The 64,967-nt window shown below is 36.9% G+C and overlaps 1 protein-coding gene and 1 long non-coding RNA gene across 13 annotated transcripts; both read right to left on the bottom strand.

Moving 5' to 3' along the window:
• Positions 1-9,770: 9,770 nt before the first annotated feature.
• LOC148782770 (uncharacterized) lies at positions 9,771-12,889 on the bottom strand. The gene is made up of 2 exons (XR_016052184.1): positions 12,073-12,889; positions 9,771-9,990 (listed from the first exon to the last, which is right to left on the bottom strand). It is a non-coding gene; the product is annotated as an uncharacterized LOC148782770 (long non-coding RNA).
• A 10,148-nt stretch (positions 12,890-23,037) lies between these two features.
• LOC105420370 (2-phytyl-1,4-beta-naphthoquinone methyltransferase, chloroplastic-like) lies at positions 23,038-52,720 on the bottom strand. 12 transcript variants are annotated; one of them, XM_020665152.2, is made up of 5 exons: positions 52,533-52,717; positions 51,776-51,882; positions 43,556-43,617; positions 24,010-24,109; positions 23,038-23,285 (listed from the first exon to the last, which is right to left on the bottom strand). In XM_020665152.2, exons 1-5 carry the CDS (start codon positions 52,538-52,540, stop codon positions 23,185-23,187), a joined length of 378 nt encoding a protein of 125 aa, XP_020520811.1. In that variant the 5' UTR covers positions 52,541-52,717; the 3' UTR covers positions 23,038-23,184. The 12 variants fall into 12 exon arrangements, with proteins under 12 accessions (XP_020520811.1, XP_020520810.1, XP_088716342.1 ...); XM_020665151.2 differs by having other exon boundaries at positions 52,337-52,683; XM_088860216.1 differs by lacking the exon at positions 52,533-52,717 and adding an exon at positions 51,968-52,175 and having other exon boundaries at positions 23,038-23,356; positions 24,010-24,096.
• Positions 52,721-64,967: the final 12,247 nt, after the last annotated feature.

The following is a 64,967-nucleotide window of genomic DNA, read 5'->3' as shown; positions in this document are numbered from 1 at the left end:
ATTTCGCCTGCCCTCATCACCGTCCAAAGTTCATCGCGTGGTCATGATTATCCGATAATGTTTTATTTTTAATTTTTTTCTCCAAATCAGAATGATCTGGAATTTAGAGCGTATGTACAACGTAGTGAGGCACACCTAATAAAAAATAAAAACAACAATGACCAAAATACCCCCAAACTTTTTGAGGGTATTTTGGTCAATTGTTTTCATAAAAAAAATATTTTTCTTAATATTTTTAGTAGTTTTACCTATTTTTTATGAACACACATTCCAAATTTCAAATCATTCTGATTTTAGAAAAAAAATGAAAAATGAAACACTACCGGATAATCGTGGTCGTGCGACGAACTTTAGACGGTGATGAGGGTAGGTGAAATCACTGTTCATTTTCGCCTATAGGCATGTCTTTATATATATATATATATATATATATGTAGGAAAACTCTTCCCAACGCCTATAGGTGAATGGGAACAGTGGTTTCGCCTATCTATTATCACTGTTTGCTTCAATTTAATAAAACGAAGGGGTGTGATGAAATGAAACCCCAACTACGCGCGAAACTTGATTGGCCCAAAAGGGTCAAACCCAAATTTATTTCAGTCCATACCCCTCTCTTCCTCGCTCGCTCTCTTTTCAGCCGTAGGGCAGACACCCCTCTTCTCTCTTGCTGCCAAAGACGCGCCCAAAACCCTCTCGATCATTTAGGCTATCAAAAACAGCACCAAAGACCTCTTGACCTTCCTGGCTGCCGCACAAGTTGGAGCTCCACCACGCAAAGTTCTTCAACATCAATTCAAGTGAGCGCACCTCAAATCTTATCCTCATGTATTTCTTGTTTTGCTTGAATCCAACCCACAATTTCTGAATAAACTCCAACCCTAAATCGAGAATAAAACCCTATTTTTTTTCCAAGAAAGAACCCAAAGTTTGACGCAAATACAGTCCTAGAGCTCAACTGGTTTTCCTCAAGCGTATGGTATTCTACTTCAATTCTCTTCTCCTCAACACCTTGCATTTCCATTGATTAGAATCTTTGTGAAAGTTTGTATTAAGCGGTGGTATGGAACAAGATATATCAATCGAAAAAAGAAAAAACAAACTCTTGTTGAATTGCTGTATATGATCTACTTGAACATCAGATTCCTCAAGTTCCTCAAAATTTAGCTTTGCAAACATATTATATTTTGCCAAACATAGCACTAAAAAGGAAAATCAGTCAGAAATATCAAATAGACGGATGGCATATATACAATAAAAAGACATAATGGCTTCGAATTATGTTACCTCAAATATCAATTCAGGTGAGTGCACCTCAAATTTGTGAATAAAGCTCCTTTTTTTTTTATAAAAATCGATATTTTGTTTTATGGTATTAGTTTGTTAATTTTGGTTTGATTTGTGCATTTTTGACTCATCGTTCATTGGGTTAACTGGTTTTCCTCAAGCGTATGGAATAAGATATAGAAATTAAAAAAAAAAAACTCTGGTTGAATCTCAACTGAAGAAATCAAATGAAAATAAGGTTGATAGACAGGATTTTTAAGCTTGTTCAGGTGGAGTTCTAATTTAAGTTTCTCTCTCTCTCTCTCTCCTTCTTTATTTTTGGGTATTTCTAATTTAAACATGTTGATCTCAATGATCTAAATTAGGATGGTTTGCCTGATTTAGACGTGTACCAACTAAAACTGCAGCAGGTTGGTCTTCTACAATAGGAAGAAACATGGGTCTATTTCTTTCCCTTTCTAACGTAAAGGAATTAGAGTCAATGTATTTGTTTTAATATGAAAGGCTCCAACTCCCTTTGCTGTCCTTGTGGAAAGATAATGCATGGAGCAATCATCACCTTCTACCCAAATAGCACCTGATCTTCCAAAGATGGATTGCATTGCAGTCATTTCTCCAAATAAGGGATTGGTGCTTGTTTATATACATCATTGAAAAAGTAAAAGAGAAACTAATAAAGAGTGAGTTGACGAACAAGAAAAACTTCAATATTTAAATAGCCACTTCAAAAAACTTCAATATTTGAATAGCCACTTCCTCTTGTAATTTCTTATTGGCTTCTCTTTCTAATTTCTTTGTTAAATATGAATTGATCCAGCAAGGGAATCACCCAAGTCAGATGGGATTGAATCAAAATCGACCCCTGTAGAGTCAGGACCGTTTCCAATATTGGAAACACTGCTTAGAAGTATATCTTATGACTATTTTTTTTTATAGATTGGCAGATAATGTATTCAAGCCAGAGGCATTCCTCTTTTTCCTCTATATCGAATGTTGTTCATTTCTTATTAAAGCATTACATTGCTTAGAGGCATTCCTCTTTTTCCTCTATATCTAGTTTTGTGACTGTTTTGCAGCCATCAATGCTCAGATTCAATTCATGCATTAAAATACGAATAAACCTAAAGGGAAAATACTCAGGCTGAACTCACGCGAGCAGGAATTATAATAATTAGGAATGCATCACTACACTAGTTTTGGGATCATGACGATTACCTAAAATAGGGTTCCTAGGACTAAGGAATGAAAACCAAACAATGCTTAAGATTTGTATGTGATTATGGTGAAAACTAAACCGTTAAAAATATTGTTTTATGATTCTTCTAAATAAAAGGGGAAGGATATTTCTTTAAAATTTAAAAGTGAAACTGAGATTTTTATTATGATTTTCCATCCATGCTATCCTACTTCGATTCAAACATTCATGAATGCTTTCTTCTCTAAGAGCCTAGTTCTCCTCAATGTGAGCCTTTGTGGTTGTGCTTCACCCTTGTTGGAGCATCTTACTCCAAGGTTACTTTCAATGCTTGTTGGCAGCAAGTTATAAATGAAACAAGGGATCATTTTAACTTTAAAGGAAACCTAGGTTCTAGTAGATATAAAAAACCAGGAGCTTGTGAATCAGTCACTGGTACAAATCTTCTGTTTCTGGTGAAGCAATACACAAGTATGGCCTTTTTTTGTGAAGTAGTTGACAATTGGTTTATCTATGCTAGTTCTTCAATCACATCTTGAAAGAGAAAATAATGATCCCAAATTTATGTTGCGCCAATTCTTAAGCTTACAATGTATCTACATCCCATGTTGTCAATTTACAGATACACAGAAATGAATCTACAATGGAAGTCCTCCTCCACTAGTTGTAAACATTCCTGTGGAAGTTGCTTTGTTTTATATGAAGTTACATTTTCGCCCATATTTTGGAGGTGTCGTTTACTTTTTTGATTTGGGATCTGGTACAGATATGGACAACATTTAATTTATCTGAGATGAATAATTGCTGATTCTTTGTATTACTCATTGTAGGGCCAACTTCCTCTTTTAATTTCTTATTGGCTTATCCGTTTACTTTCTTTGTTAAATATGGACTGATCCAGCGAGGGAATCACCCAAGTCGGATGGGATTGAATCAGAATCGATCCCTGGAGAGTCAGGAACTGTTTCCAATATTGGAAACACTACTCAGAAGTATATCTTATGACTTTTTTTTTTTTTAATAGATTGGCAGATAATGTATTCAAAAGGATTAACATTCAATGGCCAGAGCTTCTAGCTCAACTACCATGTTATCCAATCGCACACGAATTCTTTTAACCCGACAACCATTAAACTAAACATGCCACCAATTTAGTTATAAGGGAGAATCCACCATACCTGAATCAGCATGGGTTGTTTGATGAAATGAAAGACATTGTCCACAAAAGCATCCAAGAAAACTTCAGCAATACTTTGTAGAGTCTCACTAATTTTTTCCTTCAACTATTACTTTCTCTTCTATTTTCTTTGGCTAGCTGTGTGGGCTTTTGATTTCGACAGAAGACCTTGACTTTCAACTGGTAAGTTCCCTGGAGTTTTTCTTCCTTTTATTGGTTCTCTTTAGCTTTTTTTTATTGAGTTTTTTGTAGATTTCTAAAATATTCATGGGCCTCATTTGATAATTTCTCTCTTATGGGTTATTAATTTCTCATAGTTACTACTGGTTGAATGGACTTCTTGTTACATTCATTTTTATTCAATAGTTTGATTATGCTAATGGTGAATGGTAACTGCTGGTTGAATGGATAAGTTTTGTGTTAGTGGTGATTTCTCTTTAATAAGATCCCTAAAATATAAATGAGAATAGATTACAAAATGCATTTCCTTTTTCTTTTTGACAACATTAAATTCTCAGTCAACTGCTTTGTGCAAGATGTTCATAATTATAAGTCACATTCTGATCTTCCCTCTGTTGTGTTCAAATACATGAAAAAGGTACACATCACATGGAGACGTTCATCACACATTTAGTCCCATTCTCAGAGATCAATAAGGCCTTTGAATAAATGCTCAAAGGTGACGGCTTGCTGCATCATTCAAATGGAAGAGTGATGTCAAATAGGGGAGTGTAGTAGCTTCAGTTCAGTTTCAGCTCTTCTTGCTACCAGTTCATGAAACTTGAAGAAGCAAAAAGAAATAAAATTGTTGGTCATTGATCCAACTCAATTGGGTTGCCTTTTTTGAACCTTCATTTGTATCTGGTTTTTTTCTATTTCATGAGGTGTTTAACCTCCTTGTATCTTTTTAGTGATTTGTAAATGATTGTAACTGATCATTGTTTAATTAATGGTAATCTTTTGTGAATGAAGTTATCTGGTTTATGATATTATTCAGTTTTTGACATTTTTTTTTGGGTTGAGATGATATATATATATATATATATATATATATATATATATATATATATATATATATAGAGAGAGAGAGAGAGAGAGAGAGAGAGAGAGAGAGATGTTTTATTCAAATCCAATGGAACAATACAAGAGTTATTGAATTAGTGGTCTCTAATACAAGTTTTACGAATGTATCAAACGCTCAACATAAAAAATAAAATAAAGTGAGAACTATGGGGATATAAATGCATTTCACTATCCAAGTAAACGAACATGGCACACATAAATGACATACATGCAAAAAGAGAAATGTCACTCATACATTACCATTTTTTTCACAATGGGTTCTTCAGATGCCCCATTAAAAGGTCCTTTATATGCCCCCATAAAGAGGTCCTTTATATGCCTGCAAAATTACATGAATATTGAATATCCACATAACCCCCAATGTCAACTACAAAAAAGGGTATTTACATGTTTCCAAAATTTAAAAAATTAGTCAAGTCCTTTACATGCCCCATAAATAGGCATTTTACATGCCTGCAATATTCATTGAATATTCACATAACCCCCAAAGTCAACTAAAAGAATGGGTTTTCATATGTCTCCAAAATTCAAAATATTAGTCAATACAAAAAAAATCTTTAAATACATGTGCAAATGAACCCTACAAGTTGCCATATCTTCAATGCAAATGCAGTCTCACAATTAGTCATATCCTCTGTGCAATTGCTGCCCCTTCGTTTGTCATGGCCTCAACTCGGTTTGAGGTCCTCAGTAGCTCTATAAGAGAAAGATGTATTGTAAGTCCAATATGTAAAGCAGAAGATAAATGAAAACTCGAACTAAATAGAAACAATTATGTGTATTATGTTCATTGCATAAACCAAACAAGCACGTACATCCCACGCGCCTTCACCGGACAGTTACGCTTGTCATGTCCACTCTTATTGTAAACTTTATACTTCCCTTCAGTGGGTGGCCTTTCATCTGACTGTTTTGTTTTGTGTAGAAGCTTTTGGCCCTTCTTCCCATGAAGGTTTTATCTTTTTAATCCTTGGTCGTCCAACTGCTCGTGCGCGTGGTGGATCGAGTACAAGGGGGGAGGCATCAACTAATCTAATACTGCCACATACTTCATATTCAACGACATTACAATTAGTGGAGGCAGATGGTGCATGAGTATTCAACAAAGCCTCTCTTGTTGCATTGACCTCCTCAGTTAACTTGGAGAAATCCAACTTCACTTTTTCAAATAGATCATCATTTTCTAATACTGGTTCTACAATTGTTCTCACAAGGTCATAAAGCTCATGACGTCGAATGAAACTCGAAAATTTAGAGATAGTTAAACTACTAGCGCAACATTTGTCTTTTAGACCCTTCTTCGCATCCATTGTCCACTGACTCAAAATGTAGTTTGATAAGATCTTCAATATATTCCTCATGTTGAACACTTTGAGCATATGTGAACAAGGGATTTCAATATGCTCAAAGAAATGACATATGCATGTACACTTCTTCTCTGATTCAATGAATGTAACCGTCCGAGGGATTGGAACACCGTGAATGTCTTCCACTTTATATTGGCAAATTCATCATTGCCTTCTATTAATTTGTTAAGGCAATTTGAGGGCCTTACCACCTCTTTTTGGAACTTTCTAAATACTTTCTGAGTGTATATCTTTGCTACGTACTCCTAGATAAGGAAGGTTGTCTTTAGAACAGGTGTGGATGTAAGATCTTTACTGTCTTTTTCTTTTTCTTTGATGAACTTCTTTTTTTGCAACTTTTCAATAGAATTCATGAATTTTTGCAAACCTATACCAAAAGTGACAGACATCTTTAAATGACAATTGAAGCCTTCACTTCGTTGTGTGTTTTTCATGTTAAACCTATCAGCTATGTATGCATCAACCCATTGAGTGCGACAACTATATAACCACTTGAGCCAACTTTCTTCTTGAAGATCATATTTTTGAATCATGGCCAACCAATCAACGGTCGCAATACACTTCTCGAATGCCTCTAAGAATAATGGGTGCGCACGCTCAACATGGCTTAGACGTGTTTTAAACTTTCCCATGATGTGCCACTTGCAATAGTGATGATTAGTATTCGGGAAAATTGTCTTAATTGCAGTTGTTATAGCTAAAGCCTGATCAGTGATAATTTTACCTGGTTGGCGGCCTCCCAATGCCTCTAGCCAGTTCTCAAATAACCAAATGAAGGTTTCTGCAGTCTCATTGAAGATGAGAGCACATCCGAGAAAAATTGTGTTAGCGTGATGATTAACTTCAAGGATTGGGCCAAAGGGCATACTGTATTCATTTGTTTGGTATGTAGTGTCAAAGGTTACGACGTCATTAAAAAATTGGTATGAAAACACCAAACAACCTCCCCATCTCATCAAGTCGAACTCTATAAAAGAAGTTAAGGTCCAATTCATTCTTCGTATGCAACCAATTCATTACAATATTGCCCTCCTTCCTTTTCAGTTGTTTTCTTTTTCTAATAATGTGATTCCTAAGGTCTTTCTCAATGAAAGAGACATTTTCTGCCCCACCGACCTTTACAATAAGGTAATCCATCATAACCCTAGACTTAGCCATAGAAGACTCTAATGTGTCAATCACCTTTCAATGTGTTAGGTATCTTTCGATGAGAGCAAATGAATCTAGTCATGTTGAGTATTGTTAGAGTATGATTATATTCTTTTACAACCTTCACAATAATCCATCTATTCTTCTCATCCTTCTTAATGTGGATCTTTGCCTGACATCCACATTTTGTGTGGCGTTGAGCATTTTCACTTCCGTCATACATCTCACTATGAAAACCTTGCCTACAACATTCTAAAATCCGACTAATTCTTCCACCATATTTACATATGGTCATTCCCTTTCTTATACCAAACCCTATCAATTTTGCGTACTTATTATAATAATCATAAGCTTCATCTTTGTCAGTAAATGCCATTCCTATTGTCGGTTCGATACTTGCACCTCTTGCTAGGGCTGCCTCTGCATCTATAAGTATAGGATCTCATTCTCCATCTATTGCAATTATGTCCTCATCAGATGGAGAATCATGATAAGCTTCATCCACGATAGCTTGAGCACCACACTCATGCCCATTTTTTGAATTAGTAATGTTGAAGGGAGAGGACGGAGATTTTGATGTTGAGGCATCCATGACACACACATAGTATACTGTCCAACCTCCTCCATTAGCGTTAGCGTAGGAATAAGTTGTGTCGGGATCTAATCCTTCAATCGGGAGCTACTCTCTCTAATGTCCCCATCACCATTCACATTGTCATCCTGGGGCTCCTTTAATGGGATTGGATAATACTTTGATTGGTAGTCGAATGCCTCAGTGGTCAAATCCCAGTCCTTGGACCTGATACCATCTCTCAAGAGCACTGTGCTACAGAGGATGTCCTCCCACTACATTATAAGACCGAATGTTAATTGGCAAAAATAACACAATAATGAATACTAAAGCAATTCAACATTAATGATGGGATGTGGTGTGGGTGGCCTACCACATTGTCTTCACCCTGGTAACCTCGAGGATTGTATTTGGAGTCCTTGGTCGGTCCTACCCAACCTTGCTAAACGCATGAGGAGGAGTCCTGCCCAACCCTGCTAATCTCAACAAAATATAATATAGCTCCTCTATATTAGGAGGATGCACTTCAAAAAAGTGCAACATTTAAAAACAAAGTTCATTTTACTTTTATATATAAAATGAGGCCAGAAAATCATGTTATTCTAAATCCAAGTTAATTTGCCTAAGAAATTTTTTTTGAGATAGTAATTTGCCTAACAATTGTAATATATATTAGAAATAAATCCAAGATCATCCGTTCAAAAAGTAGCTAAAATATTACAAATAAAACTTATCAAGGCAATGAAAACATAGAAACTATTAATTGAAGTCAAATTTTCTAAATTTAGGGAGAGAAAAAAGTATCATATGCACATTAACAAAGAGTGTTTATTTTTTGAGGAAGCAACAAAGAGAGTACTATTTGTAAGAGAGAGAGATGAACAAAATAGTACTAATGATAGTAATAACAACATCAACTTAGGATCACAAACGTTCCACATTCATACTCCACGGCAAATTAAAAAAATGAATTTTTTTAATATTCATTTCTCAATAAATATTTTTTGCTCATTAATTCCAAGTATTAGCAAACGTTACTAAACAAAAAACAAAAAAACAAGCAATTGATCTGTAAAAGGAAAACAAAAAACCACTTCAAAATTTTTCTCTACAATCACTTCAGGATCATATCAAAAATGGAAAAAAAAAAGCAACAACAAAGAGAAATGAACTAAAACCACCCAATTGACCTAATGAACAATGAGTAAAAAATGCACAAATCAAACCAAAATTAACAAAGTAATACCATAAAACAAAATATCAATTTTTATAAAAAGAAAAGACCTTTATTCACAAATTTGAGGTGCATTCACCTGCATTGATATTTGAGGTAACATAATTCTAAGCCATTAAGTCTTTTTTACTGTATATGTCATCCGTCAATTTGATATTTGTGACTGATTTTCCTTTTCAGTGCTAGGTTTGGCAAAATATAATATGTTTGCAAAGCTAAATTTTGAGGAACTTGAGGAATCCGATGTTCAGGTAGATCATATTCAGCAATTCGATAAGAGTTTGTTTTTTTTTCAATTGCTATATCTTGTTTCGTACCATTGCTTAACGCAAACTTTCAAAATGATTCTAATGAATGGAAATGCAGGGTGCTGAGGAGAAGAGAATTAAGGTAGAATACCATATGCTTGAGGAAAACCAGTTGAGCTCTGGGACTATATTTGTGTCAAATTTTGGGTTCTTTTTTGAAAAAAAAATTGGGTTTTATTCTTGATTTAGGGTTGGAGTTTATTCAGAAATTGTGGGTTGGATTCAAGAAAAATAAAAAACACATGTGTCACGACCTTGCTCCCTGACCCCTGCCGGAGGGCGACAGAACGCGGGATCACGACCGGAGGTCGCAAACGCCACTCAGGTGGGAGTGGCGCAACACATAAAAACACGGAATCGAGAGCAAACCACAAAAGAAAACTAAAATAAATCCATTCATCAAACAAGAATCAAACCAAATCATTCAATATAAAAAAGTCTTTACAATTCTTAGAGGCACTACTGGCCCAAAATACACAAAATGAAGTATACGTCATGCTGCTGAAATCACCAAAACATACTGTGAAAGTCTTCAGAAGACGGCTTTTCAAACTTTTTAATTTCGGGCTTCAAGCCCTCAATTGCCACCCACCTTTGGTACAGTTGCTACCGCCCTTTACTCTACAGTTATGAGATTAAAATGGAATGAGCTAAAGGCCCAGTAAGAAGACCACTACCCTTGCATTCTAGACTAACATTATATATATATACATGATAACATGCCCATAGTTCATCAAAAATCACATTTGTTTTATAGAGTGTAGTCACATATCAGAGTACACATGGATGCTATATAATGAGGGTAAGAATCAGTTAACGTCAGATAATCTTACAAAATACAGAATTCAGATACGCAGAACAGATTAATTACTCCCGAAGTAGAAGCCATATCGATCAGGCTAAGCCAATCCTGTAACTTGAGACTTCTACCCTCATACAGGAGGGAGGATAATGACAAGTGGGTGCCCCACTTCGTAATATCCTCACTCACATACACATCCCCAACGCGTTTGGGGTTTACGATAGGCTGAAGCCTTACAAGACACGACCTTCACTTGTGCCTTAGGCGAGCAGGTGTTACACTACCATTGGAGGACCCAATGTGTAGTGCCCATGACAATTCGGGGGGTGCGACCCTCCCAGTTATTTATAGTTACATATCAACTTCACACCTATCATAGGAGTCGAGGTACATAATACCCGACTACTAATGGAGGACCCATTGCGTAGCGGTCACATAAACAACATATCCACTACTAATGGAGGACCCATTGCGTAGTGGCCGGAAATCACATATAATAGAATCAGAATACCCACTACCAATGGAGGACCCATTGCATAGTGGTAAAAAATCACAGAATATTAGTTTTCATATAACAAGATTAGAATATTTACTACCAATGGAGGACCCATTACGTAGCGGTCAAGGCATATAACGATATTAATATGATAGAATCACAGTTTCCACTGCCAATGGGGGACTCATTACGTAGTGGCCAAATCCATATTTATATAGCAGAATCAGACAGTATCAGTATCACATTTTTAACAATATCATATATATATTATATCAGTATCAACATTACATGAACACATTATCAGAGTCACAGAATCTTAGTGTCGATGTCACATTTCCTGCAATTTCAAGCAGAGACATCTGGTCAAAACATGATCATAACTCCCAATTCCTTTGGAAGTTAAAGACGTTTCCATAACTAATTTTTCATTAGACACTCATGCCTTTTAAATGGGAGTGGTTTGAAGACAAATCGGCCCCTTTTGACCTTTTAAAGGCTCTCAGAGCTGAGGGCTAACTAGCTGCACCCTGCTATGTACAGTGGACAGCGGGGTACCCTGTGCTTTATATCACTATAACTTTCAAACCGTGAGGTAACTTGTGACGGTTCAAAATCAAAGTTTAATCCAAGACATATATCTTTCTAACAAGGTAAATTTGAAAGCATTTCGATTCCATTTGGTGGTTCAAAAGTTCGTGCCAAACAAGGTGATCTTTCTGAATTTTATCAATACTGCCCACAGTGACATACCTTCATAGGTTGGAGAATAACTCTCAATCTAAAACGAATTTCAAAAACTTTTCTCCATGACAATTGTAGCTCATTCAAAGATCTTTCAAATGGCTATGGTTTGGCCAAAAACGCACTTCGTTTGGTTAGTTAAAATCAGTGCCTACAGCAGCATCAAAGGAAAATCCAGGAAAACAGTCAACAGTGATATACTCTCTCATTTTGAAACATAACTTCATTTTCATAAAGAATTTTAACAGTAGGAAAAAAAGAACATTTTACTAGACTCGTACATGTTTCCAATGGCGGAAATTTGAGGTCAATCGAACCCCATTTGATAGTTCAAAAGCCTCATTCAAGAACACACATAATTATGGAATTTCGCAGTGACATATAACATGTCTCAAGAACATATTCCATAACCCTCATTTCATGGTGAGAAACATGATAACAACCATTCTCTCACAATGCACACACATAACATACATTTCTTACATAATCTAAGAATCATTCATTCATTTTCAACATCCATCATTATCATGGAACAAAAGGCTCAAATTCTAGTAAAAAAGGCATAAGGATTTTCTACATCACATACACTTCCATTGCTCATTTCACATGCTTAAATTCCTATGCATCCTTATGATTATAATGCAATGGTGGTAGATCTACTTACTTGAATAATAATCTCCAATCCTCCGTTCGCTCTCACCCACCCAACAATGGCTGCTCTCCAATAGTCACTTCTTCAAACCTTGGGTCTTAGAGAGGGGAGAAATGAGGGAAGAGTGAGTGGAGTGAGTGAGAGGAGAGGCTTAATTACTCTTATGTTTGGGGTGGTGGTCCAAATATCATCAAAAGACTTAAAATCTAGACAAGTGGCACTCATATCAGCATGCATCTAACAAGTGGTACTCATAATCTATGCATATCAGTAACGCAGCCGGCGTTGGTCTCCTGCACCAACGCAGCCGGCGTTGGTCTCTTGCACCAACGCAGCCGGCACTGGTCTCTGTACACAACATAGCCGGCGCTGTTACTTCTTCTCCTATATAGCTGGCATTGGCCTCTGCTCACAATACAGACGGCGCTGACACTTCTTCTCTTCACAGCCGACGTTGCTCATAACTCAGCCGACGCTGACACTTCTTCACTTCACAGTCGGTGCTGCTCACAACTCAATCGGCACAGGCACTTCTTCTCTTCACAGCCGGCGCTGATCACAACTCAACCGACGCTGGCACTTCTTCCCTTCACAACCGGCGCAGAATCCTTCCTTCCACCCTATCCCGCCATGCATTCTAAGTGGCCAGGAAAAGTTTGGGTCGTCACAACATGATGATAAGATTTGAGGTGAGCTCACCTGAATTGATGCCGAAGAACTTTGCGTGGCGGAGCTCCAACTTCTGTGGCAGTCGGGAAGGTCGAGAGGTCTTTGGTAGCTTGAAAGATCAAGAGGGTTTTGGGCGCGTCTTTGGCAACAAGAGAGAAGAGGGGTGTCTGCCCTGTGGCTGAGAAGAGAGCGAGCGAGGAAGAGAGGGGTATGGTCTAAAATAAATTTGGGTTCGAGGCCTTTGGGCCAATCAGGTTTCGCGCGCAGGTGGGGTTTCGTTTGATATATATATATATATATATATATATATATATATATATATATATATATATATATATATATACATATGGGAAATGTTTATATACTTCCCCTACAGCATTGAAGATCTATGCTTCCCCTACTATCTAGCCATCTAATTTTGATCAAGTGAGCCACTCACCGTTTGATCTTAGATCTGATGCCTTAGAGTATTTTATTTTTAATTTTTTTAATACAAATTGTATGAATATAGAATTTGGTACATGCCATCTTCTCATTGGGGCGCACCTATAAAAATATTAAAAATAATATTTTGATAAAATATAATGATCAAAATACCCCTTAAATCTTTTAGTGGTTTTTTTATCATTTTATTTTATTGAAAATACTTTTTTAATATTTTTTACAAGTGAGTGTTAAATAGAGGATTGGACATCAAATATTTGGTGTAAAAATAATTTACATAAAAAATATTAAAAATAACACAGTGTAGAGACGTTACATTATGATTGGGGCAATCTTAGCCCTCCGTTCAGAATGGACGGTTGGATAAAGAGAAATATATAAGTTTTATGTTGTAAGAGATACATAGAAAGCTTGCCCATATATATATATATATATATATATATATATATATATATATATATATATATATATATATATATATATATATGAAAAACAAATTGTAAGCCCATGGGCGTACTGCTACAGTAAACGCCCACGGCTCAGATTCAATCTAAGCCGATCTAACGATCACGGATGTCCAGTAGTGTTCGGATTTTAATTTTTTTCTTTTACAAATCCAAATCACTTGAAATTTTAGAAATGGGTTCTTAAAAAATAGGCGAATCTACGAAAAATATCAAAAAAATATTTTACATGAAATATATTGGTCAAAATACCCCCAAAATGTTTCAGGGCTAGTTTGGTCAATTAGTTTCTTGCAAATTATTTTTTTATATTTTTATTCGGTGCGCCTCGATGAGAAAAATGCACGCCTAAAATTTAAAGTTACTTGGATTTGTAAAAAAAAACTTAAAATTCAAGCATGAAATGAGGTCGTGACTATCAGATCGGCCCAGATTCAATCTGGGCCATTGGTGTTTACTGTAGGGTCAGTAAGTGGGCATACAGAATCTACTCCCTATATATATATATATATATATAGGAAAATGACCTTGTGAGACCATCCCACACCCATGTGTATAAGACCCCAAAGGATCACCATTAAATTTGGCACAAATATCTAGAAAAATCAAGTCTCACACCCATGTGATAACGTTTTTAAAGATCTGTACCAAATTTAATGGTGATCATTTGGGGTCCTACACACATAGGTGTGGGAGGGTCTCATAGAATCATTACTCATATATATATATATATATATATATATATATATATATATATATATATATATATATATATATATATATATATATATATATATATATATATATATATATATATATATATATATATATATATATATATATATAATCTTTGTAATTTGAAAGGTTGTGAAGTTTAGATTATCCTATATATATATATATATATATATGGAAAAGTCTTCCCAACGCCTATAGGCAAAAATGAAAAGTGATTTTGTATACCCTCATCATTGTCCAAAGTTCAACGCATAATCACGATTGTTCGGTTGTGTTTTATTTTTCATTTTGTTTCTACAAATTAGAATGACCTAAAATTTGAAATGTGTGTACATATTAGTGAGACGCACCTAATAAAAATATAAAAAAGTAATTCACGAAAAAAACATTGACCAAACTTTTCAGGGGTATTTTGGTCAATAATTTTCACTTAAAATGGACGGTCCAAATAATGTGCTGCAATATGCACTATCTCTGTTACTGAAAATCTTTTTTTTTTTTTCCATATTCACACATCTAGATGTCGAGATGGTCAGTTAGGAGGTTTTTCAACATTAAAACAACCTTTTTTTATAGATTTTTTAGGCGCATCTTTACTTCCTTATATAAACTTTTTCATTATATATATATATATATATATATATATATATATAGGAAAACACTACGTAATGCTTATAGGCAAAAATGAACAGTGATTTCGCCTACCCCCATCACCGTCCAAAGTTCATCGCACAGTCACGACTGTCCGGTAGTATTCATTTTTCATTTGTTTTTTACAAATCGAAATGACTTGAAATTTGGAGCGTGTATTCATAAAAAATGGGGCAATCTTTGAAAAATATAAAAAAAATATTTTACATGAAAAACATTGACCAAAATAACCTTGAAATGTTTTGCGTTTTTTGGTCAATTTATTTTTCACAGATAAATTTTTTTTATATTTTTATTAGATGTGCCTTAGTAATATGTACATACCCTCTAAATTTCAGGTTATTCCTATTTGTAGAAACAAAATAAAAAATAAAACACCACTAGACAATTGTGACCGCGCGATAAAATTTGGATGGTGATGAGGGTTGGCGAAATCAGTATTCATTTTTACCTATAGGCGTTGGAAAGAATTATATATATATATATATATATATATATATATATATATATATATATATATATATATATATATATATATATATATATATATATATATATATATATATAGGGAGTATAGTGTCAGCCAATTGCCTAGATTGAATTTAGACAGATCTGACGGTTACAATCTCATTTCGTATTTGAATTTTCATTTTTTTGGTCTACAAATCCTAATCACTTTAGGCGTTCATTCTTCTCATCAAGGCGCACATAATAAAATATAAAACAAATAATTCACAAAATATAAATTGACTGAAATACCCTGGAAACATTTTGGGGGTATTTTAGTCAATTTATTTTTTGTGAATTATTTTTTTATATTTTTATTAGATTGTTCTATTTTTGAAGAATAGACGCTCCAAATTTCAATGCAGGAAAAGTTTTTATAGAGCTAAGGCTCTAAATAATCAATTTAGAGCCTACCTCAAAACTATCACTAAAAAAGGTTGTTTTGATGCTCAAATATCCTAAAATTGATCATCTTGACATCAAGATGCATGGACATGAGAAAAAAATGGATTTTATGTTTTGGAAATAGTGTATTTTGTAATACAATTTTGGACCGTCAATTTTCAAGATGTTCAAGTTTTTATAGATTTGCTCGATATACACTATTTTTGAAAGCTTTAAACTTTATAAATAAAGATAAAATATATTTTAAGACTATCACAAAGATTTCGAGTGTTGAATCAAGATTTCTGGACACTATTTGAAGGTAGGCTATATATATATATATATATATATATATATATATATATATATATATATACTCTCTAACTTAATAATTTAAATAATTATTTCTTATAGATATATGTGCTAAATATATTAAAGAGAGATAAATTAACATCCTAATATAATTATAATTTACAATACAATAGTTGTCATGGTGAATTATACATTCTATTGTTTTAAAGAAATTTTATTATATAATAAATAAAATTATAAAATTAATTAAATTCAATTAACCGTATATAAACCTCATAAATGAAAATGACGGTCGAACTACAACTTAACCTAATGATTTTCCCTGGGAGACCATCTTCTTTTTCATTGTAGTTTGACTCATCTACAAAACCTCATTTATTATTGAACATGGGACTGCCAACTTCTTTTGGATATCCACCAAGATTGTAAGTTTTTCAATAATATTAAGTAAACTACTGCTTAGAATAGTATAATGCATCATTTTTCTGATAGCACTATGTTGTGCTACCAACCGAACTCGCATAAAATTTATTTAAAATATAATAATATGAATGTAAGATTTATTTAAATTGGATATATTGTTTCATTATGGAATTGAAATGGTCGTGTGTTGCATGGCCTAGGACTTGAAAAAACGTAGTTTTTTATTGTGGTTTTGCTGAATTAATTGCAGTTTTGACTTTAATTAATTTTATAGCAGTGTAATGTGTCATTTATATAGTGGTACTATGTTGTGCTATCCGCTCAATTTTAATGATTTTGTTTTCTAAAAATAAATAAAATGTTAATTCTATTCAAAATAGGTTTAGAAAATCATGACTTCAGTTTTGTAATTCTAGAAATATTTTTTTAAGTTAATTAAAATCAATTAAACCCCATAAATAAAACCAATGGCAACTTCACCTATGGATGCTCCTTAGAGTACATCTTTTTCTAATTGAAGTTTGATTCATCCACAAAATATCGTTTATTATTGAATATGGGATCACCAACTCCTTTTAGAAACATGAATGTAGAATTTATTTGAACTAGACATATTGTTTTATTACGAAGTTTAAATGGTCATGAGTGTTACATGGTCTAGAACTTGAAAAAGGAAAGTTCTTTATAATGGTTTTACCGGACTAAATTGTAAATTTGAGTTTAATTAATTTTATAGCAGTGTGATATGGTATTTATATGGTGTTACTAACTTGTGCCACTCCCTCAATTTGTATCAAATTTGCTTAAAAAAAAATATGACAGGCATATATAATATATTTTTTCAAATTGGAATTAGAATTTTATTACAACAATAAAATTTAAACTTTCCCGATCTTTGAGTAAACTTTTGAATTTGAAAAGCGTGTTAAATTGAATTTTGATGTGATTTTGACTTTTTTTTAGTTGATATGGAAAAATAATGACAAATCAATTTGAATTATAATATTAAAATAGCCATTTTAAACAAACCCAATCCTGGGTGGGAAATCTTGAATCCATCATATGGTGGTAGTAGATTCAAACGGTGTTTAAAAAATCGGCCAAGTCAGCTCGAACTCGGCCAGTAGGCAGAGCTCGAGCACAAGTTGTTCTAAATAGGAATCCAACTCGAGGATATGAAAAAAATTCAAAAAAAATTATAAAAAAACTCAAAAAAAATTAAGAAATCTATTTTTAACACTTATTTATGTGTACATTTTGACAAATATTCAAAAGTATTTTAGCCACAAACACTTACTTTTTATATTTTCTCATCTTTTTTTTAAAGGTGAGGTTTGTATAGAGCCGAAGCTCTAAATGATCAAATTAGAGCCCACCTTTAAATAGTGTTGAGAAATATGGTTTTAATACTGGAAAGTCTTTTGATAGCCTTAAATTATATTTTCATCTTTAGTTGTAAAATTTAGAGCTTCAAAAATAGTGTAGATCAAGTAGATCTATAAAAACTTGAAAATATAGAAAATTGACTGTCCAAAGTTGCCATACAAGATGCACTATTTATTAAACTTGAAATCCATTTTTTTCTTATGTCCATGCATCTTGATGTGGAGATGATCAATTTGATGACATTTGGACATAAAAAAACCTCTTCTAGTGAAAGTTTTGAGGTAGGCTCTAATTTGATTATTTAGAGCCTAAGCTCTATATAAACTTTTCCCTTTTCTGAATTATTTTGAATACACCTCGAGTTACAAACTGATTCTTCAAAATCTAATTTCATACTTCAAATATATATTCTTATTTTTTGAAAATACCATTAAAAAGATTATTTTTTAAAAAAATTATGTACTTATTTATTATTAAAATTACTTATAAATTGAATTTTGACTTTGTTTCTTAATTAAAGGAAAACGTTTTTATAGAGCAGAGGCTCTAAACAATCAAATTAGTTCCCACCTCAAAAATTTCACTGAAAGAGGTTGTTTTGATGCTCAAATATTCTCAAATTGATCATCTCGACATCAAGATGCATAGATTGGAAATAGTGCATCTTTTAACGTATTTTTGGACTGTCAATTTTAAAGATTTTCAAGATTTTATAGATCTACTCGTTATACATTATTTTTGAAGCTTTAAATTTTATAATTAAAGATGAAAAAATATTTTAAGGCTATCACTAAGATTTCCCGTATTGAAACCATATTTCTCGACACTATTTGAAGGTGAGCTCTAATTGGATTGTTTAGAGCATCGGCTCTATGCAAACCCCACCCATAATTAAATGTAGGGACGGCCAAGCCCCCATATGTAGAAATGCAGGCTTATTAATAAATATATTTTTGAGACAGATTTTTGCACTTAATTTTTAAGGACTTGTAATCGCTAACATGGAGATCATGAATATGAAAAAATAAGTAAATTTTAAAATATAAATAAGAATACTAGTAAGAAAACATTTGAACCGTTAGTTTCCATAGTTTTTAAATGAAACACCTACTTGGAACATGGATGCTTTACACTTTTTGGACCGCATATGTAGTCATGCAGTCCAGTACGAATGAAACAATTTTCGTTAAATGTACTATTTGAATATTAATTTATTACATAATTATAATTTTGAAATAATATTAATTTGCAATAACATTAAAATGCATATTTTAATCAGAATATTATGTATTTTTTATTATTAAAAATGCTTATAAATTGAATTTTTACTTCTTCTATCAATTAAATATATAATTTAAATATAAGATTATTATATAATTATAATTTTATTGAGTTTTAAATTATTATTTTTTGAAAATTTGAATTTTTTAATTTATTCTCATTTTTTTTATTATTTATATGAATTAAAATTTTTAAAATAGATATTTCATATAAAAATTAAATTTTGTTATGCTCATTTAATAATTTATAAAATGTATTCTATTAAAATGATAAAGGATTATATTGTCTTTCAGTAAAAATATATTAGTTGTTTTGGAAGAAGTAAAATGTAACTTTATGGAGATTTGGTTTTAGCATATTAGGTTGAAAGTTGAAATATTTTGAGTAAAAAATAATGTTTTGTTGTGCTCTTTTAGGAGCAAGTTCTATTTATGATCCCCTTATGAGGTAGATGCAATCACATTTATAGATTTAAAAGAAATTTTACATATATTGACTGTATGAATATTTGAAAATAAAAGTGTTAAAAATTAATTTAAAAAAATAAGATAGTAATTTTTAGTTGAGAGATCATAAAACATGCGACGCAACATACATTAGAGAGACTTTTTTTATTTTTGGTTACACATGATATACAAAGAATCTTTGAGTGACGTGTGCACTATCTCCACCTATTTTAATACTCCTTATGGATCTTCTAAACCAAACTCCAAACCTAAACCTAGGATAAATTTCTTGCTCGCTTTGTGGTCACGAACCTCCTCGTGCTTTATATATGGACTTATACATTTTCAATATTTAAATGATTTTTTATAAGTTGTAATAAAATATAACTTATAATCAGAATAAACTCCTACAAAGTTGATTAATAAATCTACAATATATCAATATTTAAATTATTTTTTATTTGTTTAAATAAATTATATAATTAAAACAAACTCCTAAAAAAGTTGATTCATCAATCGAAATGGTTTAAACAATACAACATTAATTACAAACATATCTACAATACAGTAGAAGACCACAATAAAAAACTTTTAATCTTACGGTTAAAGCACAAAGCTCTTACGTAGGGGAGTAATTTACATATCCCTTTAAAATCTAAAATGAAACAGTATGTCCATTTTAAATAGGAGAAGCTTTCTATGCATTTCCTATTGTATAAAGCTTCTCCCTATCCAACTATCCATTCTGAATGAATGGCTGAGATGGCTTCAATCACAATATCATGTCTCTACACTATTTTATTTTAATTTGTTTTAATGAATTATTTATACCAAAATTTAGGTGTCTACTCCTCTCTTAAACTCGCACTTGTAAAAAATATAAAAAATTATTTTCAATAAAATAAGACGATCCAAATACCCTTAAAAGATTCAAGGAGTATTTTGGTCATTATATTTGATTGAAAAATTAATTTTAATTTTTTTAAGTGTCCCCCCATTGAGAAAATGGAAAGTACCAAATTTCATTTTCATACAATTTGTAGAAAAAGATAAAAGTAAAATACTCAGAAGCATCAGATCTAGATCAATAGTCAGTGGTTCACTTAATCTAAATTAGATGGCTGGATGGGGTTGAAGTATATATCTTTCATGTTATAGGGGATGTATAGTAACTTTTCCTTTTTAAATAAATTCTACATTCATATTGACTTCTTTAAAATAAATTTTACAAAAGTCAAACAGGTAACACAAAATAGTGCCAACACAAAAATGACACATTACACTGCAATAAAATTTAAAAAAATTAAATATGGATCATATAAAAACCAGATCAACTTCTGCATTTAAACTCTATAATAAAACAATGTGTCCGGTTTAAATAAATTCTACATTTATGTTAGTTTCTTTACAAAGTTGTGGGCAGCGCAAAATGATGCCATCATAAAAACGATGTATTTAACAGCTCTAGACAATAGTTTATTTAAGATTAATACTTCTTTAAAATAATTTAATACGAGTTGAGTGGGTAGCACAATATAGTGCCACCAAGAAAACGACATGTTATATTGTCCTATATAGTAGTTTACTTCATATTAATATTAGTTAAATATTAACTTTAAATCTTAATCAATTATTTATACTTTTATAAGTATAGTATCAATTTATCAGTGAAATTATAAAAATTTTATTTTTTAAGTTTCATTTGTTCGAATTCTATATAAGCTACATGGGCTATTCTTACATGTTCTTGATAGTGGAAAACTTTCGCCATTGCTCTTCACTAGGTATCTCTAGACCAGTGACATCTAAACTCATCACATAAGTTAAGTTGGCAAAGTTAAGTTGGCAACACATCACCATGACAAATATATCTTAAGATATACTATGAGTTTTTACACTAAAATTGTAAAATTTGATGGTGCACCATATTTTGATTATTTAAAGTTGCAGCCTTATGTAAACCACAACCTTATTAAAAATCTTCTAATTTAATTAAAAAGAATTCAAATGATGTGCGGAGCATGTAGATTCCAATAGTAGGGTCCCAAGGTATGGATCCAAAATCATATGATCACACCATTTGCATCCTCAATAGAAAAGATAAATATTTTTATTCTAAACTACTTTTATTATTCGATTTTTTTTAAAAAATGAACTATTTGTATTCCTTACATAATGATGTTTCTAAATAATAAAAAAAGCCAAATTCCAAAATTGAAATGTGTTTAAAAAAAAAGACATTACTTATTTTTATTTTTTTGGATAATTCAAGGCCTTACTTATTTTTAAATTGATTAGTGATTTTTAAAGCTCTTAATGGGGATAAAAACCACAACATGATGTGCTACCACCACAACCTATGCCCCTTTCCCAAGGGCACACTATTAGACACTCGTTAAAGTGCCATGTGCATTTTTAAGAACGTTGACACGTACATTCATGCTACCAAGTGTTGACACATGTCCATGTTTCGTAGCCCACAACGAAATACGGTGAGCAGTCGAAAGGTTCTGTCCAGCCCAACAATTACGTTTTTCTTTTGTTTTTTTTAATTTGTGTTTTTGGGTCGAGCTCAAGAGTCGTACTCGAATGTTCTAAAAAAATAAATTAGTAAGCAATTTGCACTAGCCTACACTTTTTTTTTTTTTTCTTGTGCATGTTTAGGGTAGACTTTCCGACCACTCTAAACAAAGACAAGGAGTTGGGGCAATTTGAAAGTGAAAATTTTGGACAGCCCAAGTTTGAAATAGGCTAGGTGGGACACACTTTTCAGTTAGTTATCATCATCCGAGTCTTATCCAACTATTTAGAATCGGCTTCGCACCTTCGAGTCTAAACCCTCAAAAGCATCCTAAGTGTAGTGGGCCGTTCAAAGTTCGGAACCTTACAATCCTGCAAATAGTTTGGACGTCCAAAGTGCCATTCAATTTTTTGTTACTTTCAGACCTGTCGGTTGAAATTGGAACTTTCAAGTTAAAATGAGAGTTAAAAAGATCCAAATTTTTTGTGCCTCAACATAAAATGTTAAAAAATATAGATCTCTTTTTTTTGTCAATTCCAGAAACTGGATCCATACTTGAATTTCCCTGTTTGAAATATTAGGATTGGACTCAATTTGGGTTGAAGCCCAAGACTTCAGTCCAATTCAGCCTCTTTCTTGCTTTTTTTTCCTTTTTTTTTTTTTTAATGATATGTCAACAGTGAAAATTGATGGTGGGACATTATGTTATGGCATTCACCCTAGGTACCAATGCCCCAACCCCATTCACAGTCTATTGGGTCCTCTAAAATGTATTGTGCATTTTTTTATTTCACTATCCAACCATTACATATTTGGAGCCATCTCATGGGGACCGTTACAACACCATAATAACCTTCAATCCAAATGTCTCATAACTTGTGTATCTTTATGTAAAGTTCTCTTAACGAGTAGCAACCAAATTTCCCATAAAACCACCAAGGAATTCATAGTGCTTGGCCTCAGAAAACCCCACATTGGATGCCAATTCCTCTAGTTCTCTCCCTGAAACAACTTGCAACTGCTCAATAGACTGTGTATTGCTAACCTTATCGAGAAGATTGAAGCATGTGAACCTAACATTTTGGAAGTTTATTAAAATAATCATAAGAGATGAATTATTTAACATTGTATCTATTGGCAACTATTTCAAATAAAGATCATGTAATTTTTTATGCAGCATCGACCAAAAACAACACTGGTTAGGAGGGGCAATTTGATTTAAGTAGACGGCTCCAAAAGAGCAAGAGAAATGCCAAAAAGACATGTATGGAACAAGTAAGAAGACATATGTTGACTTATAATTTGACTAAAGGAATAGATTTTGATATAGCAGAATGACGAAACAACATTCATGTAGCCGACTCCAAATAGTTGATATAAGTCTCGGATTATAAAAATGAAGATATAGGTAAAGCATTAAATTATTCATCTCTCATGAGTTATTTGATAAATTTCCCCTTAACGTTTTCAGCCAAATGCCTTTGCCTTACGTAATTTATCTCTTTACATAGTCAATTCCATAAGGGAGACAACTAAAATATTAAGAAATGAAATTTAACCATGTAAGAACCATGACGTTCAACTATGAGCTACACTTTGTATGTGTGCGTGTTTGCAATGTGGCTGTGTGTTTGCAAAGGAGCAGGTGCACACTTAGCCACACACATATAGAGAGAGCGAGAGAGAGAGAGTGTTATATCAGTAGCACGCATGTTAACAACCATACCTGTCGCAAACTCCTCAATGGAACGTTTCAAGTAGGTGTATTCATGTTTAACACCAAACTGACTTGCAATCGGAACAATGACATTGTCTATGGTCCATTCCTTATAAAACAAATTATTAAGTATCAAATTAGCAATTTTATGTTCCATTGATTAAGAAAAGATCTAAGACATGTTTAAATACTGATTAATTAAACCACCAATCCAAGGCACTACAAGATGAAAATAATGCATTTGAACTCATTTCAATTGAGTAATGAGAACTATTACTTCCAATTTGTGTTTCGAAACTTGGTCAAGTCCAATCAGCTTTGGCCAAGTTACTTGGCCATGGCCTTGTGGCGAGGCGAGTTATATTCGATACTTATGAAAAAAAAAGGTCACCGCCCCCTTATTTCATCTCCATCTCTCACTCTCTCTAAAATGGGGGTACATTATATATATATATATATATATATATATATATATATATATATAATGGGGCTGAAGTTTGCCCCCTTTGTCATGTCTCTCTAACAGGAATAGAAAGAGATCTACAAGAGAGAGATTGAAAAAGAGATCGAAGAGAGAGAGAGAGAAAGGGAGACATGTGGCCAATGCCCCCGGCCCCTCTCTCTCTCTTGGACACGAGGCCAAAGTCCCCTCCCTCTTTTTTCTACTTTTTTTTTTGCTCTTTTTCAATTTTTACAATGCTCACTACCCACTTGGACCCAATCAAGTAACTTTGCTCAGACCCAAGCCCAGTCCAACACACTGCATCCATTAATTAAAAAGAGATTAAATTACTATTTTATAGAATAAATGGAAAGAAAGAACCAATAAGAAAAATGATGAAAATAATAATAATAATAATAACGTGGCTACTTATAAATGAAAAAATTGAAGCGGTGCAAGCCTAATGTCGGGATCCCAACTCAGTGCTTGCGTGTTGGTCAGGGGAACGGCCAACAAACCTCATTTGACGCACCAGTCAACCAGCCAAACAAACCACCCGACCTTTCTGCCAGCATCATGCACCAGCTTGGAGCACCAGTTAGCATCATGCACCATCCTAGTTCACCTATGCTACTCTGAGGCTCTAAGTGTTCACTCACCGTAGTCCAGTTTTTTAACACCACTCTTATATGTGAAGGTGTGAGCCTTGGGTCGACCAGCGGGTATATATGGACAAGGCAAATGCATAACATCGGGTGTGGGTGCATGTGTCCACATATCACATGGTGGCAAAACTCAGATAGTGGGCTAAGTGAGGGACTAAGGCACCTTGGCTGGGTAGGGGCCAACTTTGAATTCAAATTCAAATTGACCGTGGGATGCTGCGACATGGGTGAAATGGCAATGACGTGGGCTGCTAAAAGTGGGGAGATGGTTGTAGAGCTTGACCGGGCTAATTAGCCCACTGGCCTCACCCCAGGACATGGCTTGAGACTGGCGGCTGACAAGGTGAGGCAGTGTAACTGCTCAAGAAGTGGGTAGCCACTGGCTAGCTTCCAAGTGCCCTTGACGAGACCATGTGCATTGGCTGGTCACCACCTGTCATGTAATTTGAATGAGTTGGTTGTAACTCGGGGCTACATATACCCCTGGCCAAGACCCTTGGTGGGGCATCTATGCTAGTATATACATTTGTAATTGTACAGCTCAATAAAGTGGGCTACGACCCTTGACCTTGTGCTTGTGAATGTGGTGTGTATGCATGTGCTAGTAATTGCTGAACACAGGAAAGATTGAACTTGTCCCTCAGTAGCCTGGCCAAGTGTTATGACCGCACGGTGCTAAGCGAAACATTTGGCCCCGTGACAATTAGTATCAGAGCCTCAGTACCACAATCATGGCCTTGACCTTGAATGACTGAATGAGTTTTGGGGATGAGGGAGATGGTGGTTTGAGTGGCTACCCAGAGGAGAGAGCCCATGATCTTAGCTCCTGATGCGATGGGCTGGTGGCTACACATGAGGAGCACATTAGTAATTGGGGAGCCCAGCTGGGGACCTGGAAGCTGATGTTGCCTCCCTGACTGATGTTTTCAAGAAAAACCTCAAGACCCTAACTAAGGAGCTCAGCCAAGTCAGAAGGGTCCTGAGCAACTCTGTTAGTGTGCTTCAACAGCCACGAGTCAAGGTGTCTGAGCTAAAGCCTTTTGATGGAGCTAGAAGTGCAAAGAAGCAAAAGAACTCCCCAAGGGACATGGAGCAGTACTTTACTACTACCCAGGCTAGGGTAAAAGACACAGTGATAGTGACCATAATGTACCTTACCAGAGACACAAATCTCTGTTGGAGGACTCGCAAGATGGACAGGTCGAGGCCTCCTGTTATAGGTTGGGAGGACCTCAAGCGGGAGCTTAAGGAGCAGTTCCTGCCAAGGGACGCAGCTTAGACGGCCAGAGAGGCCCTAGGAAAACTCAAGCACACTACCACTGTGCGCGAATATGTCAAGCAACTTTTTAGCTTGATGCTTGAAAGACCTCCTAGCAGCCGTGGCTAGCTACAGAGTCCCTAGTGGACTATAAGTTGAATGCCTCATCCAAGGGATCTTGACAAGGCAAATGTAGAGGAAAAGAAAAGAAAGTAATGGGGACCCCAAACGGCAAACAGGTAGACAACCTAAGCGGCACTGTTTTGGCAAACTAGGTACCAAGGACGTCTCCTGGTGTTTCATCTACAAAGGCCTCAATAGAGCCAAGGACTGCCCCTAAAAGCAGACATGCAGTTCAGGTGGTGGATGAAGGCGAAGCAGAAGTCGTGAGAGCCACACCCTTTTAATTTCATGGAAATGCAATACAAAATGTAGGCAAGGAGGGTGGTGGCCTGGTGTATGTCAGGATCACCTTAAATGGGAAGGATTTGAGAGTGATAATGGACACTAGTGCCACCCATAACTTTGTGGCCGACCGAGCGATATTGTGGCTAGGCCTCAGGCTAGCTAGCTAGGGACGCTAGTAGGATGAAAATAGTTAATTCTACACCCAGTCAGTTGTGGGGAGGGTTCATGATGTCTTTGTAACGATGGGAACCTGGAGTGGGCGAATTTCACTCCTGGCAGGGGTTTCAGATGATTTCGAGGTCATCTTCGGCCTTGAGACTTTGGTGATGGCGAGGGCTGCAGTGGTGCCACACTTGGGTGTGGTGACCATCTTTGATGAGTCGTGCCCACATATGGTTCCAATTGAGCACAAAGGAAAAGGCAAAATGCTGTTTACCCTACAACTGAAGACAAGGCTGCAACAGGGTCAGGCTACGCACTTGGCCACCCTAGTGCTCAGTGAATCCAAAGGTGTCTCAGTGCCCCTTGTGGTCGGGGAGTTGCTGAAAAAGTATGTTGGTGTGGTACCCCCCGAACTCCCAAATTCCCTCCCTCCACGAAGAGAGGTGGACCACTAGATCGATCTCGAGGCAGGCGCTCGACCACTAGCTCATGCCCCATATCAAATGGCTCCCTTGGAGGTGGCTGAATAACGTAAGCAGCTAGACGAGCTAATAGATTCTTGGATGATCCAACCATCCAAGTCTCCATTCGGTGCCTCAGTTTTTTTCTAAAAGAAGCAAGATGGATCCATGCAGACATGCATGGACTATCACAAACTGAACAAGCTGACGGTGAAGAAACCGCTGCCCACTGCCCCTCATTAGTGACCTCTTTGACGGGGTGGCTAAGGCACGGTGTTCAATAAACAAGACCGTGCTTAGGCTACTGGCAAGTTTGGATAGCAAAGATGAAGAGAAGATAGCTTGTGTAACCCGTTATGGATCGTTTGAATTTCTTGTAATGCCATTTGGGCTTACTAATGCCCTCACAACTTTCAGTCAGTTAATAAATGATGTGCTTAGTGAGTATATTGATGTCTTTGTAGTTGTGTACCTAGATGATATTGTAGCGTATAGCCAGAACCTTGATGATGTTCAACATTGGAGGCTGGTGTTAGAGAATTTGAGAGTGAGTTAATCGTATTTAAAGCTAGAAAAATGTCTATTAGCTAAAGAGGAATCATGCTTCTTGGGCATAGAGTGGGTAACAGAGTGATCAAAATAAATGATCAAAAGATGTGTGCTATCTTAGATTGGCCGCAGCATAAGAACGTCCGTGAGCTACGGTCCTTTCTTGGGCTACCTAACTATTGCTGGCGATTATTGAGGGCTTCTCAAAGAAGATTATGCCTTGACTAGACTTCCCAAGAATAAGGTCAAGTGGGACTGGATGGATGACTGTGAGGCCTTTCAGAAGTTAAGAGGGTAGGCACTAGCAAACCAGTGCTACGCCTTCCTGACTTTGTTCAAAGTACATACCAATGCATTAAGCCAAGAGATTGGGAGAGTCCTGATGCAAGATGCGCACCCAATTGCCTTTGAGAGCCGAAAGCTCAATGAGACCAAGCAGATACACTCGGTCCATGAGAAAGAAATGATGGTAGTAGTATATTGCTTGCGCATGGAGGCATTACTTGTTGAAAAGTAAGTTTTTGGTCTGCACAAACAATGAGGCCACAAGCTACTTCACTACATAGAAGAATTTCTAGCAAAATTTGACTTTTCCTCGGAATATAAACTAGGAAAAGCCAATGTTGTAGTTGATGCCCTAAGAAGGAAGGCTTATCATCTAGTTTTGGTTGCAGCCATGGTTCGAGTAGAAGGAGGACTACTCCGGGGGATTTGTGAGGAGACTTCAAATGATCTATTAACCCAAAAGCTAGTGCAAAATGTCCAGGAGAGACACACCTAGCACATTCGGCTAGAGGGTGGCGTCTTCAATGCCAAAGGCCGGTGTGTATGTGCTTCATGGAGGTGATCTCAAAAAAGAGCTGTTGATGGCATGCCATGATGCACCAGTAGCGGGCCACCTTGGTAAAGAAAGGACCCTAGCTCTCTTGTCCAGGAACTTCTATTGGCCTCGTATGGAGTAGAAGGTAGAACTCTATTTCCATACCTGCTTGGTGTGTCAGTAGGAAGACGGATCAACAAAAGCGGGTCGGGTTGCTCGAGCCCCTTCTTATCCCTGATTGCCCATGGGGAGCCTACCGGAGGACTTCAATGGCAGCTAGACTAGGAGGATGGAATGACCTAGATCATGGTCATGGTTTATCGATTCTCCAAGTATGGAACTTTGACCATGGCTCCTGATCACTGCACTTTAGAGGCAGCAGTGCAGTTGTTCTTGACCCACATAGTGAAGATGTGTTGGACTTTTGTAGCCATTTAAAGGCCTTATGAGAGCTTGTAAGCAATTTTGTTATAGTGGAACAAAGAACTCCAGTGGGAGTGTGGTCCAAAGGGACCGAGATTGGCAATATTGTTTCCAAGACTTAGACTAGGCTTAACGAGCTAGGCCAGTCGAGTACCAAAACCCTACATACCTGGGTATAGAGTCCAACTGAGAAGGGTTAGCAAGGTTATCCCTTGATGAGGTCGGAGTTGTCCAGGGTAGTGAGCCAGGGACTAAGTGACCCTTGTGTGTGATTGGTGGGCTTAAAGGGACGAGGGCCAAGCCTTGTCTTGTACCATCACACTCATGTACACATGATAGCCATATCGGGAAACAAAGCACCATTGAGGGTGATGCGTGTACATGTGCGAGGGATTACCCTCATATGCACCAAATGCAACATGTGTGTACATGTATGCGTGACTTAGGACTTGTCCCAGGGGAGATCCGGTAATCCATATAATAGGATTATGTCTTCTCACCTATTGGCTGACTGTGGTAGCCGAATCATGAACCCCTATGATGGACTATGGGGTCATGGGAAGTACTGAGTCAGTTTGAGAAAGTGGTTGCAGTTCATGGTCTCTTGTAGAAGATGGAATGCTTCATAAATTTTGTTATTTCCTCAACATAGTTGGATCCAAATCCCGTCGAATTAATTTAGTTAAATGATTTTTAGATGAATAAACTTAATTTTAAGAAATTTTTGGATTTTTTGGTTTCAAAATAGATTTATAAATACGGTAAAACTCATTTTTTAGTTTTTAATTATTAAGAGAGAATAAATGATTTCTAAAAATCATTGTCACAATTTTAAAATTATAATACACATGGGAGCCTATTGCACTCCATGGGCCCCACTAAAATAATCGCATGAGGGGAGGTGTGTGGGGCCCACTTGGGGCTCCATGACAAGCACGCCCCAAATAATGCTATTCCTTTCCTATCTTGTGGCATGCAAACTCAGTCACTTATTCAGTTTAAAATAAAAGGGAAGGTTTTGCAATTAAAAGATATTTGACTTTTCAAAGAAGCATGTGTAAGAGAAAATATGGCAATTAAAGGAAAAGGAAATATATTTTTCCATAAATTGAATATTTGATGAGATTAAGTTAAGGAAGCCAAGGATAGGGTTTTAGCACATTCTTTTAGATCATGATGGCTGCTCTAAGGATTGTAAGGTTAAAATCTCTCACGCAACAGGTATCCTATAACTAATGGTCTGGATTTATTCTCCATAAGGATGGCTAGCCTTAGAAACCATATCCCTAAACATGAGCCTATAAATAGTCTCAATGGGGGATCATTCTCTACACCCTAAGTTACAATTTCTCTCTCCCTCACAAAGGAGGCACGCCTCCCTCTCCCTTTTATCTCTCTCATCTCTCTAGCCTCCGTAAGAGTTAGAAAATTATTGTGCAAGAAAGAAAATAGGCCACGCCCCAGTCTTGTAAACCTAAGAGTAGCCATGCCCCTCACAAGAGCTTGAGTCCTATTTGTGTTCCACAATGCTCTCTATGATTGAAAGGTTCCTAGTCTAGGCTTCCCATACCTATAAGATCTGAGATAGACTCTAATCTTGAGCACCAATAGAGGAGACCCAGAGTGGGGTGTATCAAGTCCAGTTCAGGTAATCTTCTAACAACTTATTTTACGTTATGCAGTTTGGGTTTCTTGTTCCCTATTGAGTCTTATGTAATTTTGGTCATTGAAATAAAAGACTTTTATTTAGTGGAAGCAAGTAAGAACCGTATTGGTATTCATATTTGTTGATTTTGAGTTTATTTTGTATTATTTGGACCTTTGTAAGTGTTCTAACCAATAGAAAAGAGAAAAATTAAAAATCGCATATACCGTGCTAGTCAACCGTCTCCAACTTTCAAGATGTGGGGTGTCCTTGAAGACATTGTGAGTGACCGGGGTGCTCCGCTCATTGGGAGATTTTAGGGACACTTATTTGAGTGGATGGGAACAAAACTAAACTTCTCCATCAGCAGTCATCCTTAAATAGATGGCTAGGCCTAGAGTGTGAATGTTGTGTTGGGGGAGTACTTGAGGCACTATGTGATGGTAATAGACCAGCACAATTAGGTCAGTCTGGCTCAATTCTACTATAATCTGCATAGCAGTTCGTTGACTAGGAAGAATCCATTCAAGTTGGCTATTAGTCGATAGCCCTTGGCAATACATGATGTGGCTTTGCAACAAGGGTAGGCCCTTGTGACGAACAGCTTGCATAGGTCAATGAGTGCCTTGACCAAGTAGTCAAGCAGACGAAGAAATATGGGGACCAAGGTTGGAGGCACCTTGAGTCAGAAGTAGGTGACTAAGCCATTCTCAAACTCACCCCATAGATAAAGAAGAAAATTAGTGCAAAAACTACAGATCGTGGGCTAAACTAGAGGGATGATGGCCCCTTCAAGGTGATCAGGCTCATAGGCAAGCTGGCCCATTGGTTAGCCCTACTAACCGGATCAAGGTGCATCCAATGCTCCACGTGAGCTTTTTGAAGCCCTATCACAAAGATGATGATCCAAATAGGGTTCAAGCAGTACAAGCTCCACCAAATGTGAGGACCAAATTCGAGCACAAGGTGGAGGCTATATTGGCTCGATAGTTTTTCGGCCAAAGCATGAAGAATCAGACAGTGGAATTCCTGGTCAAGTGGAAGGACTGGCCTGAGGACGAAAAAGGGAGAAGGATGCGACCCTTTGGAATATGAGGAGCTAGTCCAAGATTCTTAGCTAGACCCCCAATGAGGACGTCAGGAACTATTGGTTGGAGGCTTGTCAAGACCCCAACTCAATGCATGCATGTTGGTCAAGGGAATGGCCAACAAACCTCCCTTGACGCACCACTCAATTGGCAAGACGAACTACCAAACCCTTCTGCTAGCATTACGTCCCAGCCTGGTGCACCAGCTAACCTCACGCACCATCCTGGTGAACCAATGCTACTTTGAGGCTATTAGTGTTCACTCACAGTGGTGTAGTTTTTTAATACTACACTCCTACATGGGAGGGATGTGTGAGCCTTGGGTTGAAGGGTGGGTAGTGCAGACAAGGCATGTGCGCATCATGGCACTTGGGTGCATAAGCCTGCACACCAAATAATGGCACAACTCGGTGGCAGGCTAAACGAGGGACTAAGGCACCTGGGTTAGGTAAGCGCAAACTAATTCAAATGCGAATTGACCGTGGGATGCTGCGACGTGGGTGCAATGGCCATGAGGTGGGCCGCGAAAAGTGGGAAGATGGTTACGAAACTTGACCGTAATTGACCTATGCAGTAAATCATCTCAAAGGATTATTTATGGCGTTCAGTCATTTCTTCAACATATTCATTTCTTAAAAGAAAGGAGGATTTCTAGCAACTTGTGAAATGTCAGTTGCCTTTTTGTTTGTCGTCAAAACAGAACGCCGAGGTTCTTGGTCCAACCGATTGAACTATATGGTCCAATCATGTTTCCAAAGGATGGCTCTATACCATGCACAATTTGTAAAGGGCACTTTTGCCCATTAACATCTTTTCGCTCTAGCATATACTTGACTGTTTTTTACTTTCCAGTTTCTCTTCTAAGGACGTGCCTTATTAATATAATAGCCAACACATCAATGGCACAAACGGTAAACCAGAACTACATGCAATAGAAAGTTAACTCCATGGAAATGAGTTACCCAAAGATCGAGACCCAACACACCTCCCTAGGCCACATAATCTACTATGGGAATGACTTCCCTACCAACATGACTACCAGATATCCCTTATGACATGGTAAGATCGATAATCTTAACCTTTAGATTCCCAATCTTCATAGGTGAGCTCTCTCCCATTGGTTACAGCCAATGTTTGAAACCTAGGATTGGCAGGGCAGATCAGCAGTTCAAGAAATTGGTTCGGATTGGTGGATCAGTCAGTTTGGGCTTATCCAAACTCAAAAACAATTTCAATTTTTTAATATTTTCTTATAAAATATTTTTGAGTTCCAAGAAACAATGAAGGTGTTGTATTATAGATTTTCATAATTTTGTAAAAATATGTGAATACTAAGAGGTCATTTCCTGTTTGAGTGTTTGTTGACCATTACATTCGTGATAGAAATGGAGCATACAATTATCATGAATATGAAGAAAATAGAGCATACCATTATGAAGATATGACTTAATACCAAAGTGAACGACGATGTTCTTCTTCTTTATCATGTTGTATCCACTCATTGAATTGTTCAGACAAATCATTGAGCCAGTTGATATATGAGTTTGAAGGTTTGAACTCATTAATATTTGGCTGACTATATTTGCCTTAGCGGTTTAGGAACGAATTAGATAGAGCGAATAGCTCTCCTTCCCCTAAATCCCCAAGGCTGGTGCACCCCTAACACTCGCCTGCATCTTCTTGGTGTTGAGGCTCGGGCTGCATATATCTTGGTGGGACTAGAGGTCCCTCAGAATCATCTTCTCTCTTATCTCCCCCCCCCCCCCCAAGCAACGAAAATCTCCTCCCCCCTCTTCTTCAACAGGTACATGACCGTCTAGATATCATGCAGATTGCTAAATACTAGCAGGTCACCTCCTTGTCCTTGCTCGTCCACACCTTCTTCGTCATCTTCCTCATCAATTGCCTTAAAGAATGCTCTTTTACATAGCACTAACTCCTCTTCCACCACACACTAATCGACAGTATGTGCTAAGAATATTGCTTCTAGGTTTATTAGGTTGTTTCCTCCTTATTTGCCACTCTTGGAGGTTCAAATTGTAATATACATATACGAGCTTTTGAAGCATCTGTGAAGTTAGTTGTTTCCTATAGGAGTGTATAACCACTGGAACGTACTCTAGTTTCACTCACACCATGTAGTTGAGCATGTCTAAGAAAGTATCTTGGTTGCTATCTTCCTCAAATGACATGTATTTCCCACCACTCAGCTGTTCAAATATACAGGAAGCCTTATAAGAAAGTTGAAAATATGTCATCATGGGAAGCTTATGAAAGAATGCATAACCAATCTAGTTGAACCCCTTGCCAGAAGACCTAGCAAATCTAGTTTCTTACAAGCCTTCTGCATCTTTATACATAGAAATTCGAGACAAAGATCATGTTTTAGAGCTTTAATGAGACATCACAAATACAATAAGTTTATGAAATTCGTACAAAAAAGGTTAATCTTACCTCCCCAAATGCCTGTATTTAGCTCCTATGGTTTCTCTCTGATCTTTTAATAATGTATTTCACCTCTCAATGACCTTTGGGAATAACAAGTGTCAAATAGAAATATTTGGGGTGAAAGCATAAACCTAAACAATACAAAGATACAGAAACCATTTACCCTCAAAGTGATAAAACATTTAAATATTTAAATTTCTAAATGTATAAATAAGTATTTACCTGCATAATGAATTGGTTTGCTCAACTATTCGTTCCACATTCTCTCAACGATCTCCACCACTTCATTTGCAAAACTATACTTCTATTAAATAGCTGCCTCTACCCTCTTGATCCCTTCGTAGACGAGCCCCATGTGGTTTTCTATCAAGATCCACCAATTTTGACAATGTCACTTTAAAAGCTATGACCTCAGTGACGTTGGCACACCTTACTAGAACCTCTTATCAATGACTACGCTGTCCACTTTTAATCTGTCACAGGACCTTGATAGGCAGTCTTTCGCCCACTCTTTAGAGGTGAACAACCTCCTCAATGCAGCTTGCGGTAATAGAAAAGAGTCCATGGCTAAGTAGTCTCTTGCAAAGCAAGTAATGGGGGGTCTGATTAGCTCCTTATTCTCAGTGTGTTCTCTCTTCAAGTGTTGGATTATAGATAAATTTTGACATTGAACTCACCCGACTTAGAACCTCCTTCGCAATCTTGATCTCGCCTTTTTCCTCCAACATGAGATCAATATTGTGAGTAGTACACATGGTCCACACCAGATATTTCATTTTGAGCATCAACTTCAATCCCGAAGAAATACTTGCCCTGACATTATTAGTGACAATCTAGACTACATACTTCTCTCCCACACCCGACTAATTGATCATTAATTCTAACAGGAAATTCACTTCTTGAGCCCTGTGACCTCTGGTTGGAGATGAAGGCCGTCCCAAATGGGCAATAAACCAGACAATTTAAATAATCTTTTTGGTTGAGTTTGTCCCTCTAACTTCACTCATGATGGTGATGCTTTTTCTCAGCCGAAACCCCTTAAAGACCTTAAGGAATTTTCAAACATCCTCCACCTCCTCATCAAGATTGGTGCACTGAGCTCCTATGACGTGGGGGACTTCACCCCAGAGACCTCTTATTAAATGGAAACAGTTGTTGGCATGTAATACTAATTGTTGGATACATTGAAGAGGACCTCTTGAGCACAAAAACTAGTATTACATGCCAACAACTGTTTCCATTTAATAAGAGGTCTCTGGGGTGAAGTCCCCCACGTCATAGGAGCTCAGTGCACCAATCTTGATGAGGAGGTGGAGGATGTTTGAAAATTCCTTAAGGTCTTTAAGGGGTTTCGGCCGAGAAAAAGCATCACCATCATGAGTGAAGTTAGAGGGACTAACTCAACCAAAAAGATTATTTAAAGTGAAGAGAGGCTATTTTAGAGAAAGAAAACCCAAAAAAAAAAAAAATCTACTAGGCCGCCCAGGTTCTGGGCGCTGGGCGCCTGGAGCCCCCCGGCTGCCTAGCGCTTTTTAAAACACTGCTGGCTACGATGACAACCACGCAAAAGCTCTGATCACAAAGGGGCTCTTCACTTCAGGGATTTTGGTATACATGGCTTTGGTTGATGGTTGATTTAATAGCTGTGGATTTCTTTCAAAACAAGAGCATCACCTCTTCCTCCATTATGAAAAAAGCCTCATATATTGCCCTGGTCTAAGGATCTGCAACCATGTCATTACTTACAATTTGGGCTTGAAACTCAATAAACACCCCTGGTTCTAAGTTCTTAGGAACCTTGAGGTTGAGGTGAGGGTCTAACTTGAGTCAATACGGTCAACTACACAAAAGTCTCAATGAACTATTAAAGCTATCAGTGTGATTGATAAGTTTCAAAACTCCATTGTAAATTGGTTCACAAATTGCACTAAAAAAGCTTATAGAAGTTTGAGTTTTACAGTGACCAAATTAAATAGCAATAATGTTCAACTGTTGATACTTGAGAGAGTAGTGCACAAGACTACAAGTTCTAATTCGATGATTTAGTTTTGAATGTTGACAAATGAAAGATTGGAGAGTAGAGAGCTGTCTTGAAACCTTTTGAGAGAGAGGAGAGGAGAGAGACGTTACAGAATTCCTACGTGCCTTTTAAGAGAGAGAGAGCAAAATGTTACTTGAGAGTTCCCGCTGTCTTTTGGGGGAGAGAAGTTAGAGAGAGAGACTGTATGTGATATTTAGATAGGAGGGAAATGCGTGCCATTTCCTATTTTGTTTGGGTCAAGAATGTGGGGTCAAACGGGTTTATTTAGGTCTAAGAGGTTGGAAGATACAAAAGATTAAAACTCTATGCCACCAGAAAAGTTTTAAAACCTTGAATCTCTTGAGAAATGATTTTTCAAAACAGGGTGTATTGAGATATTTTTCCTTATATATATTGGTTGTGATGTTCATCTGTTGCCACCTGAGCATGGAGAGGAATTGGTTTGTGCAACTTGAGCCATAGGCTGAGCAAGTCTACTGCATGCTTCTCGATTGGTCTTCATGACACTAGCACTCCTAGACAAGCCAGGAGTAGTTTCTTCTACATATGATGCATGGGACAAGGTAGCCGCTGACAACCCCTCTGTCGCACTAGAACAGCCACCAGGTGCCCCAACGCTTCCATGCATACCCAAACTGGGGCCCGCGTACATACTTGTGCCCATGCCAAACCCAATATAAAACCCATGCCATTGTCCCAACGGTGCATTTCCTCCAAGTTTTCTCTCAATATAATCTCCATTTGAGGTTGAATTGCTCATCTACTTACATCCTACTGGATGGCGTATATAGACTAGTGATTTCCTCATCCATCCATCGTTTGGCTACCTTCCGACCCTTGTTGGCGTCAAGAAGAGTTGTCATCTACTTCCTCATATTCTGGGGAACATTAGGACATGCAGCAGCCTCATCGTTAATCCCTACCAAGTATCCCACTATTAATCAGTATGTGATAGTAGTTACATTTAATTGTCCTTTTTGTTGGGATCCTTCTTGATCCCATCCTATAATGCAATGTCTTCTTTAGGTTGGGACATGGTGAAAGTTGAAACTACTAAAAATATTAGAGGCAATGACTCAAAAAGCGGACCGCCCAGTGCCCAAACAATCTGAAAAGCCTAGGCGCATTGCCCAAGCCGAGGCGGCCAATCTGGGCAGTTGATCCCTGGGCGGTCGCCCAAGGCCTGCGCCCTGCCAAGAGGGAGAAATTGATTTTGGTAGGGGCAATTTTGATCATTTCTTTTTTTTTAAGGCCAAAATTTAGTGTTTTAGGTTCATTTGAACCCTAAAACTTGTTGGAGCCGATTTTAGAGAGAGAAAGCCCCCAAAAATCTAGTTTTTGGTGAATTTTTTAGGATCGAATAGTTTCTCAAAGTTAACAAAAATTGATCAAGACATCACCCATTGATATTAGATTTATGTTTTGATGTTATGCAAAGTTATTAGGGGTTTTTAAGAAGATTTTGAGTATTTAAAAGCATCTTTGAGGTAGAAGTTTCAAGATTGAACAATCAAACTCAAAGTCAGTGATTTTTTTTATCGCTTTAGTAATTTGCATTATTTTTTAGATGTCTTCGTCAAGATGTAATAAGAGTGGTAATCCTGGTTGGAAATATGGCTATAACCCAAATCCTAATGATAAAAATTGCATAAGATACAAGTTTTGTGAAAAAGATACAAAATGGGACATAAACCAGTTCAAGAAACATCTTGCCGATATCAGGGGGGATGTTGCCGCATGTAAAAAGACTCCTGATGTTGTTAAAGAGGAAATAAACAATTTTTTGAACATGGTGAAAATGAAAAACTATGAGATATTTGCCTCTATAGCAGAGATTAGGTTTGAGGTTCAGGTCAATTTTGATGATGATGATAGAGATGAGGAAAGGGAGAGATGTCAATAGATTGAGCAATCCTTTATTAAGGGAAAGGGGAAGGGAGTGGTAATTGCTTCTGGTTCTAGGACTAAGAAGCCTCGGGTTAGACGCCCTATGGATAGTTTTTTACCTCGGCCTGACCTTGAAGTTACAGGAGAGAACAAAAAAGCAAACTACCATTGAAAATAGAATCAAGAAGGAAGAGAGATACAACTACGTATTATCTTGCTACATGGTTTTATGAGACAGGCATTCCTTTCAATACCGCTTACTTAAACAGCTTCTATGCTGCGATAGAGGCAATTGGCCAATTTAGCCCTGGGATAAAACCACCAACCCCATATGAGCTTTTAGAGCCTTTTTTAAAAAAGGCAGTGAGTGCCACGAAAGAAGCTGTAGAACTTAAGAAGGATGCATGGGCTTAGTATGGGATTTCTATTATGACTGATGCTTGGAGTGATAGGAAGAGAAGAAGTCAGATGAATTTGCTTGTGAATTGTCCTGCAGGGCCTGTCTATTTGAGATCTATTGATGCCTCTGATCATATCCATGACGCCCATTACATATTTCAAGTGATAGAGAAGGGAATCAAGGAGGTTGGGGAGACAGACAATGCTGCTTCGAATGTTGTTGCATCTAATTTGTTGCGCATAGCTTATCCTAAAATCTTTTGAACACCATGTGCAGCACATTGTATAGACCTCATGCTTGAGGCTCTTGGCAGTTAGTTACAAATTTCATTTATAGCCACCATCTCACCCTCAGCATGATACATACGTTTACAAAAAAGAAAGAGATTGTGAGGCCTGGGGTCACGAGATTTGCGACCTGGTACTTATGCCTAGATAGCATACATTCGAGGAGAGTGCAGTTGAGGCAAATGTTTATCTCGGATGAGTGGAGAGCATGCAAGTGGTCTAAGAATCAGGTTGGGAAGAAGGTGAGAGGTATTATACTTTCTAAGGCTTTTTGAAGAGGGGTGAAGGGCGCTCTCAAGGTATTTTTTCCTCTTGTCAAAGTCCTTCGCATGGTTGATAGTGACAAGCTTTCTATAGGCTACATATATGATGTTATGGAGAAATACAAAAGAGAGATAGTCTTAAATTTCAATGATGAAGAAACCCGTTACAAGCCTATTTGGGAGATTATTGATGAGAAGTGGGATAGGCAGCTACATCGACCATCTGGTTATTATTTGAACCCAGCTATTTTTTATATTGACAAGGATAGACAAACAAATGACACAATTATCAATGGATTTAATGAGTTTGTAGAAGTGCTAGTCCTTGATCCTGATATGTAAGATATTATATGTGCTGAAGAGCTGATAAATTACAAGTGCTCATTAAAGTCTTTTGGAAGTCCAATGGCGATGAGGCAAACGGCCAAAATTGATCCAGGTATTAATAATATTCTTAAGTTCATCAAGTTCAAGTAATCAAGTAATTCTATTATTTAATTATGATTTTATTCTACATCTTTGCAGCCTATTGGTGGACCCAACATGGGTTTAGTTCTCCAAATTTACAAAAGTTGGTCATTCGGATCTTAAACCTACCCACTCCTTTATCCGGTTGTGAGCGCAATTGGAGTACTTTTGAAGGGGTCAGGCTGTAACGGTAATTTGTATAATTTTTTAATACTACATGAACCATAGATATTAGATTATAATTAATTTCATTTGATTTTGTTAGATTCATACAAAGAAAAGGAACATGCTTGAATCAAAGAGGCTCAATGACCTAGTCAATGTCAAGTACAATCGATTCTTGAAGGACAAGTTTGCTAAGAGAGATAAGAGAGACCCCATCAGATCAAAAAATATGGACCATGCTATGGAGTGGTTAGTTGATGATGAGGTCGAGGGGCATGAAGGATTGACATGGGACGTGGTCATGGATGCTTCAGGGACATCAGCTGACCCTCCTTGGACCACTAAATCGTCTGCACAGAGAACAAGGATGGAGGAAGAGGAGGAAGAAGAGGTTGATTCAGAAGAGACGAAGGAGGACGAGGACGACCAATATGTCGAGGAGGGTGATGACTCCGTCGACTCTAATGAATAAAATGCCAATGCAGCTGACCCAAGATTTTCTAATGATGACGGAATGATGAATGTTGATTGTTGAATAATTATTAAACTTTGAAGTTTGAACTTTGATTGAAATATTGTGTATTAAACTATTGAATATTCTTTTGAGTATTCAAGTATTACTTTCATAGTTTCATAATTCAATTTTGTTTTCTTCCTCATGGTGGTGTACTGCAGTATTGGTACGATACTATTTGATAACTTGGTTTGATGATTTGGTTAGTTGTAAAGTTCTAATTGGAAATGGAGTATGAACCGACCTATGGATTATGGTTATGTTTATGGAGTGTGTGCAAAATGCTAATATGTAATATAATTTGAATTATGTACTACAATACATATAACTGATACTAACATAACGGCACTGCAGAATCCTTATTTGGATTCAACTGGGCTGCCCAAGTTCTAGGCGCCAGCCTAGGCACTAGGCGGCCTGAGCTGGGAGGCTTGGACCCCCCAGGCCGCCTAGGACCCGCCTAGCGCTTTTTGAAAAACTGATTAGAGGGACAAAAAACAAACTAAAAATTTGTCAGATGTGGTGAAGAATTTGAGAGAAGATAATAATTTTTAGCATTAGGAAGACCTTTCCCTAGTACGAGAGAACCATGAAGGACAACTCTGGTGTACCAGTTATCATGCCCATGGTAAACCCGGGGTAGCCAAGTGCAGAGCGGATAACTACTTGAAAGCATCTAAGTAGTAAACCCACCCCAAAATGACTGATATCTTATTACTACTTCTCTAAAGCTCCTAATATCATGGACGAGACAACAATGGGTTCTCTGTCCCCACACGGATGGAAAGATAAAAGTCTTGAGATCCAAGACAAGGTCATGTGAGACGAGCCATTTATCATAAAAAAAAAATGCCTCTAAAACTGCCAAATCTGAAAAACCCCGCAGTCTTTGTTTATCATAAAAAAAAAAAAAAAAAAAAAAAAAAAAAAAAAAAAATTAAACACCCAAAAACCACCACATCTAAGATCTCCACCTTAGTCGGTGCATATTCTTCATTCTCCTCCACATCTGAAGCTCCTTGTCTAGATCTGAAACTGACTCTAGAACTGGCCCAATCTCTGAAATCTTTCAAACCTTCCCCTAGATTTGACGCTCCTCCTCCAGATTTGAAAATCACCTCTGAAAAATGGCCACTAAACCCGCTTTGAATCCACTGTCTCTAAATCCAATCTTAAATTCGCTTTGAAATATCTGAATCTCGACCTGAAACCCTTTATCTTTGAAATCTACCTCTAAAAACTGCCTCTAGAAAACCACAAATGGCCAGATCTGAAGCTCTCTCTAAAGTACCCTCTCTCTCATTGTTTTCTTCTTCCTCGAGTCGTTTTTCCCCTATTGTTTGCTTATCTTGGGGTCTATTATTTTATCTCTCCTTAGTTTCCCTGGGTCTCTGATTTGATTGAAAGAGAGGGAGGGGGAGAAGAGTGAGTGAGCTATTGCATTGATCAGGTAAATGAAATCTGAGAGCGTTCTAGAGAAAGGATGACAAGAAAGAGAAATTGACGCATTAAGAAGAGATGGATTATGAGTTATTCAGTAGGAGAGAATTAATGGCGGAGGAGCAGTTAGAGAGAGTAGAGAGCGAGTGAGTAGCATTTGCTTTCCAAACATCATGAGATATTGGACACTTCTAACTCATTCTTTGATTATTATTTTTTAATTATTTGCACTTTTGTTTTAGTGTGAGAAGAGTCTACAATTTTTTGGTGGTGATAGACCACACTACCTGGGATAGTAACAATCCATCAAGTTGTGATGGACTGATATTTTTTCTCTTTATCTGTTATTAAAAAAAAGAATAGAAAAATGAAAGATCATATTTTGTTTCTATATGATCGAGTTTGTTGCTCTATTGCTTGATCCTGACTGTTCTTATATGAGAGCTACTAAATCGGTCATGGATTTGCACCAAGTTGGGTTGGATCTCTCAACTGTTATTTGCGTCTTTCAGGTGTATCGACTGTTTTTTTGTCTCTAACGAAGATTTGAAGTTTTTGTCCATTGCTGAAGTCTATTGATCTGTCGTTTCTCAAGCATGCATGTTCTCACCGTCTGTTTCTAAGGCTTAATGATCTACTGTTGCTCAAGCCTCTCTATTCCTAAGGCCCACTGATCTGCCATTGCTCATGCCTGTCCTATTCTACCTAATGGTCTATTGTAGTCTTAACATTCGGAGCTCTGATTCTAAGATCCAATTGTGCCTGTTAATCAAGAAATATGAATTTGTGCACCTGAAGATCCAACTGCTCAATTCTGAAAATTGTTGTCCAAACTTCAATTACTCTCTCTCAGAGGATCTTGAGTTTGCAGGGGAATGTTAAGGAAAGTGTATATCTCTACAAGGTTAATTATAGAAGGTGTATATTATATTAATATGTATAGGAAAGGTAGGTGCAGTATCATGTATTTCATGACAAGTCTAAGTATAATATAGGTGCCTGTGATTTATTTTATTCTTGTCATATGTATTTGTCTATATAAGACAAGCTTGTATATTTAAATTGATTAATGAACACATAGAGTTCTCTTTAGAGAAACTTGAGACTCCGACATGTACTAAAGATCAAACGAGAAAAGAATCCTCCACTATTAAAATGCTGCGCACTTATTGAAATCTCCAGAGGGGAGTACCTCCTCAATAACCTAACAACTTGCTTGACAAAAGTGCGCCCCACCCAAACCCCTCGGGGGTCTTCTCCCCCAAAAAAAAAAAAAAAAAGGAGCGAGAGATAGAGAAGAAGAAGAAGAAGAATAAGAAAAGAACAAAACCCTTAAAGCGGTTTAGATAGGTCTGCGTTTAGGCCAACTAGAACAACCTTCTAGAAAACATAAAGTATGAAAACAAGATTGAGTCCATATGCCCATATCCACTATATTTTATTTGCAATAGCTTTTATTTTTTTTATTTCAACATTGGCCAGATTTTCCCATAGAAAAACTCTAGTTGACTTCCATCTTTACCTGTTTCGTCATTTACAACGCTAATCGTTCATGTATATCTTGGCTGTTTTTATTGTTTCTCATTTAATTTATCTCCATTTTGGTTTTTCTTCAATTTGCAACATTTTATAGCATGCTATATTTAAGTATGATACAAGCACAAGTAATTAGCATCGTAAATGAAAATGCAGTCATAAGATTAAAAATTAAATTATTGAACCTGAAATAATGTAATAAATGGTTGTTCACTTTTGTTGATGTCCAAAATAGAAACCCTTGAACCTGCAAAGCAATGAATAAAATCAAGTTTAGTTATAACAAAACAAAGCAGTGCAAGAAACCATGAACTCCAACAGAATAACTAACACATCCAATTCTTTTATGGACATACAAAACAAGGATACTTTTTTTTTCATGATGAGTACATAAGGTCCCTTTTTCCAGGCAAGATCATTTTTCATTCTTTAAGGAAACGACAACGTAGTTTTGTACTTCTATTATTCTTTAACTGGTGAAATACATGCGGTTTTAATTTTATTTAGGCTATGTTGGATAACAAAATTTGAAAATATTTTTAATTGACATTTTTCGATTACAATTTGAGGAAATGACATTTGTTGTATAGGGTGTTTGATTGGTTTGCCTGAATTACAATTGGGAAATGTTCAAATTGTATGGGCGGTTTGATTGTCATTTTCCAAATTACAATTCAACAATAGTCTCTCTTTCTCTCTCTCTCTCTCTCTCTCAACAAATTTTTTTATTATGCACACACATGCACATGCATATAAATACAATGATTGCATGTATAAACTCCAAGTAGCCTATACTTATCATCACTAATAAATTCGTTTTTTTCCAAATGAAAATATCATCATCGTCAAAGCCTTTTTCAACTAATTGGGGTCAACAACACGAATCCTAGTCCATCATTCTACTCTATTAAGGGCCATACTCTCAGTGAGGCTATAAGTCCCCATATATTCTCAGTACTTCCAACTATGTCTTTTTGGGCCCACCCTTACCCTTTTTGAGCCGTCCACTTGAACTAACTCACACTTTCTAACAAGTGTTGTACTAGGTCTATACCACACATGGCTAGCCTACCTAAGTCTACTCTCTCTCATCTTATCGCCTATTGGTGCTACACCTAAATTTTTCCGAATATATGCATTTCGAATTCTACCCCTTCTTGTCTTGTCACTCATCCCTCTTAACATCCTCATCTCTGCTACACTCATTCTATAGTAGGTATATTGCTTTTGACCGCCCAATATTCTGCCCCATAGAGCAAAGCTAGTCTCACAACTGTCCTATAGAACTTACCCTTCAGCTTCATTGGTATGCGGCGATCACATAAAATTCCTTTTGAAGATATCCACTTAGCACACCGACTCTATTTCTATGAGTGACATCTTCCCCAACCTCTCTATTTTCTTGAACTATCGACCCAAGGTACCAAAAGTGTGCTCGTTTTTTGGTATTTCATGGTCGTCAATCTTAACTACTTGCTTGTCTTTACTCCTATTATTACTGAACTTGCATTCCATATACTCTGTCATAGTGGGGCTAATTTTAAAACCTTTAAATTGCATCCCTCCAAAGTTCTAACTCTGCGTTGATGTTGTTTCCGATCTCATCGATCAAAACTATGTCATTTGCGAAAAATATGCACCACAATACCTCATCTTGTAGGTGCCTAGTTTAGTCGTCCATAACTAAGACAAAGAGGTATGGGCTCAATGCTGACCACTGATGTAGACCTATTGTTATTGAAAACTCACTTGTTTTTCGACTAATTGTCAATATACTAGTTAGTTGTCTATCATACATATCTCTCACCAAACTGATGTAGTGTCTAAAGACTCATTTCTTTTCCAACACCCACCGGCTTTCTCTAGATTAATAAAGACCTTGTGGAGCTTTTTTCCCTTTGCCCTAAACTTTTCAATCAGTTGCCTAAGTAGGAAAATAACCTCGGTTGTTGACCTCCTTAGCATAAAACCGAATTGGTTTTCTGATACACTTGTTTCATGCCTTAGTTGTTGCTCAATGACTCTCTCTCAAAGTTTCATAGTGTGGCTTATAAGTTTGATCCCTCGATACTTCGCACAATTTTATGTTTCCTTTGTTCTTGTAAATAGGCAGTACAATTTTTTTTTTTATTCATCTGCCATTTTCTTTGTCCTAACACCTTGTTGAACAACTTGGTCAGCCAATCTCACCCATGTACTTCCAACTTCTTTCAGGATACCATGAGGTCCTACAGCCTTTTTATCTTCATCCTTTTCAAAACTTCTTTCACTTCTGATATCCTAATCCTACGAATGTATCTATGACCTTCGTCTTCATTTATGCCAAGAGTTCCTTCTATCGCTATGTTCCCATTGTGCTCGTCATTTAATAATTTTTAAAAATAAATTCCCCACCTTTCATTGATCTCTTCATCCTTCACCATGACCAATCGATCCTCACTCTTATGCATTTAATATAGTCGATATTCTTATACTTTGTTTTCTCATAGTTGCTAATTTGAAGACATCTTTTTCACCTTTTCTTGTTCTCAGTTTACTGTATAGATTATCATATGCCTTAAGTTTAGCCTTACTTACTATTTGTTTAGTGTTGTTTTAGCATTTTTATAGTCTTCTAAGTTTTGATCATTTCTATTAGACTGTCAAATTATTATAACATGATCGTTTTTCGTTAATGGCCTTTTGATCATTTCCAAATGAAAATATAAGATGGATAAAAGGACCTACTTTAGAGGGGTCCATTTAAATTGGGACTAGATTACTTTCTATGGATATTATGATGGGAGGACAAAGAGAGGGGAGGGTATCAGAAGAGAACCATAAAAGCCAACCTTATTACCCTCTTCTTTGGTTTTCTGTCTCGTTTTCCTTCCTCTTTCCCTCTTCTACTTTTCCCCTTCTTTGCATTCTCTCTTGTAAGAGGGATTGAAAGAGATGGTGGTGCTAATTAAGTGAGAGACACGGATGATAGAGAGGCGTGAGAAGGTTAGAGAAAGAGAGGGTATGCGAGCATGAGAGAAAGGTCAGGAAATATGATTAGAGGGCCACGGGAAAGGAAGGAGCACGAGAGATGAGGAGGGAAGAACAAGGAGGTAGTAACGGAAGAAAAAGAAACCCATTCTCGTGTTTTGCAATTCAAATTTTTTCAAATCAAGCAAACTTCATTCATTTTGGATGGAAAATCAACTTTATTTGTTGGGTAGTGATATCTGACAAAAAAGACAAGGCTGTTGGAAATCAAAAGGAAAAGGGCCAAAATTAAGATGTGAATTTTGCAAACAAGCCCAACTTACAATTTAGAAACGAAATCAAACGGACCCTTACGAATGGAATCAATGACACAACTGTGGAAATTTTAATTTAAAAAATGCCGTGGTGGAATTAGGGCAAATGCATAGAATGTAAAATGAACCAAAAGTAAAAGAAAATTGTGAAGTTAAAAAATAATATTTTCTTTTCGATAAGTAACCATGTCATTGATGAGGGAATTGCACATATAGTTACCCTAAAACAAGTTCATAAAATTGGAAGCCTGTACATTAAGAAGAGAAAGGTTGAGAGGCAAGAATGGTGAAGAATGATTAGGTTGAGAAGAAACAAGCACAGAGTGTAAAGGGGGCTATATCTCTGTAATATATGAAGATGTAAGGGTTGCTCCCGCCTGGTGAAGTTATCGATGATTTTACTCACCTCCTGGTGTAAATGCTGGAGGAAGCAACCAATTGTGCTTCACAACCACAATCTCCTCAATGAGATCTAAGGGATCCAAGATTGTTGTGAGTTTCAAGGTACACTTGCAGTTAAGTGAATTTCCCAAACCATTCTCCAAGCTATAACCACATTCCTAGTGCTCTTGCATATAATCATGCAGTATGACTCCCAGGAAGATCCTACTATAATAGCCCTTCCCATAAACTCCAAGGGGTAGCTGGTAGGCAGAGCTTATACCCCATTCCAACAAGAATGAGATCAGCAATTAACTTAGACAAAAAGCCAATGGAAAGAGAGTTTAGACTTTGGCGGGCACATCTTTCTAGCCAAGGTGATTTCGATACATGATATAATGTTTTTTGCAAACATTTTGCTCCTACTAGAGGCCTCACATAAGGAGCTGAGCATCAGCATTTTGGGTGTGTAAGGTCCAAACCTGTAGCTTAGTAGAATGGGGCTCTTCGTCTTCAAACATTGGTAGCTAATACAACTTCCATGCTTATCACCTATGGTTCATCCTCATCCTATAAGCATGGCGATCTAATTCAATGAAGAATTTACAGAACGACATCAAAGAACCGAACATTTGATTGAAAGTAACAGTGGAAGCTCACAAGCCAATGGTTTAACCAGAACTCTCAAAACAAATAATTTTCAAGTCTTCGAGAAAAAAAAAAAAAAAGAAAAAACTTGATACAACCCATATTTATAATAAAAGAACTTCATTAGACCCCAAGAGATCCCAATTCTAATTGAAACAGAAGATTAATTAAAACAAACTTGTAATGAAGTCCTCACCCTTGATAACATAAATAATTCCAGAAGGACATTAACAAAATTTTCAAACATCCCCTAAAATCCTAAAAATAAAAATAAAAAAACTCATAAAAAACTTCAAAATTCTTAAAATCGCTAAGATTTAATAGGAAAGTAAAAAATAGGGGGAATCTTGTCCTGCATCAGGATCTTTATCTCACTAGGTAGTGGATTTGTTCCCAGGCTTACCTATCTTTATAGTATGTATGTATAAACTCCTGGACAAATTTACATACCATTGAGTTGAATCCTCTGTATTTGCAATCGGTCCACATACAAGATGAGGAAAATTGACATTGGAAACATGTGTTGAGAAGGGCCAAATTGTGGTTGCTTTGTGGGTTAAAAAAAATTTTAGTCCCACATCCAAATATTTAGAAAGGTAAGGTGCGGGAGTTCGCTATAAAATGAAGGGTAGCTTTTTAAAGAGTTCGCGGGTCCAAGTACCTACTAGGTTGGGTATACTCATACCTGTACCCGAAAATGTTCAGGTATGCAATTTTGGATTCGGACCCTACTTGCGGGTCCAAAATTTGGACCCAAGAATAAGATGAGGTACACTCACTAGCAAACCTCATCTTGTACATCCAATGGCTCAAATTGAATTTGGATGATTAAGATGGCCATGATGTATTCGTCTTTTTATTTCTATGTTCATTTAAAATGTTGTTGAATTGAAATTTGGGGTATCCACATGTCAAAATAAGGCACATCCAATAAAAATAAAAATATAATAATAATTAGAAAAAGTCACCAACATACCCCTGTATGTTTTAGGAGTATTTTTCCCATTTTTTTATTTAAATTACTTTTTTATTTTTGCTTGAAGAGTTTAATTTTATAGAAAAAATGAAAATAAAGAACGAAATCGATTTGTGTCTATCCATTTGGCCAAGATCATTTCAGCTCATGGACGTGCAATAGTGAGACTCTATACGTGTATGTGTGTCTGTGTCATAGTTGTTGGAGGTAGAAGCGGGATATCCTCGTTTCTCTAAATCCAGCTCCCTCTAAGATCCCTTAGAGGAACCGCAGGATTGAGTTCCTAAGGAGGGACAATGGCCTCAGCCCACAGTTCTTGCAACTATGGTTTGTGTATGTGTGTGTCCAAAACGAGTCGGATGCTAATTTGGAAATATCCATATTTTTTATTTGATATTGAAGATTTACCTTTAATACCCTCTTCTTCTTTTCTTAAGTTCTCAAATCTGAATTGCATCATTTTGTTCCCCAAATTGGTAGGACACTATGTATCCCAGGATTTGATATTTTTAATAATGCCAAATACCCCCATACACCACGCATACACATGCCGACTCTATATCTAGGAAATGTTAATCGTGTTATCATATTGACATGAGAAATAGGACTTATTTGGGTGTATCCAGGTAGCGCAATTCTAAAGTCCCTAGATATCAGTTCAACAAGAGGATCCATCCAAAGCTGCTATGCTATTCCCTTTTGATCGATTTCGAGAAAAAAAAAAAAAAAAAAATTTCTCCCCATTATAATGTCTATTGTCCTGCCTTGGTATCAAAGCAGGCTCCTAGTGCTGCTACACAAGGAAACAAATGATGACAGCAAGAGAATATGGAGGCCGAGGCCGAGGCCAATAACAGATAGACCAACCACTGAGGAATTCAATCAATTTGCTGGAATTGTTAAAGAATCGACACATGAACTGTGGAAGGCAGTTCAGTGAATCTCTTGTATCAGAGGAGGAAACATATCCTTCCATAACTAAGGGAAGGTAGGATGAAACCAACCTTCTGAAGAGCAACTTATAAAGAGTCCTAGAAAGGGCAACCATGAGTATTAATGTTAACGTTCCAGACCTACATTTGACAAAACGATTAGAGTTTCAAGCAGTGTACTAAGGAGTTCTAATTGTTGATGAGAAGGAGCAACTTCAAGGGGAAAAAAAAAAGAAGCGAGCAACTTCAAGGAGTCTGGTGATCAGTTGCGTTTCAAAACATCTGAGGGGAAGAAACAAGAAAATCAAGAAGTTAATTATGCACAGTTTTGAACATTTGGAAGATGCACTAGATGGTGCAAAAGGTAAAAATGAAGCTTAAAAGCACTTCTAATTGTTTTATGAGTGGGGGTCTTTTTTGACTCGAAGGACTCTCAAGAGTTGAGGAGTCAGTTGGGCATCATTCACGTGCATTTGCCGTAATGAGATAGGTCACCGTTCCGATGATTGCCAGTAATGATGACATCGTGGCAAGGCCTATCTCCTAGATCACCTTGAGGAGTATGACATGAAGAGGATATTGAGGGCAATCCATGTCAAAAAGAAGAGAGTTTATCATGCCTCTCTGTATTTCATGAGCCCTTCCCATGATATTGAGGAGACCACTGATCGGTTTATCCGGAAATATGGAGTAGCACAAAGTGTTTGGCTGGCATACTACAAATGGCTCTATGTAACCTAATCTAGGACAAGTAACAAGGTTTATAGCTAGTATATTCGTGAAGAGGTAATTGTTACCACTTTCACTATTTGGAAACTGTGCAAGGCACACAATGCTACCTAGGAGATGGGTCAGTCATCCTACAATTCTAAAGATGATGCAAACAAGGTTTTCCTGAAAGGAAATATCCTCTCTTTTTCCAATAAGTGTGCTTTTAAAAATCTCCAATCTTAACTTTACAAAAAGATAATAAAATGAATAAAATTTTGATGAAAGTTCATTCTTGCTAAACAAATCTTTAGATGATTAAGTCTTTGCAAGATGCACCAAATCAAGGTGATTAATGGTATGACCTAAAAAGAACTTGAAGGGAATGGCATGAAACCCAGAGAAATAGAGCCAACAATTAAAACTCTGCAATTTGAGGTATTATTCTTCTCCCTACCTTGACAGTTATTTATTACCCTAAACAGTTAAATATTCTATTCCAAATGTATATTTTACAAAAAAATTCATCAACCATCCCACTAAATGACCCTCTAGACCCAGTCTATCACACACCAATGAGTAGTGAACATGCAGTGAAATCATTCAGATCATGATTATTTGTAGATGATTGCTGCATCACATATCATCCATACAATTTTAAGAAGTATGAATCCTTTTGAAACTTTCTAGTATGTGTGTAATTCAAGAAAAGAAGTACCATTTGCTAAGCACAAAAACAATTGTTTGGAATCAAAATAGTTATGTGAAAGAAATAAAACCATGAATTAATTTACAAATACCAAGAAAATAAGAGAACTTTACTATGGGATCACCTTTAAACCACATGCAAACACCCTAACAATAGTAAGTATACTCGCCCTGGTCATGTATTGTACTTAAATAAGCAGGCAAATTAATTTTCCCCCTAAGAAAGTTCCTTTACTTGCTCCGTCAATTGAAAAGAGGTCGTGCCTAATCATGATGCATCACAAGCAACCTAACTCCATTAGAAAGTCACAGTCACAATTTCCTAAGAATGGTTTTAAGGAAAATAAGTATTAATCTGATCTCCCAAACACTCCATTCCAAACACTACCTTGCTTAACTGAAACAACACACAGAAATTTTGTGGGTTCGGTACTTTCAATCAAAATTCGATAAGGAGCAAAAATTTGAATTTTGGGTCGTACATTATACACAAATTACAAAAATGTGGCATATAGTTCATCTCCAATCCAAAGGCCTGCATTTCATAAGTCTGCAGAAATCCAACAGTTTCTTAAAATTTGTGAAATAAACTTCCCCAATTTTAATATATTTCAACCAGATTTAAAGTCAATACAAACCAAGCCCCTATATGCTCTTCCCCTCAATTTCATCAACTCCCACAAGCCAAATAAAAATCCATCACATCTCAATTTTCTACCACTAACCTTTGAAGAAAATCAAAACCAAAAGAAGTAGCTAATTTCATACCAAAAAAGAAAACAACCTTTCCTGAGCACCCAACTTTCTCAGACAAAAGAAACGCGAGATGTCCACTTCCACAGCACAAATCGAGCACAGAATCGCCAGCCTTCGCCCTGTAACCAACAAAAAGATCAAAATTGTAACCTTAATTTAGCTAGCCTAAAATCAAACATTATCATCATTATTAGACCCTTTTACCATTTCAGGGATTGGCCATTATACTCCATACCTTCACTGTAAGTCCCCACATCTTTCTCGCTAATTCCGCGGCACATATAGAAAGAATAAAAATAAAAATAAAAATAAAAATAAAAGTAAAAGTAAAAGTAAAAGTAAGTATATAATGGACCATTTATCACGATTAATATTGATGGATGTGAAATTTGGTGAGCTCAAACTTCAAAAAAAAATAAATTTCGATTTTTTATTACACACACAAGCTTTCGAATTTCATATCGTAACTATTTGTCTCATTCCTATATTGTCGTTATATACGATCCCCTATCCCCTAAATATTGTCGTTATATACGATCCCCTAAAAAAACAGATACTTCTTTGTACATATACCAGCTCCACGAGACTGTCATCCTCCTCCATACTTGGATTTGCCCTAGACTGATCAAGTCGTTCAACTGTTAACACCAATGACACCGTCTTTATCGAACTAGAAATCAAAGTTATCGACAATCTCCCTCTACAAATCAAAGTTATTGGCAATCTCTCCCCCAAAGAATAGAAAGAATCCAAACACTATGTTGCGCACATTATCATATAGTGGAGCAATTCGATTCAAGAGCTGTTGTCTCTGTGATGGAGTCGAGTATTGGCAGGAAACAGGTCTTAATTTAGAGAGAACGGGAGTATGAGCGCTGGAAATGGGTGGAGCAAGGTGAAGAAAGGCCATGAACAAGCAACTTGTTGGCCCAGTTCGATGCCCAGTCATTATCTATAGTTGGTTTTACGCACAAACAAGCAATCCTTAGAGAATCACAAATCAAGCACAAAAATATCTAATTTTTTTAATTGGTACTAGTAAAATAGGTTTTCTTTTCTTTATTCTTTTCTAAAATTTTACACTCAGAGGAGAAGACTCGGCATTTTGACCACCGTTTTAGAATAGGGAAAGGTTTCTATATTTCCCCTACAGCATAGATCTTCCATGCTTCCCCCAGCCGTCCAATTTTGATCAAGTGAGCACTCACCGTTTGATATTAGATCTGACGTTTCAAAGTATTTTAATTTAAATTTTTTTATGCAAATTGTATGAGTATAAAATTTGGTAGGCATCATCTTCTCATTGTGGTGCACCTATAAAAAATATTAAAAATAATTTTCAACAATATATAATGACCAAAATACCCCTTGAATTTTTTGGGGGTATTTTGGTCATTTTATTTTATTGAGAATATTTTTATTATATATTTTACAATTGCAAGTTTAATAGAGGATTGGACACCCAAAATCTGGTGTCAAAATATTTTATATAAAAAATTTAAAAATAAAAAAGTGTAGAGGTTCGACATTGTGATTGGGGCAATCTTAACCCTCTATTCAGAATGGACGGTTGAATAAAAGGGAAGTATATAAGCTTTATATTGTAAGGGAAGCATAGAAAGTTTTCCTTTTAAAATAATCAAGATTCTTTCAGTTGTACAGTGATGAATGGTTTTCCTTTTAGAATAATCAAGATTCTCTCAGTTGTACAGTGATGAATGGTGTGCATGCTAGCACACCACCCACTCAAACACAAACACAAATTAAGACAATTTTATTGCTACTGCTAAAAGGACGACAACCAAATGGACCTCAGACAAGTCTGACTCCAAAAACTATCGCCCATGAATATAGGAGCCGATCATATAAGGCCATAATTCACTTTGTTAGAGATGGTTATACGCTAAATCACCATCCCACATAAATAGAGATTTAACAAGGCTCTCGGTTATATATCTTGATTTTTAAGATATATGTGATATCTATGATAAGTTTCCCATTTGGAGTGGATTCCTAGTGTTATGTATAAAGATGGAGAGAAGAAAGAATATATGCGCCCTATTTGGGGTCGCTAGATGGGAAATGTTGCTTCCTCTAAAGAGAGGCAATAACCTCTTGTACTAAGAGGCAAGGTTTTTATATAGATAAAAGTGACCTTTCTATGAAGCGAAGCATTGCGGTGGTGAGAGGTTGCTTTTTGTAAAGAAACAATCCTTTTAGCTGGTATACCCTTTTAGTGATAGAAAGTCTTGACTGCTCTCAACGTTCTTTTTTTAAACGGTGGTTTAACTGTAGAATGGAGATGGAAGATTGGTAGTTGATGTTGGTCGGCAAAGCTGGTCTAAAAGAGTTGTTCGACTAGGTTTTGTCGAGAGATAGAGAGATAACTCCATGTTGATGTAACTCTCATCACTAGAATGGATTTAATTTCACTCCCCTAGATGTAGCACTTTTTGGAGTGAACCATGTAAATATTTTTACTATTAGATGTAAATATTTTTACTCTTGGATATGTATTTTTTATACTTTATTTATCATATTAAGATTAGACTCGGCTAGTGTTTTTTAGTTGGACTAGTACGTGATCCTAGTGGGATCCAACTTTTAGGGTTCCCATTTTTGCATATAAGAGGGTTATTGAATCCTATTACACTTTTGGAGGAAGAAAAAAAAAACGTTGTACTTAATTTTGGTCCTTTCATATGGGATTCATGTTTATTTTTAAGAACAAAAAAAAGCTTGTTATGAAGGAGGTACGCAAGGAACGCCGATCCCCAAGCCACCTGGCGAAGATAATGTAAGTCTTGCACCTACCGGATGTAGTTCTATTGCATCCAACCATTCATCAGATCTGCAAACAAATAGAGAGCCGAATAGGTACACCAGAAAAGTACAAAGGATCGAACTCTGCCAAGGGACCAGAGGGCCATCCTCCGGTGGTACAAATAAAGAACTAAAAATGCTCGAGTCTCCCTTTGATAGATTTAGAGAAGATGCCGAGCTCAAGAACAATCTAGAGAGAGAAACAATATCCCTACATAAATATATAATGACAATAAAAGACAACTGAAACTTATACATTTTATTTTTGTATACATATTATTACCCCTCTTCAAGCTGATGCGGACGTGAGTAAAGCATTAGTTTGTCTACTAGAAAATCATGGCGACTCCAAGCAACAGATTTGGTGAAAATATCAGCCGTTTGTGCATTAAAAGAAATAAAAGGGAGAGATATGTATCATCAAGATAACGATCACGAATATAATGACAATCTACGTTAATATATTTTGTTCTCACATGAAAAACGGGATTAGATGCAATCTTAATCGCACTTTGGTTATCTGCATATAAAGGTGTGGGATTTGAAATAGAGATACGAAACTCATTGTGAAGAGCATGAACCCAAACAATCTTAGTAGCAACGGAAGACATAGCGCGATACTCAACTTCAGTGCTTGACTTAGAAACAATTTCATGTTTCTTGTTCTTCCATGATATTAATGATGACCCAAGAAACACACAATATCTTGTAGTAGATAGACAAGTGTCTAGATCGCCTGCCCAATTCACATCTGCATATGGACTGAGATCTAAAGAGGATGTGGAGTCAAAGATCCAATCATCCCTTCTCTGTTGCGGCTCACAGATTCCTTTTTTTATGAAGGTCAATAATCAGATAAATTTTATTTTCTCTATAGACACCTTAATCTCCATCTTCCGTTTTTATATGAAAATTTTATTGATCTCTCCAATTTTCATATGCAAAATTTTCGTTACAAATTTGCAACTCTTTCGATACAAATTTGTGTTGCAAATCTGCATATTTGAAACCCTTCTGCGTATCAGTTGCATAAGCCTTTCACTGCTAATTTGCAACCCTCTCATTGCAAACTTTGTTTCATTGGAAACTTTGTTGCATATGTTGCATATGATCTACAATTATTTGCAACCCTTTCATTGCAAACTTTATTTCATAATTTGCAACCCTCTCATTGCAAACTTTGTTTCATAATTTGTTTCCCTCTCATTGCAAACTTTGTTTCATAATTTGCAACCCTTTCATTGCAAACTTTGTTTCATAATTGAACCCTCTCATTGCAAACTTTGTTTCATAATTGCAACCCTCTCATTGCAAACCGTGTCTCATTAGAAACTTTGTTGCATATGTTGCATATGACCTACACTTATATGCAACCCTCTCATTGCAAACTTTCGCTCATAATTTGCAACCCTCTCATTGCAAACTTTGTTTCATTGGAAACTTTGTTGCATATGTTTCATAAAACTTTGTTGTATATGTTGCATATGACCTACAATTATGTTGTATATGTTTCATTGGAAACTTTGTTGCATATGAGCTCAAAATTGGGAGCAACCTCACGTATCAATCTAGTGCCAAAGCCATGTGGGATTATTTACAGAATATATATTCTCAAGCAAACACTGCTCGTCTGTATACTCATGAATAGGAGAGCATGAAGACACAACAAGGGGACTCATTAATTCAAGATTATTTTAATACTCTTTTAGCCATATGGAATGAGATGGACTCGATGGAGACAGAGCTACCCACTGAAGTTATTACTAAAGCACAGAATTGGTCTCGTTTATTTCACTTTCTTATGGGGTTGTGATTGAAGTTTGAAAGCATGAGAACATTAATCCTTCATCATACTCCCACTCTACCATTAGATGATTGCCTCTCAGATCTCCTTGTTGAAGAACATCGCTCTAATACCATGATAGATTTAGAGAAGATGCAGAGCTTAAGAACAGTCTAGAGAGAGAAACAATATTGACAAATTCTCAATAATAAGGAATGAAACCCTAAAAAAGTTTATATACAAATACAAATTTTGTGCAGACCACATTATCCTTACCCAAATATACAATGACAATAAAGGATAACTGAAAATTATACATTTTATTTTTGTATACATATTATTACCCTCGTCCTCACCCTGAGCTAGAACCACAGGCTATGCCGCCTCCGCACAAGCCCTCCTACAGGTCTTGGTCCCACCAATCACCAAGAATAGTGCCAGCCTGTCGAGATTGTCAATAGGCACCACAGGCTCCTTGATCCTAATGTTGTCGTTGGCTCTCCTGGTGTTGCCTCTTGCGATCGCCCAGAAGTTATGGACCTAGCTCCTCTCTTTGTCCTCCTGGCAAACATCTCTCTAATACCATGACCTACAATTTTGTCCTATTGTCTCGCTATCTAAACTCTCCCTTTTGAATGCCTAGTATAGTAGATGGATATGGTTTAGAAGAGCCCGACTCTTCCACATTGTTGCACCATCCCTTGAATTTCTATCCATAAGATTTTTATGACGCTCCTTGCATTCCTTAGGTTTCCACAATACACACTTGAATTGTAAGGTAGTGTTTATAACATCGCTAACTAGCTCCAATTTCTTGCATTCCTTTTTTTACAGAGAAACTTTGGCTCAAAAAAAAAAAAAAAACGTACCCATCTATGGAGTGCAAAAATAATATAGAGAGTGCTACTATTTCAATACATCTTGATGGGAAGAACTACTGCTTGTAGTCTTTCCAAATGAAATGCTTTCTCATGGGATGGAAGTTATAGGGATATATTGATGGTTATATTACCCAGCCCAAGGATGAGAATGGGCATAGTGATTGGCTTACCATTGATAGCTCTATTGTGACATGGATTATGAACTCAGTTGAGCTCAAAATTGGCTGCAACCTTACGTATCAATCTAGTGCCAAAGCAATGTGGGATTATTTGTAGAATATATATTCTCAAGCAAACACTGCTCGTCTGTATACCCTTGAAGAGGAGAGCATGAAGACACAACAAGGAAACTCATCAATTCAAGATTATTTTAATACTCTTTTAGGCATATGGAATGAGATGGACTCGATGGAGATAGAGCCACCCACTGAAGCTATTACTAAAGCACATAATCGGTCTCGTTTATTCACTTCCTTATGGGGTTGTGATCGAAGTTTGAAAGCATGAGAACATCAATCCTTCATCATACTCCCACTCTACCATTAGATAATTGCCTCTCAGATCTCCTTGTTGAAGAACATCACTCTAATACTATGATAGATTTAGAGAAGATGCAGAGCTCAAGAATAGTCTAGAGAGAGAAACAATCTTGATAAATTCTCAATAACAAGGAATGAAACCCTAAAAAAGTTTATATACAAATACAAATTTAGTGTAGACCACATTATCCCTACACAAATATACAATGACAATAAAGGATAACTGAAAATTATACATTTTATTTTTGTATACATATTATTACCCTCGTCCTCACCCTGAGCTAGCACCACCGGCTCTGCTGCCTCAGCACGAGCCCTCCTACAGGTCTTGGTCCCACCAATCACCAAGAGTAGTGCTAGCCAGTCGAGATTGTCAACAGCCACCACAGGCTCCTTGCCGTTGGCTCTCCTAGCGCTGCCTCTTGCGATCACCAAGAAGTTATGGACCTAGCTCCTCTCTTTGTCCTCCCCCCCCCCCCCCCCCCCCTCTTACCCTAGAATTATCAACTTTGACGCCCTCATCTACTATCTCACAGCCATCCTAGGATTCTCAGCTACTCCGAGATCTCCACGTCCTCATCGGGCCTCTCCACAACATCAACCTCACCTATCTCGATGTCCATCTGATCAAATCTCCCTCCACATCATCATCGTCTCCCTCACCACCCTCCTCATTGCTCTTCCCCACATTGGCTGCTTCAACTTTCGCAGAAGCTTTTGGGTCCCTGCCTGAAGTTGTTGACCCTCGACATTTCCCTAAGCCTCTCGGGGCTCGGTTTGGATCCCCCAAATCTCCCTAAAAAATCGCTAGAGGTAGACCTTACTCATTTGTTGCTTTCTCTCCAGAGGCACCTTCCCCAACAAGACCTTCATATCCTCCAATGGAGACTGGTTCGCAGGAGGGGGATGCTCAGGATGGGCTTCCCATTGCTCCTAACCCCTAGAATATGAGTGGCATCCTCTAGAGCGGAAGCCAACACCCCACATGATAGGGGAATAGTGCCCATCTTGAGGTGACACCTATGGCAAAGAGCGCTAATGAGAGGCAAGTCCAAAGGGAATGACGGGATGCGGCTGATCTCGATAACTCAATCTCCATCAAATCCTGGACTAGTCTAGGGGACAATCTTTGGCCTCATGGCCTCACCTTATATAGGTGGTTGATAGTATTGGTTGGCTCAGGTTGAGCTAAAAAAAAGAAAAAAGAAAAAAAAGAGAGAAACATAAGTGACTGAGCTATTCCCTAACCTAGGGCATCTTAGGGGCAAGGAGAATTCGGCTCAGGGTTTGAAGTTTTTTTTGTGACTCCACCCAAAATAAGTTTCAAGGCAAGAGAGCAAGACCCCAAAAGCGGTCCCTCTCCATGTTGCCTTGACCAAGACAGTCTTGGGGCAAGAGTTTTAAAACCTAAAAATATTCCAAAAATAATCTAAAGAATTTTAAAAAAAGTGAACCCCAAAAGAATTTTGTGGGGACAGTAGCGCTAAATGGATAGTACAGTCAGAGAGCGACTAACTCTATGCATTCGCCAGCGACATCTTATTACTCGCATAACCATACCAGAATGAGGGGAAAGCCTTGAGCAAGTAAGATACATGGTCAGGAAGGCCCCCTATGAAGGGCTGAGACTCACTGAAAAATGGGACATCATATTCTTGAGCAAGAGAGACAAATCTACATCAGTCAAACATTTTGGCAGTTGTAGTGTAGGAAAGAGAGAAGTGGAGAATCCCATATAATTTCAACTTAGAGAAAATTAGGCAACCTAGGAGACCTAAGGTTCCATATTTATAGACCTAGAGAGCCTCAAAAAATATCTGGGCCATGACCACGCAACACTACCATCAGTGGCATTGGCTCGACTGTAAGCAGCATCAAAAGTGGGTCACATTCATAGTTAGCAAGTCCGAGAATTATAAAATATCGGAAGACCTTCCGAAACATAGTAACAAATCGGTTTTATTTCAAAAAGTTGAGGAAAAGATCAGGTCAAAAATATGGATTGCCAATAATAAGGTAAATTATAGAATCATGAATATTTCAGAATTGGTTAAAAAAATCATAGTAAAAGAATCGGATATGTAAAATATAGTGTTATAATTTGCAACTATTGTGTAAATATATTAAAGTCATTAAACAATAATTTTATAGCCTTACTCGAGCTATTAAAGTAATCCTTCACAATTTTTTGTTGAAACTTTCACTAAATCCAACAACAATACCTATATTGCCACAACACAAAACAAATCCTAGATTTATTAGGAGCGTAAAATGAAATAACAAGAACAATGCTAAACACAAGGACTAATTAGCAAATAACAAGAACTGTGAACCAAGAAATAGGATTATTTTTCAATGAAGAAAACAAAATATGCCCTTAATATAGGATTGTAGTTAATTAAAAGAAAATGCAAAGACCCAAATATATAAAATAGTAGTCCATCCAAAATGATACACCAATGAAACAAAAAATAAAAATAAATTATGAAATTTATCAAACACTATATGCATAAAAAAAGCAACAAAATGCTTAACCAATTCAAATCTCACACTCATTTCTAGCTACCTAAATCTTTAGTATAAAGACTCCATGGGCTTAAAGAAAAGAAAACGACTTTCATTGGGTTACTCTTCTTCAAATTTTACCTATTATTTTTAGATATATAATTGTTTTAACCGGTTGTTTTGGAGAATATACTGCTTGTATTTTTTTGTACACGTTTTTTTAGGGAACGGTCAAATTTTTTATGGAATATTTTGTTAAATCAAGATTCTTAATTTATTCCCACTGTTAATGTGCTTGTCTTTAAACCAAAATTTCACAATATTAAATTAATGAAGAAATAAAGTTATAGGGAAGAAGGTTTTTTTAAAAAACAATTTGGAAAAAATAAAATATGAATTTATATTGATTCCATTAAAAAATGCGATTTTTAGAAGATATTTTGAAAAACTCAGAGTTCTTAACGGATTTCAAAAAATTGGAGACTTTTTTTAAAAAAAACGTGTTTTAAACATAGACTTGCTAACTATGGTCACGTTCGCTCAAGAATTGACATATCCTGGTAGTCTCAAGGTGCAAAAATGCGAATTTAGAGCCGCTATTGCCAACAATACCATGAGTTACGTGTCATAATAAATGTAAAATGACCAAAATACCCCTCAATGCTAATGTCACTTATTGCAGCGTTGGCGCAACCCGCAAGCCTTGCCATTTCAATTTTTGCCCTAAGTGGCACTTGACTCCTATGGGAGGCTTTCTAAGGCCCGAAAAAGCGTAGGAAACATCTCGTAGCAAGGGACACCGACCTCCTAAGACATAAGTTCTCCTTCACACAGTTTAACTCGATCTTGTCTGTCCCAATGGGACCCTTGTGGTGCCCGCCCGGGGTAGCATTTCACAACAGGATAATCATTATTTCAATAGATCGTTGCATCCATCACCCTATGATGTTAAAGTGCTTAGTGGCTCTACGGTTACATGAGTCCAAACTATGTGACCCCATCTTTTTCAAAGTTTATCCTTTTCAAAAATTTTCTTTAACCACCCCAGGGTGGAAAAATCAACAATCCTTAAAACTTCAATTTGACTTCTTAATCTCGATCTCTTTATTTATAGTTTCATTATTTCAGACTTCGAACATAGGAGAGACTTTGATTCAGGCAATTTCAAAAATTTGTGCCTGTGATTTTCAAAAATCTTAATTCCTTTATTCAAATCGTAACCCTACATCAGCATCCATTTCTAAAAACCTCTCCCTTATTGACAAATATCCCAAAAAATGCTTTCGACAACGAAGGAGTCGGATCTATGCCTAGTAATGATGATTAGAACATGCCAAAGACTGCCCAAGTCTAGAAGGGGACGCCACAAGGTAAACATGCCATAAACCAAACCCTTCAAACCATCATGAGCCCCACAAATACCTTAAACCCACCAATCAAGACCCTCAGACCTAGGGAACACCCGAGGTACGAGGTGACCTATAGTTCACCCTATCGAGATTTATCTGCATTCTCTTCTAAAACCATTTTCCACTAGTTTTAGGCATCAAAGAGTGTGGTCTTCCTTGAAATCTGACACCATGATCTGAGCCAACAAAATGGAGCTCGCAACCATCGCCCCGATTGATGAGCCAAGCCCACTTCTAAGCCCAAAGACCACAGGTGCCACAGGCTGACTATTGTCAGACATTCAAGCAATGACTATGTTTCACAAATCCTTTCTTCAACTCCATGTTTCTCTCAATTGTGCCTTAGGTGTCTACTTCTTTACCGCCTATCTCACACTGCGCGCTTGCGATACAGGTGTCAAAAAGGGGTAACTGTAGACAACCCAATCTCGGTTGAGGGAACTGTAGAAAACTGAACAACCTGAAAACAACCACTATGAGCTCTACGGCAACAGAGAGTCCCAAAGCCAGTGCCCTAATACCCTAAACAATCCTACCTAAAAATTTGGGAAGTCCCCTACAGGCTGGGAATCAAGATAAAAGAAGATCTAAAAAAAACCACTCAAAATCAATGATGGACCAGCCTAACACTAATGACCCAGTGGCTGTGCCAATGCTAGGGATGGCCTCGTCACAATCTCAACACAACACTGGAGATCCTAACGCCAACAACATGGCTCGTAGGACTAATAGGGCAGTGGCTCATGGCACCACATTGACACCCTCGAAATGCAACTGCAAAAAATTGGAATACTCAAATTGAAGTGAAAAGTGACCATCATAGGGGGTCACCATAGATAAACTTGGGCATCAGCAACTATTGTTCCTCATTGGTCGAAATTATCGCAAATTCTCAGAACGGGATGGCTAGATTACGGGATAAAGTAACCATCATTGTCTGGGTGAGGGAGGTAGCGGCGTTGTGACTACAAGCAGCCATGTCTTGATCAAATTTCAACTTGAAACCCTAGTAGTGATGCCAACAGTGGTGGTGGTATCGTTGGAAATCTAACACACCACAGCCCAAGATAACACCAACTGTAAATTGAGAGGTTATTTCTTAAGCAACTCATAATCATACTCGACCAACATTATGATCACCACCTACATTTTAAAATATTTTGAAGGTGGCAAATTGTAACGACATTGGTGGTAGCATTGGCGTGCCCACCGGTAGCATTGTTATCGGACGACCCAGATTTGATCTTAATTCTAGATGGTGATCAAGATGGCCATTTGTCTAACAATAGGGGTGTACCCCCTTATTTTAGGGACCAGAATTATGAAATTGCGCCCAGACTTTGCCGCATTGAAACTGAGCCCTGCTAGACCTCGCACTAAACCTAATTCCCTCAGACTCTGTAGGCCTAGACCTGGACACAGCATGCCCAAACCTAAAAATATCATATTCTAGCACCCACACAAGCTCATCAACCTTATATGATCTTGGCCGCTGGACTCTAAAAGTTCAAAGAATGTTGGCACACCGATACTGGTCCTGAACCGGTACCGACTCTAGGTGCAGGGCCTAGGGGCCTCACGTGAGATACACCCCTATTCTTCTTTCTCGTTATTTCATTTTCTTTTATTTTAAAAACATTTTCCAAATTCCTCCCCCTTTTCTTGGAAACCCCTCTTTTCGAAATTTTCTAGCAAGTTTCCAATTTAGTCATATTAGGAGCGGGCACTACCAGTGATCCTTGTGAGGTCGGTCATGTGGCTAGTCTCTCGTTCGAATCACAATTTGCCATGACCCATTTCTTTATTGTATTCTCTTGACGTGTTTAGGCCAGAAAACTTAGCGGACGCTGATGCTTCTACCTAAAATTTCAAATATAAACATTTTTCTTCATTTTGCTTTGGCCCAGCCCAACCCAGTCGAGGCCGGGTCTGGACGCTTAGAAAAATGCGATGCTGATATTGAATAGAAATTTTTAGACAAACATTAGACTCCAAACAAATGATTAGAGGACATTATACCCATGGCCAAATTCGCCCATGCATTGCATATCATAGAAACATATGTTTTATATACGTATTATTGGGACGGACAAGTTCTAGAGGTTTAATCCTCTGTTACAATTTACATCAGCCTAAAGTAGGCCGAATACCCTTGATTCGGGCTTTGAAACCTATACATTCGATTCTAAGAAGGAAAATATGTAGTCATAAATGGAAACTATGCCATGGGCATATACGCTTGTATATTTGAACTTAAACACAAGGGTATTGTCGTATGATCTGCTCATCTTCAAGATCGGGCTTCAAGTGAGTTTAGATACAATAGTTTCTCTTTATCAGATGCGGCTCAGAAAACAACCATAGAAGGGAATTGCCTCATACTGTAAATTCAGTCGCTCTCTATCTCGTTCTCTCTAATACACTATCACACCGATTCAATCATCTCAATCCAAAAAAATCAAATCCCATCTTCATCAAGCAAGTAGGTTTATATAGGCCTTATTAGTGGATAACCACAAACATCACTTGATAATCACAAAATCTTCAGTCTAACTTGCTGATCTGTGTCTTTATCTTCACGCTTGAATCTTCAATATGATAATCACAAGACTTAACTGGATAAGTACGAGAATCAAATGGATTTATATGCGTGCAAAGATGTACTTTAATGATAATCACATATTTTAGTCAATGCTTATCTTCATAATATTCAATTTCAAATTCCCAGATCCAGAAAGGACATCGCGTGAGAAAAACCAAGGATTCTGTTATTCTTTATTGAGCGTCATTTAAGCTTCTGCAGCACAGTCTCGATATGCCTTCATATTTCTTCAATCACTTTCAGATGACAAATCCATTGATCAAGAAATTTGGAGAGATGAAAGAGAACTCAGAAACGAACACAACGATCCAAGTATCACTTTAAATAGATCGTGGATGAGATAGATCTCATATGTCAAAATTACCATGTTTCTACTAGAAATTATGTTAAAAAATAGTCAATTGCAGATGCAACCGCTTCCACTATGTAGATTAGATAATACCACACATTTAAAGGATAATAGGGCACTGAAAAAATCCAATGGTCCTGATTCCATGAGAAAATTCTTCATATGGAGGGAGAAATCCTACTCTTGGTGACCGGATGTCATCTTGTTTGTGATGTACGGGATATAAAGCTTTTAAGGCTTCAACTACTGGACGATGGGTTAAACCACCTCCAAATATATGTAACTTTAGGAGGAGGGATATCATGCTTCAAAT

This window comes from Amborella trichopoda, chromosome 3 (genome assembly GCF_054954075.1).
Source record: "Amborella trichopoda isolate Santa Cruz 75 chromosome 3, AtrichopodaSantaCruz75HAP2 v2.0, whole genome shotgun sequence".
Classification (NCBI taxonomy): domain Eukaryota; kingdom Viridiplantae; phylum Streptophyta; class Magnoliopsida; order Amborellales; family Amborellaceae; genus Amborella; species Amborella trichopoda.
The sequence above is the reverse complement of the archived record's forward strand: the minus strand, read 5'-3'. Positions and strand labels throughout refer to the sequence as shown.

What these genes read in the sequence shown, in the direction of transcription:
- LOC105420370 (XM_020665150.2), bottom strand. Translation starts at nt 52,044, where the DNA reads ATGTGCCGCGGAATTAGCGAGAAAGATGTGGGGACTTACAGTGAAGGT. An exon ending in AATGGCCAATCCCTGAAATG is followed by an intron (nt 51,883 to 51,967) that starts GTAAAAGGGTCT and finishes TGTTGGTTACAG; the next exon opens with GGCGAAGGCTGGCGATTCTG. An exon ending in CATTGAGGAGTTTGCGACAG is followed by an intron (nt 23,357 to 24,009) that starts GTATGGTTGTTA and finishes CCAAAATGTTAG; the next exon opens with GTTCACATGCTTCAATCTTC.